At 34.1% G+C, this 72,089-nt stretch overlaps 3 protein-coding genes and 1 pseudogene across 4 annotated transcripts; 2 read left to right on the top strand and 2 right to left on the bottom strand.

The window, feature by feature from the left end:
- Positions 1-7,236: 7,236 nt before the first annotated feature.
- LOC120158166 lies at positions 7,237-7,787 on the bottom strand. The gene is made up of 2 exons (XM_039169076.1): positions 7,472-7,787; positions 7,237-7,394 (listed from the first exon to the last, which is right to left on the bottom strand). Exons 1-2 carry the CDS (start codon positions 7,785-7,787, stop codon positions 7,237-7,239), a joined length of 474 nt encoding a protein of 157 aa, XP_039025007.1.
- Positions 7,788-49,253: 41,466 nt separating this feature from the next.
- Positions 49,254-50,922, top strand: LOC120158221 (RPM1-interacting protein 4-like). Its single transcript, XM_039169116.1, has 4 exons — positions 49,254-49,312; positions 49,716-50,300; positions 50,507-50,704; positions 50,784-50,922. The coding sequence occupies exons 1-4, from the start codon at positions 49,307-49,309 to the stop codon at positions 50,811-50,813; spliced, it is 819 nt and encodes a 272-aa protein (XP_039025047.1). The 5' UTR covers positions 49,254-49,306; the 3' UTR covers positions 50,814-50,922.
- Positions 50,923-52,383: 1,461 nt separating this feature from the next.
- On the top strand, positions 52,384-55,047 carry LOC120158234 (E3 ubiquitin-protein ligase RNF4-like). Of its 2 annotated transcripts, none has more exons than XM_039169127.1 (6): positions 52,384-52,461; positions 52,891-53,175; positions 53,277-53,331; positions 54,190-54,290; positions 54,491-54,739; positions 54,914-55,047. In XM_039169127.1, the coding sequence occupies exons 1-5, from the start codon at positions 52,429-52,431 to the stop codon at positions 54,710-54,712; spliced, it is 696 nt and encodes a 231-aa protein (XP_039025058.1). In that variant the 5' UTR covers positions 52,384-52,428; the 3' UTR covers positions 54,713-54,739; positions 54,914-55,047. The 2 variants fall into 2 exon arrangements, with proteins under 2 accessions (XP_039025058.1, XP_039025057.1); XM_039169126.1 differs by having other exon boundaries at positions 54,187-54,290.
- A 4,628-nt stretch (positions 55,048-59,675) lies between these two features.
- On the bottom strand, positions 59,676-62,248 carry LOC120158165 (annotated as a pseudogene).
- Between the last annotated feature and the right edge of the window lie 9,841 nt (positions 62,249-72,089).

Here is a 72,089-nt window from a genome sequence, read left to right as displayed (position 1 = left end):
GGGAGTTGGTAGTCTTACCTTCTGATTGGATTCCAACTGGATGTAAATGAGTGTTCAAAATTAAACGAAACCTTAATGGCAGTGTTGCTCATTATAAAGCAAGGCTAGTTGTAAAGGTTACTCATAACAAGCTGGTTTTGATTACAAAGAAACTTATAGTCAAGTGGTAAAACCTATTGTAGACTCCGTTTTTGTCCGGGTCTAAAAAATATTATTAATTATTATTATTATTAATTAACTAATTTACATTTTGTTGCATGCCTAAAATAAGGCCCAATACAATCAAATCTGAGCCCATAACTCGAAGCCCAATCAGACCCAATTACAAGTGACCAGATCCGACCCAACCCAGCTACAACCCGGTTCAAGCCTAGCATCCCAGATCAGACCCCCAACACTCAACCCGACCCGAAGGGACTCGAATCGACCCAATTTGACAACCTGATTCACTGCAGGGTTTTTGAAACCCTAGATAGCTTCTGTCGCCGCCTGAACGTTGTTACCGACTGTCTCAGAGCCGCCACCCTCATCAACAGTGACAGAAAGTCACACCAAAGTTAGAAAAGCTCAATAAAATATAAGAACAAATCTAAAAGCATCTTCCCGAGGAGATCTCCTCGGTAGCATTATCATATCCATCAACAGCAAGCCATCATCGAGGACAAAAGATAAAAAAAAAGAGGAGAGAAATTAGAGGGAGTAGAAACCATTCGAGATAAGAAACCGAAAGAAAAAACCATTTTCAGAGAGAGAAAAATACAAAGAACAACTAAAAGAAAACTAGAAAAAAAGAGAAATAAAAGGAAACACCTTCGAACCAAATTAAGAAAGCAAAGAAAAAAGTAGCAAAGGAAGGAGGTTCTTACCTCGGTTTGGAGATCTGGAAGCCCGAAGGTTGTCATTCTTCAAAGCACCCGAAAGGTATCACTTAGATCTAAAGCTTTAGGGGCGGTTTTAGGCTAGAAGATACTAGATTTTGGGTTGAGGGCGACGAGAGGGACGTTTCTAGGTTATTTTCCCTCTCCGGCCACCGTGGGCTCCGTCGTGAGCCGTTGTGGCTGCCGCCGATGAACGACGACTTCCTTTCCTCGACAAGGGAGGTTGAGAGAGTTCTGTGAACTCTCCATCTCTCTTATTTTTTGAAATGAGAATGAATGAGGGGATGAGAAAGAGAAGCCCGTTTTTGGGCTTATATACCCTGACCTAAACGTTGTCGTTTAGGGAGGGGTCTGTTGGTAATTTCAGCGTGGGTAAATTATGTTCGGGGGGCCTCCGTGTTTTGTAAATTTCGTGTATGGACACTGGTTGTATTTAATTTATTTTGCATTTCATGCCCCACATTTGTAAAGCTTATATATGGGTCACTTGGTTGTTTGCTGTTTATATTCTATAAGTTTAGACATTGAACTCTGTAATTATAAAATTTTTATTTTGATCATTGCTTATGTATTTTGGGTTAAATAATTATTATGGTCTATTTGTTTTACTTTCATTATATTTTAGTCCTTTATTTGCTATATGAAAATGGAAATTTACATATCTAGTCCATAAGATATTCCTGATGTAATTTTAGTCACTGTTTAGCTTTATTTTGTGTTATTTGCTTGTTTGGCCCCTGTTATTTTATTTAAGTTTTGTTTCGATCCTTTGTTAACTCTATATTTAGCATTTTAATCCTTGTATTGAGTTTTATTTTTATTTCATCTTTGTTTATATGAATTAATATTATTGTATATTTGCATATATATATATATATATATATATATATATATATATATATATATTAATACATATTATTATTTATAATAAATCTGAATTAGTTTATGATAATGTTGTTGAACTTAGTTATGTTTTAATTCGTTAAATGTTTAAAGTTTCCCAAATGTATGGTTTTCAAAAACATTATTCGTAGAACGTGCGTGGAAAGTACCATTTGATCGAGGTGGTGCAATCCAATACAACGTTCAAACAATAAGGGAACTCGAAATAAATCTCGTTTATTTTACTAATTAAATCTTGTTTATAATGCAATGTATTTTTCTTTAAATGGCAATTTACGTTATTTTACGCAACTGTAGATTTGCATTTTATATTCGATATGCATCTTTTACATATTCAAAGATAGAATATTCTTTTATGAATGAGAAATAGTTGAAATAGTTTTTCCGACGGAGAATTGCAAATTTCAAGATTTCTTATCGAGTAAAAGAATTTTCTTTTAAATAATTGATTCGAAGTAAGTTAATCAAATTTTAATAAATGAATCATAATTTAACTTTACATTCTATTTATAATTTCCACCATTTACGATGAAGTGTAAACGACACAATACTAATTTTGGGCGCTGTGGGGTGCTAATCCTTCCCCACACGTAATCGACTCCCAGACCCATTAAATTAGATTTTTGGTAAACGCATACCAATTTTTATCTTACAAAATGATTTTCTTAAAATTGTTTTAGAAGACGTTTTAAGTATTCGTCCTACCTATCTCAAAAGTCGATGGCGACTCCCATTCAATTTAATTCAAATTAATTTAAAATCATCAATATTCCAAATAATGTCAAAATTGTTTTTTTAAAATAATATTTTAATTGTTTTAAAAAAAATGGTTATGACAACTGTGACAGTAAGGATTTTACTTAGTACAACACCTAGCAAATGATGGGTACTTCGACAGGTTGATGTAAATAATGCATTCTTAAATAGTGATTTAGGTGAAGAAGTTTACATGGAACCGCTGTCGAAGTTTGAGCAAGTGAATGAAAATTGAAATCAGCTAGTTTGTCGACTAAAAAAATCGTTATATGGACTTAAACAAGCTCCTCGTGTCTGGTTTAAAAATCTAAATCGTTTCATTCCGATTGTCTTCAATTTACTACTTCGTTGGCCGATGCTTCTCTTTATTTTCGAGAATCTAATGGACACAAAGTCTATATCATGGTGTACGTTGATGATATTGTGATCGAGAAAATCAATTCTAAATCAATTTGCGGTTAATAGGGTAAGCCAATTTATGTAGCCACCCCTTGACAAGCATTGGAAGGTGGTAAGAGGATTATCAAGTATCTTAAAGGAAAAATGGAGCATGATTTATTTTTTAGTGTAGCTCTAGTCCTTACATCGGATATTCTGATTCGGGTTGGGGAACTAATTCAGACAATTGAAGGTCAACTGCTGGCCATTGCATGTTTCTTGGAGGGAATCTTGTAGCATGGAGTTCAAAGAACCAAGCAGTGGTTTCTCGATCTTCAACTGAAGCGGAATTTCTAAGCTTGGCTAAAGCTATGTGCGAGGCTATGTGGATTAAATCTTTGTTGACAGAATTAGATATACATATCTCTTCAACACCTATTATTTGGTACAATAATACAAGTGCAGTCGCACGTTCGACTAACCCAATTCATCATGCAAAACTCAATCATGTAGAGCTTGACCTTTGTTTTCTAAGGGAGAAAGTTATGGACGGGTCTTTCCAAGTCAATTATGTTCTTGTTGTGGATCAAATAGCGGATTTTCTAACTAAGTCTTTGTCAGCAGCATTTTTTATGTCTTAGGGAACAACTCAAAGTTTATTCAGCCGATGAATTGAGATTGCAGCATGCTAATAACATTTTTCTACATCAACAAACAGAAGAAGAATAACGAGATAAAAACCAAACTCAGAGGAAGAAAAGGGTAGGAAGTATGTTAGAGTATTGGTTCATTAGTCAAGATTAGTTATTCAGTTATTTTGTCGTACATGTATATAAACTCTCGTGGTTGCTGATAACGAAATCACGCTGGTTTTGAGGTTAACTTTCAAGATTCATTCATAATCTTTCGGTTGCTATCAGTCTAGGGCATCCTCTGCTTTTAGATAATATCTATTTCAGTGCAATCAATAATTTTGAACGGAAACAATATGAGGTTCATGATGAGCCAAACTTTACTAAGATTTGTGCTTCTTAGTTTGTTTTTCGTTGATCCTCGTTTGATATGTCTGAATAGGGCTTTTTACGCATTGATGAATACCCCTTCTGATGCTAATCAAGGATTTAACGTACCAATACCATCAGCTATTGTTAGCTTTCCCCACTTCCATGCAAGCATGCTATAAGGTGACTCTTTGAACATGTCACCGTTGTTGTCAAAGTTTCAGGTGCTAACCTTCTGATATTTCTTCTCCTAAACATGAACTTTTTTTTTTTTTTTTGGAAAGAACTAAATATAACCATTGTTGTCAGTTTGTCATGTGTAAACTTTTGCAACATCTAGTAAGGTAGTGTTTGTTTTCACTGTGCAAGCTCTTCAAACCACTTATGTCTGCGTCGCGCAGACCAAGCGCAAACATTAGGCTTCGCAGACTGTTTGTTTTTTAGAAGACAGAAGCTCTTCAAAAGTCTGCGCGAGCTCTTCTTGGTACAGACTTGGTTTTATGTCTTCAAAGGTCTTCAAACATCTTCAAGAACAATTATAAAATATAATTATTTATTAAAATAATTTTAAATAATTTAATAAGGCTATTTATTTTAAAATAATTTATTTTAAAATAATTTATTATAAAATAATTTATTTTAAAATAATTTATTATAAAATAATTTATTATAAAATAATTTATTTTAAAATAAATTATTATAAAATATGGATTGATTTATTTTTAAATAATTTATTTTAAATAATTTATTAGTATGGATTGATTTATTTTAAAATATGGATTGATTTATTTTAAATAATTTATTAGTATGGATTGATTTATTTTAAAATATGGATTGATTTATTTTAAATAATTTATTAGTATGGATTGATTTATTTTAAAATATGGATTGATTTATTTTAAATAATTTATTTGTATGGATTGATTTATTTTAAAATATGGATTGATTTATTTTAAATAATTTATTAGTATGGATTGATTTATTTTAAATAATTTATTTGTATGGATTGATTTATTTTAAAATATAGATTGATTTATTATTGTAGTTTTATGGATTGATTTATTTTAAATAATTTATTTGTATGGATTGATTTATTTTAAAATATGGATTGATTTATTATTGTAGTTGTATGGATTGATTTATTTTAAATAATTTATTAGTATGGATTGATTTATTTTAAAATATGGATTGATTTATTATTGTAGTTGTATGGATTGATTTATTTTAAATAATTTATTAGTATAAATTGATTTATTTTAAAATATGGATTGATTTATTTTAAATAATTTATTAGTATGGATTGATTTATTTTAAAATATGGATTGATTTATTATTGTAGATGTATGAATTGATTTATTTTAAATAATTTATTAGTATGAATTGATTTATTTTAAAATATGGATTGATTTATTTTAAATAATTTATTAGTATGGATTGATTTATTTTAAAATATGGATTGATTTATTTTAAATAATTTATTAGTATGGATTGATTTATTTTAAATAATTTATTTGTATAGATTGATTTATTTTAAAATATGGATTGATTTATTATTGTAGTTGTATGGATTGATTTATTTTAAAATATGGATTGATTTATTATTGTAGTTGTATGAATTGATTTATTTTAAATAATTTATTAGTATGGATTGATTTATTTTAAAATATAGATTGATTTATTTTAAATAATTTATTATTGTAGTTGTATGAATTATTTAAATTTCAGTATTGTAAAATAAAATTATTTAAATCTCAGTATTGCAAAACTTTTTTAAGTTTAAAAAATCAGTTTATTTATATTTCAGTTCATTTTAGCAGTTTACAGACGTTAAAAAACAAACAGTCTTCTTCTTGTAGACTGCAGACTTTTGGTCCACCTCTTTTGCTGCAGATGCCTGCTGATGTGGTCCGCAGACTGCAGACTTTTTACCTCTGCAAAAACAAACACCACCTAAGTGGTGGTGTCTATCAGTGTACGTCCAAGTACTTAGCCCCACATGGTTGGTGGAGCAGCTGTGTAGGTGAACCTGAACGCAAAAATTTATGTTAGAGGACGTAAACTTAAGAAATTAAATTAAAAAAATTAGGGGAGTGAAATTATAAAATATCATATTGTACGAAATTAGATAATTAATAAAAATTACAAAAAATGTAAAATATAAGAAAATTTAAAAATTTTAAGGTACGAGTGCAACCCTTCGCTCCATCTCTGTTTTAGACTTCAATCATAGTTAATCAATCTTAAATATCGTTTCCCTTTTCAAGTTAATTGACAATTATATTAGCTCCCTGTTTCTGGTTTTCTGATCATTCTGTTCTGGTTGGTAGTTGTTATTCTCTTTCTTCTTATTTTTCTTCATTTTTACCATTCTTTAACATGATTCGACAAGTATGGATAATTCATGTTTATTATATAATTTCAAGCCCCTCGGATCATCGATGGACGGTATGCACGGTTGTGTTGGAAGAACTTAATTACAAATCTGAAGAAATGGCGAAAACCACAATTTTCTTTATAAATTTACTTTTCTTCGATCACAAGCAGCAACCAAAAACCCTTTGTTATGTGGTTTGGTTACATTATATAGTGTTCTTGTGGTTGCAACTTGTGATGGTTTAAATATCATGAGCTTCGATCCGATTGCTTTATCGTTTTTCTGCTTGCAGCTGCCAAGAAAACTGGTCGGCTATGTCTGCTACAATCGAAGTTATCTGCAAAGCTGAGAGGCAGAAATTACCCCTTCAATGGATTTTCATTGCAGAAAGTACGTTTCTGGTTTAGGAAATTCATGTTTATTGCTTAAAACTTTTGAGCACTTTCCCATTTACACCAAATTACAAGAATCAAATCCCCAAGTTACATAAAAGAATCAACCAGAGCTGATCCTCTTGCAAGGTACACCTACAATCACTTCATCTTCCCTCCCCCTCTTCATGTTGCCACTCAAATAACTGCATTTGAAAGGTGTGCTCGAAACAGGGCTAACTTCATTTTTTTTCCTCTTCCTTTTAAATCTACAGTATGAAGCACCAAAAGCATCAGTTGAAATGGAAAATGAACCAAGGAATCAACAGATCATCTCAATGATTGTTCAATGGTAAAGGGTTTGAACAAACATGAGTTTGTCTCATTAATCTTTAATTTCTTGAGCAAGCTGAGATTCTCTATGGAACTCTTTCTCTTGGAACCAATCCCATTACTGCATTCACCTCCATCATGGGATCCTGTATGCCAAGGGCTCAATCTCAGTTAAAGATTAACAAGCTGCTTTCATATAACCATGGAAAAAGGTGATTAAAACCAAGTCCCATTATTGTCATCTATATTTTACCTGTTGAGCTGCTTTCCCTTGACCTTTTGTTTTCAACCGAGCAAATATATTTCAGGTGTCGCTTTGCAGTAATTCCAACATTGTTTATTCCAGTATTTCCAGCTGAATCTCCACTCAAATTAACATCATCTTGAGGATCATGTGCTCCTAAAAAAACACTCTTCAAAAAAGGATCCAAAGAAGAAACAAGAAAAAATGGGTAAACATAATAGTAACAAACTTACTCTTAGTCCCAACTTTGCAAAGCTTGCCATCAACAATGAGAGCGCCCTTATGATCACCATCAATCCCAGTTGACAAGCCCTTGAAAGAGAAGAAAGAGAGCAGTGACCTCCAAGTAACAGAAGAAGAAACAAGATCAACCCCTCGGCTTATAAAGTGGCCATTGAGTTTTACCGTTGATGGGTCTAGGCCGAATAATCGAGATATGGAGCCAAGGTCCAGTTTCTGGCTATCGCAAGCCACGAACCGAACAAGCTTCGATACTGAAGGACAGAAAAGCCTGATTGTTCTTGGTTTCTCCTTATTATAACCGGACATGGATTCTGAATCACTTGTTACCAGTTTGTTCCTTCAGGCTATGAGAGGGAAGCTTTGGGGAGAATGCTGGAGGTTCTTACTATATTACTTGCTACTTGGCTGTTGCTTTCAACTTCCAATGTCTTCCTTATGGAAGTGTTTCATTTTTTTAAACCTATGGTCACTCTATCTAGAACATTTTTTTAAACCTATAATCACTCGATTTAGAAATGTTAATACATGGTCACTTTTGTTTTATTTTAATTAAGATATGGTCACTGAGACGTTAGTTGTCACGAGTTGGATGATGTCACACATTAATAAAAATGTTTAATTTTTATTTGAATCCTTAAACTTGAGATAAATTACTAATTATGGATCTTTTTGTAAATCCAAAATAATTTAGTGATAAAAATCAATTAATCCCCTTTTCCCCGTATGTTTTATTCTCAAATCAGAAATGGAAAATGCCTAAAACCAAACCCCCAAATTTTATTTTAATCATATCACCATTCCATCGATCAGTTGTCGATGACCGTCACCATCGATGTCTTCGTGAGTGCCTGATCACAGTGATCAAAGCCTCGTTGAGAGTTTCCCGTGAGCCACTGCCGTTCGGTGTGGAAAGCTCGTCGAAGTTCTGTCGGAGATCTCAAAACCACCGCACTATTATCAACAAATTTCAGCCGATCCAGTCACCGTTAGGCCTTACCACCACCATCCATGTGCTCCCCAACGTCTTGCGATCCAAATTCAAACGGTGTGAACATCCCCGTCGCCGTCGTGGAAGGGGGTGAAGCGTGGAGGTTTCGAATTTGTTGATAAACATATGGGAAGAATGGGTAAATTTTTATTCTATCCCTAAACTATTTTGGGTTTACAAAAAGACCATAATTAGTAATTTATCTCAAGTTTAAGGGTTAAATTAAAAATTAAACATTAAACATTTTTACTAACGTGCCACATCATCTAACTCACGACAACTAACGTCTCAATGACGACGTCTTAATTAAATTGAAACAAAAGTGACCACGTATTGACGTTTCTGAATCAAGTCCATAGGTTAAAAAATTAAATAAAAGTCATCAACTCTATAGTTTATTTTTTTTTTGGAAAAGCATGGGCTCATGGGCATTCAACTCATTGATTTTGGAAGACGATGGGCTTTTAAAGGGATTGGTCTTGCCCAATATGAGCTTTTGGATTTGGTTTTAGTCGGTGCTTTATTACAATTGTCTGGGAACTTAAGCTTCTGAAAAGTTTTCTTGTCGGTCGAGAACAAGAATTGCTTAGGACGATCAGATGCCGTCTTAGCTCAATTGGTAGAGCGATGGTTGTAGGTTTGATTCCCACAGACTGTGATGAATTATTCTTTTTAGCTTTCCGACCAAAACCAGATTAACTAGAAAAAGATGTAGAATCTTTCTGTCCTCAATCGTAGCCTTCATCACTCATGGTTTGAACTAAGCATGATGCAACTTTTGGGTCACTTCTCCACCGGAGGCAGGTTTAAATTGTTATAATCTCATGGTTAATGAAATATAGAAGCTTATGAACCAGCTAGTTTTAAGTTTCTTTGCCAAATTATTTCTTAAAGAATAAAATGTATCATGCGTTACACAAATTCATTTATATTAAATATGAATGTGTAAACTTCATATACTTCATCTGAATGACTTGTTTATTAATAACTATCTAACAAACTAAGAACTAACTAACTGCACTATCTTACTCTCCAACACTTTCACTCAAGTCGGGGTATAAATACATCTTTGAACTCTAACTTGGACTACAAAATATTATGTTGCTGCACTCCTAAACTTTTTTGTTAAAATATCTGTAAGTTGCTCCGAGATAGTCACATATTCAGTTGAAATTATTCTTTCTTGCAGTTTGTCCCTCACAAAATGGCAGTAGATTTCAATGTGTTTCGCTCTAGTGTGAAACACAAGGTTTGTTTTTATCTGAAGAGATACATGCACCATGAGGCTCACATCAAAGGAGGAGGGGCTAATTCGTCCGATTGATTCACATATCCAAGCCTTGGAAAGGAAGACTAGAACAATAGGAGACTTGCAACGACTTTTTGAATGTGATCCAAGTGTTATTTTGTCAACATGTCTTCTAGAGTTACGACTGGTTGTCTCTTAAATTTTCAATGGTACTTGAAATTCGTCAATCTCATGTCGGGAACTCAAGATACACTCATTTTAGTGAAGACAACACATGGACAAATTCTTATACGAGATTTTGTAAATATTACAAATTTTCAATATTTTATTGATTATTTGTAATATAATTTAATATAGGAAGCTTCGTTATAGTTTAAAATTAGGTTTATTATTTTATTAGCAATTAGAATAAAATATTATCTATAGTTATTATTTTATTCATTAGTTACTTAGGATTTTGGAACTCCTCCGCTATATAAAGGAGGCGCTCCGCTCCATTCACCATTGTAAATGAGATTTCTTTAGGTTATTTATATTCCGTGAAAATGAGAATATTTTTGCAAGTGTTGATTACCTTGTGTCTTCAGAGCATTATTCATCATAAAGTTCTTCAAGTTGCTCGTGAGGGGGATCTTCACACTCTGATTTGCCTTCTCATTGCGATTAGGAGAGCTGATAAGAGCTAATTATCGAGTTTGTCTAGTTAATTTCAGTTAGGAAGGTTTTTATGATAGTTATCTATCAATCACCATCATCATCATCATCATTGTCAAATCACCATTATCGCCCTTCGCAATAAAACCCTAATTTTGACTAAGTATTATTATCTCTATTCATTCATCGTCTTTGTTTATTTTCATTATATTAATCTTCATTGTCTTAATCTTAGTCTTGTGTTCTTATTTTAATTTCCCATCAATTTTCTTCCTATTCAAAGCCCTAGATTGTGACAGCAATCTAATCCATCTTCCATTTCATTCCTTGATTGAGTCTAGACACTTAGGTTTGATTCTTCGTTTACGAGCAACATTCATCTATATGCTGCCATCTCCTATCACTTTGGTATCAAATTTGGATCGATTCTTGTAGGAAATCAAGCAATCTTGCTTGTTCTTGCTCACATAAACTTTAAGGAACCCCTACGGAACCAGTTCCCAACGATTGATTATATTCATGTTCTTTTTTGCATTATTTTAATTTTGTTTCAATTCCATCTTGTTAGTTTGTTGTTTTTCATAAAAAAGAAAAGAAATATATATATATATATATAAGACAAAGGAAAAAACGAGAGAAAAAACAAAAACAAAAAATCCTAGAAAATGCAAACGAAGGAATTTGGAGCTGATTTTTTATACTTACATTCTTCATCATAAGAGTGATCTCTAGTAAAAAAATTCATGTCAATCAAACATAAACAGGCCCCTCAAAAGCATCGTTCAAGTTTGTTTAAAAAAATTAGGGTTCTTCGTTAAAAAATTATATTAAAGGAGCTTTGATCTGAAATTTTATGAGAATATTCTCCATCATAAGATTGATTTACAAGAAAACAATCAAATCAATTAGACATCAACAACCCCTTCAAACATGGTGTTCAAGAAAAAATGACAAAAAATGATCAAATCAATATACTAATGAAGGTATTTTGGGCTGAAATTTTACAGGCACTTCTACACTAAAAGACTTAACTCTACATAAAATTTTAGGTTGTTTGAAAATCGAAAACCCCTTCAAGCACGTTACTCAAGTTGATCTTGCGTTTTCTAGTTTTTTTGGGTTTGGGGGTTTGGTTTTTATATTTTTTTATTCTTATTGCTTTAGGTTCTTTTGTTTTTCTCTTCTTATTTCTTTACATAATCTAGCACATTCTTATTCTTTTGTTAGTAATACCAAAAGAGTTTGTATACTTCTTTTTCCTTGTATTCTCCTTCAATTAGAGTCTTACCCTTTGTTTGTCTTCTCAGAGCTACTAAGTGTTTCTTTTTCGTTTTTGTTAGAGATTGAACTTAGAAACGAACATTGAAAGGCTTCTTGGTAAGAGAATTTAAATAGTACAAGATCGGCTAACTTGCCTCTCGGTGTATTACTTTCTTGGATGATTTGTGAGGTTTCTTGTTTTCTTTGATTTTATTTTTCCACTTTACATGTTTCTTGAATGTTGTGTTTCTCAAGATATTTTGTACTACACAAAGAGTGGAACAAAAATTCACAATTCCACCCATATAAGGAAACTATGATCTAGACACATTGATCGGAAAAACAAAGTTGACTTTTAATGAGTGTTCAGAATCGTTAATCTTTGCTCGTTATTTCTTCGGTTTTGAGGAATTATTATTGCTAAATTGGTCGTGTTATGTTTGTTTTCGTGCAGGTCCTTACTTTCCAGAATTAGTAACAAAACGGGCGCATTTTGCATTTTTTTTATTTGGTCACGGCTGGAGACATGGGCACGACTCTGGGCATGACGCGGTCTGACATGGCAGTTTCTAGAAGGTCCAGTCAGCGACGATTTCTAGAAGACTTCCTCCGCACACCTTCTGAAAGATTGACAAGCAAAGTTGCATTAGGAGACTAGTTTGAGTTTGAATTTAAATTTAAAAAACAACTATCTTAGGATTATTTTATTTATTTTATTTGTTTATCCCTTAGGCTTTGAGGGGCTATAAAGACCCACTTGGGGTAAGCCTAAACTCATCATTCGAATTACAATATTCTTTTCTCTATAGTTTTTATAAAAGCTTTATTTTTTTACTTTTCAAGTTCTTTTCATTTTTCTTTTATTTTTCAAGCTTTGTTTTCAAATGTTAAGTATGACTTTTGTCATGCTTAGCTAAACTTTTCATAAGCCGAGAGATGTCGCGATGACTCAATTTCAACGGGAGAATTGAAACAGGCCCTTAATATCTTCGGAATATCTCTCTCAATCTCTGCGCTTATTTTTCAAAATCAAAACAGTTTTCGAAATCAAAGATTGACTTTGGTCAAGAGGTTGTTGCGATTAAACATGTGGGAGGAAGATTCGGTTTATAGAAAGCAATTCGACTTCCTAGGAACACACTTGGTGAGATAGCTTCGTCAATAAGGATTTAAGATCGAAATTGACAGTTATTGAAGCAACAATCCGAGTCGGATGCCATGAACTTAAATTGTAATTGATCTACGACAATTGATGTTGTTAGAATCAATTACCAAAGCCGGAATCAAAGATTGCCTTGGGTATTCGGTATAAAAGATAGAGTCACGGGGATAGCCCTTATAGACAAAGTAACCGACGTGAATCCCGAAGAGAAATCTTATTTGATGATCAGAAGGAAATTGAGTCAAAGCGAAGCTCGAGGCTGTTTTTTTTTGTATTTATTCACAAACTTTATTCTCTTATTTTTTATAGCTTTTATTTATTTAATATTTTTTTCTTTACTACTTAAATATATTTTTACCAAAACCCCCCCTTTTATTACTTTCACGCCTGGCATAAACTAATCAGACATAAATTAAGAATTTTCCATGTCCCTGTGGATTCGACCCTACTTCTCTATGCTATGAATTTTTCTTTTTATTATCCGAGAAGAAGGAAATTTATTTTGACATCCAAAACGACAGTTGTCAAATTGGCGCTGTTGTGAGGGACTTCACCAAAGTTACTAATTTTTATTTGTTTTTGATTTATGACCAGGTCTAATCCGGTAGCATTAGTGGAGTACGACCCGGAGATTGAAGCTAAAGCTAGGAGACTCCACGCACAGATGCTTCGGGAAAGAAGAAGACAACAAACAAATCCAGAAGAAGAATCGAATTCAGATAATATAAATCCAATGGTCGATCTTACTATCCGAGAGTTAGCCGCGACTTCTACTGAGCAAGGGCCTATGTGCATTGATTTTCCCCAAGGCGAAACTCTGTACCAGTTGAAAACCGGCCTTATTCATCTCCTCATTACATTCAGCGGATTGCCAAACGAGGATCCACACAAACATCTTAAGGAATTTCATATGGTCTGCTCCAGCATGAGACCACAGGGAGTAACCGATGACCAAATAAAACTTAGAGATTTTCCTTTTTCCTTAGCCGATTCGGCTAAGGAGTGGTTATTGTATATTCCTCCTAATTTTGTTACTACATGGGCTCAAATGACTCACCTTTTTCTTGACAGGTTTTTCCCTGTGGCAAAAGTAAGTGAACTATGAAGGAGAATACTTGGAATCAAGCAGCTTGATGGAGAGTCACTTTACGACTACTGAGAGAGATTTAAGAAGTTATGTTCTAGTTGCCCATAACATGGGTTAACCGAACAAACATTCATTCAATACTTTTATGAAGGATCATCTCCCCTGGAAATGAAGATGATCGATGCTGTCAGCGGTGGAACCTTGGTGAATATGACTCCTACTAAGGCTAGAGACTTAATATCGACAATGGACGCAAATTCCAAACAATTTTGCACAAACAATGAACCTTCTCGAAGGGTTCATGAGATAAGTTCATCTTCCTTAGAAAATAAAATAGACAAATTAACTGAAGTCGTAAACTCTCTTGTTGCAGGAAAGACAGGACAAAACTGATTATGTGGAATATGTACATTACTTTATCATCCAATAAACGGTTGTCCACTAATTCAAGACGACGCAACAACTCAAGTCAACTCAGTCGAAAACTTTTCGGGACCTCCCCAAAGAGCTTATAACCCTTACGGTAATACATACAACCCAAGATGGAGGGATCATTTAAACTTCAGTTACGCTCAGAACCCGAGACAAAACCAAGGCTATCAACCGAGACCTCCACCACCACAACAACCACAGAAGTCATCATTAGAATTGATTGTTGAGAGGTTAACACTTTCTCAGGAAAAATTCCAGACTCGAACTGAAGCACACTTCCAAGAGATGGACAAACAGATAAGTCAACTAGCTCAAACCATAAGCCATTTGGAATTACAAGGTAAACTTCTGTCTCAAACTGAAGTAAACCCGAGGGAGAATGTCAGCGCCATAACTCTTCGGAGCGGTACAGTAGTGGAACCACCTGTTCCATCGAACGAAGTGACCCAGAAAGAGAAAAAGACTGATGATTCAGGGTCTCAGAAAGAGAATAACGAAGAACAAATAGACGACCCAATGCCATATCCCTATGACGTGCCATTGCCCTTTCCATCGAGGTTAGTCAAAAGGGATAAAAAAATCGAGGAAAAAGAAATATTAGACGTACTTTGGAAGGTAGAAGTTAACATACCTCTCCTCGAGGTTATCCGGAAGGTTCCAAGGTATACCCAGTTTTTGAAAGATCTCTGTACGACCAAAAGAAAGCTTACAGGGGTCGAAAAAGTGAACTTAGGAGCAAACGTCTCAGCAGTGTTCCAATGAAAGTTACCACCCAAACTAAAAGACTAAGGTATGTTCGCAATCCCTTGTAAAATTGGAAAAGTTGAGATAAAACAAGCAATGTGTGATCTTGGTGCATCAATTAATGTAATGCCTCTATCTATTTATAAAATGGTTACTAACGATCCTTTAAAGGATACAAAGATTTCAATACAGCTTGCTGACAGGTCGGTGATCTATCCAGAAGGACTTTTAGAGAATATATTGGTGGAGGTAAACGACTTGATATTTCCCACCGATTTTTATATAATCGACATGGAGAATGGTCGCACGAGTACATCATCTGATATCCTTTTGGGGCGCCCTTTCCTAAGCACTGTAAATACAAAAATTGATGTGAGGAGTGGAATTTTAACTATGGAATTCGACGGTGAGGTCATTAAATTTTACGTATATAAGGTAATGCGATATCCTGATAAAGTGAAAAGTTTAAATTCTGTTGATTTAGTTGATCCTTTGGCTGATGAATTTTTAAGGACTAATTTTTCCTTTGATATATGCAAGGAGCTAGAGGATCATGATGAAAACATGAGTTCCGACCATATCGAGTTGAATTTGATTTCTTCTAAGCCTAAAGTCTTACCTTCTATTTTGCAGGTACCTGAAGTTGAACTGAAATCGTTGCCTGATCATTTGAAATACGCCTTCCTCGGAGCAAATAACACTCTGCCAGTAATCATATCAAGAAAGTTATCTGAGGAGGAGGAAGGAGATTTAATCACTGTTTTGCGCCAATACAAAGAGGCTATAGGATGAACCATCGTTGATATAAAAGGTTTGAGTCCATCTACTTGTATGCATAGAATTAAAATCTAAGAAGACGCAAAATCAATACGTGAAGGTCAATGCCGGCTAAATCTACCAATGATGGAAGTGGTAAAAAAAGAGATACAAAAACTCCTAGATGTAGATATTATATATCCAATTTCAGATAGCAAATGGGTAAGTCCGATACATGTAGTTCCTAAAAAAACAGGAGTTACTGTGATAGAAAATTCTGAAGGAGAACTTGTACTAACACGAGTTCAGAATGGATGAAGAGTCTGCATTGATTACAGGAAGTTAAATTCTTTAACTCGAAAAGACTATTTTCCTCTTCCGTTAATAGATTAAATGATAGAACGATTAGCCGGTAAATCTCACTATTTTTGTCTTGATGGATTTTCAGGTTTCTTCCAGATTCTAGTAGCACCTGAAGATCAAGAAAAGATGACGTTTACATGTCCCTTCGGCACCTTCGCTTACCGACGTATGCCTTTCGGACTTTGCAATGCACCTTCCACATTCCAAAGGTGTATGATTAGTATTTTTTCTAATTTTATTGAGACATATATTGAAGTCTTCATGGACGACTTCATTGTTTACGGTAATTCATTCGATGAGTGTCTATTAAACTTGAAAAATATGTTGCGTCGGTGCCTAGAATTTAATCTTGTTCTGAATTATGAAAAGTGTCACTTTATGGTTGATAAAGGTTTAATTCTAGGACATATTGTTTCATCTAAAGGAATTGCGGTAGATAAGGCGAAAATTGATATAATACGTTCACTTTCTTACCCCATTACGGTGAGGGAAATTCGCTCTTTCCTTGGTCATGCAAGTTTTTACCGTAGATTCATTAAGGATTTCTCTAAGGTGGCGTAACCATTATGTGAGCTATTACAGAAGGATAAAGCCTTCAATTTTGACCAACAATGCCAAGAATCATTCGATGTGCTAAAAGAGAAGTTGGTCTCGGCACCCATAGTCCAACCACCAAATTAGGATTTTCCCTTCGAAGTAATGTGTGATGCTTTGGATGGAAGTGTTGGGGCTGTGCTTAGATAAAAGATTGGGAAAGAACCTCACGTTATCGCTTATGCATCCCGTACCTTGAATTCTGCACAACGAAATTATTCAACAACCGAAAAAGAATTATTTGCTATTATTTTTTCATTAGATAAATTTAGATCATATCTTCTTGGCACTAAAGTTGTCGTTTTCTCTGATCATGAGCCTTGAAGTACTTGCTCAGCAAAAAAGAGGCGAAACCACGACTAATCCGTTAGATCTTACTCCTCCAAGAGTTTGATTTGGAAATCAAGGACAAGAAAGGATGTGAGAACTTAGTGATCGATCACTTAAGCCGACTTCCAATCACTACAGTAGATCCTCCCATTCGTGAAGAATTCTCGGAGGAAAGCTTGATGATGGCGCAAACATGAATACCTTGGTTTGCAGATATAGTCAATTACTTAGTGTTGAACTATGTTTTGATATAACAATTTAAGGCAAAATGGTTTTTGGATTTGAATTGAATTTACAAAATGTTTTTAGATTTAATTGAATTTATTCAAAGTTTTAAAAGGTTTCAAAAATAATTCAAAGTCCATTAAATTCGGATTTGAGCCAAAATGCTAAAGGGTGTCAAAGTGCATCCATGCACCCCTACAGTGCATCCATGCATCCCTGCAGTGCATGGATGCACCTGCACTAGTGCATCGATGCACCATGCAGTGCATCCATGTACTCAAACACCGAATCCACTTAGTGTATCGATGCATCCTTCCGTGCATCGATGCATCAAGGCTGTGCATCGATGCATCCTGATGTGCATCCATGCACGAAGGCTGCAACGGCTAGTAACGGCTAGTTTATTTGAATTTAATGAAGGGGTATCGATGCACTATGATAGTACACTGATGCACCATGTTATGGGAAGCTTTTTTGAGTAGAAAAATCATCCCCAAACGGCTCCAAAATATCCCCAACGGCTATATACAACATCAAACACATTCTAAGCTATAAATACAAGCTAAGGACACTTGAAGAAGTATGAGAACAACTATCCAAGCAATCAAACATAAGAGAAGAGTTTTTCATTCTTATTTCATCTTTCTCTTGTAAATATTTTGTTCTTGTGAGCTCAATCTTGTAAACACATACCTTAGAGAGGTTTTCTTGTTTACATTTCTTATCATTTTGTAAAGGGGAAAGGTTCTAGCTAATCCCGTGTAAAAGCTAGGGAAAGGTTCTAGTTTAGCCCAGAAAAACTAGGGAGTTTGTAAGGTTACTCTTTATCCTCAAAAGAAAGAACAAATTAGTGAATTTGTTGGAAAATCCTTGGTGAGGAGCTAAGGTAGTGGACGTATACTTTGGTTGAGAAAGTCGAACCACTATAAATCACTGTGCAATTCTCTATCTTTCAATCTCCTTACTCCCTAAATACAAAACCATTCTGACCCCTTTTTGCAAACCATTCCGGTTGTCGAATCGAGCTTCCGAAAATCCTAACAATTGGCATCAGAGCCTAACTCATTAAGAAGGTTTAACCACCTTGAGACGATCCTCGAAGAAGCTCTACTAATTTGCGACGCAACCGATAAAGAAATGACTTTTTCCTCCGGTGCTTATTATCTTGAAGAATATCCTGTTAAGGATTCACAACCGGTCAACAAACCACCCTTCTTCAATGGAGCAAATTATGCACATTGGAAGAATAAGATGATGTACTTTATTCAATCCTACAATCTAGGAGCTTGGAACTCAATCATGGACGGTTACTCTTCTCCACCCGACAAGTACAATGATTGGAGTAGAGAAGAGCAGAAAAATTTCCAACTTAACTCTAAGGCTATACATATTCTATTATGTGCTTTAGGCCCAAATGAATATGGAAGAATCTCATCTTGTTCCAGTTCTAAAGAGATTTGGGATAAGCTCCAAGTCACTCATGAAGGAATCGACGAAGTGAAGGCATCAAAGAAAAGTCTTCTCAACCATAGCTACGAGAACTTTAAGATAAAACCCGATGAAGACATCAAAGCTATGACGGATAGATTTTCTGTGATTGTCAACAGTCTCAAGGGATATGGAGAAGTAATCCCTAATGATAAGCTTGCGAGGAAGATGATATACTCTCTTCCAAAGGAGTGACAATCGAAGAAGACGATTATTATCGAAGCAAGAAACTTAAAGTCTCTCACTCTCGACGAGCTAATTGGTTCTCTTCTCACTCATGAGATGATGGTGAAGGAAGATGAAGAAAGGGAAGAGAATAAAAACAAGAAGAAGGAGGAGGTAGGCATTGCCTTCAAATCCACCAATGAAAGCTATCAAGATTCAAATAATGAGGTGGACGAAGACGATGATGAACAAGAAGAATAGATGGTCAAGCTCTTGAAGGAACTCAAGAGATTCATGATTTCCAAGGAAGTGAAACATGAATCAACCAAGAATAAAAGTCCCCCGATATGTTTCAATTGTCAAAGAAATGGGAATTTCAAGTATGAATGTCATCTTCTAAAGAAAAAGGGGAAGAAGGCATTTGTTGCATCTTGGAGTGATGAAGATGATTCCAATGATGAAGATGAAGTAGTCAACCTATGCCTCATGACCACTCAAGAAGAATTCGAGGTATCTTTTAACTCAAATGAATTTAATTCATTTACTTTTGATGAGTTACAAGATGCTTATAATAGGTTGTATTTGGGATTTGAGACCATGAATTCCAAATATACGAAATTAATTTTAAAACTCAAAATTAAAGATAATTTGATTTTGAAAGCAAAAGTTGATTTTGAAAATCAAAATGAAATTTTGAAAAATAATTTAGAGCTTTCAAAAATCAAAATAAATGATTTAGAAAAAGAAAATTTTGAGTTAGGAGTTAAGCTTGAAGGCTTAACAAAAGAAAAAGAATTAATTTCTAAAAATAACCTATTATGTTTAAAAATGGCAAAATGCTCACAATGTCATTTTTATGGTCATTTGGAACATACTTGTCTTTTAAAGAAAGGAAAACAATTTAAAATTAGACAAGTATGAGTTCCTAAGGGAACAAGAGGCATTGAAACTAATGTTCATGGATCCAAAGCAATTTGGATACCAAAAGCTACTTAAATGTATCTTGTAGGTGCGTGGGAGCAATGGTGATGAAATTGATGATATTCAAGATGCTCTAGCCACACGTGAAAAAGGAATGGGTAACCTCTAAGCTTAATACTTTTAATTTTGGTTATTTGGTTGCTCATTTATTTTTAAGCATGCATGAGTTTTGGATTTAAATGATTATGTTTTGTTTTAATCTCATGTATGCTAAAAACAATTGGTATGATGAACATTTTAATGATTTAATGATTTTACATAATTCTTAGTTCATTATAATGAAATTTTGTTCAAAATGGGTTTTAATGCAAATGATATCTCTCTAACAATTGATATCAAATTTTCAAAAATTTTAATTTTACAAATTTTAAAATTTTGACCTAAATTTAAATGTTTATGCATGTTGTTTAAATGAAAATGATATCTCTCTAATAATTGATATCAAAATTTTCAAAATGCATAACATTTTTGGAAAACTTTATGCATATGCACTTAATTTTAACAAATGGTATTGATATCAAATTTCAACAATTGGTATTGTGTTGAAACATTTTAATATTTCGATATAACAAATTAAGTTAAATGGATTTTAAGATTTTCCAAATGATTTTCTAAGTATATTCGATATAACTATTCGAATATCAAAACATTACTCCAAATATTTCAAAAATCATTTTTGATCCTTACTTAAGTGTAAAATTAAGTTTTAATCATAAAACAATTTCAAAATAATTTTACAAAGTATTTCGAACCAATTCAAAGCCAAAAATTCCAGATTGCTCAGAGGGAACCGATTCCCCCCCATAAGAGGAACCGATTCCCCCCTGAATGGTTTGGCTCCGAGATTTCCAGAATGCTCGGAGGGAACCGATTCCCCCCAAGGGGGTACCGATTCCCCCCTGTTCAACGGTCGAAATATTTGAATTTTACACTTAGGGAACCGATTCCCTATGAGAGGGAACCGATTCCCCCCACGCTCCAAGTTGTTTTATTAAATGTTTTCACACTAAAACGGCTATAATATCTTCTCTAATTATCCCCAACGTTCAGAAGTGATCCAAGGTGTATTTAAGCAAGCTTAGAAGCCATTGATCAACAACAAGAAATATCAAGCAACTAGAATCAAGAGAGAATCAAAGAGAAAGCATCAAACCTCAAGTTTGAGCATTTCAAGCCCATTTTCATTCAATATTCATTTTGCTTTCGAGAACACTTTTTGTGCTCAATTGTATTCATCTTTGAGTGTTCTTTTCTTTGTTCTAGAATTGTGCAAACATCTTACCTTGTGAGGTTTTCTTATAAGTTTGCAAATTTGTAATCTTCTCTTTGAGAAAAGAGTGTTCTCAAGAGTTGGGGTATACTCTTGAAGGAATTGTAAGGTTATCTCTTTGGCCTCAAAAGAAAGAACAAATTAGTGAATTTGTTGGAAAATCCTTAGTGTGGATAGCTAAGGTAGTGGACGTAGACTTTGTTGAGAAAGTCGAACCACTGTAAATCGCTGTGCAATTATTTTCAATTTTCTGCAAAAGCTTCCACAAAATTTTTTATTGCCAATTCACCCCCCTCTTGGCCAATTTCGTCATTCGATTAACTCAACAATTGGTATCAGAGCCTAACTCATTTGAAGGTTTAATCGCCTCTTGAGTCGATCCGGGAAGAGTTACATCGATTACAAAGTCATCAATGGCCTCCACTTCAAACTTCGACTCCGGTCTCGATTCGATGCCCGTCAACAAGCCTCCTTTCTTCAATGGAGCTAACTATGCCTATTGGAAGAATAGAATGATGTACTTCATTCAAGCAAGTGACATGGGAGCATGGAATGCTGTAGAAGAAGGATACATCAAACCTCTCACTCATCCAAGGTTGTGGAGTGAAGGAGAGACAAGAATGTTCCAGCTCAACTCCAAAGCCATCCATTATTTTTGTGCTCTTGGACCAGATGAATACGGAAGAGTTTCATCGTGTACAACCTCCAAAGAAATATGGGACAAACTTCAAGTCACACATGAAGGTACATATGAGGTAAAGAAATCAAAAATTAGTATTCTAACGCATAGCTATGAAAATTTCAGGATGAAACCAAATGAAGACATCAAAGCTATGACGGATAGATTTTCAACGATTGTCAATGGTCTCAAATCATATGGAGAGATCATCTCAAATGAAAAGCTTGTGCGGAAGTTAGTCTACTCCCTCCCAAAATCATGGCAATCAAAGAAGACGGCAATCATCGAGTCTAAGGACCTATCGTCCTTAACTCTTGAAGAACTTATCGGTTCACTCCTCACTCATGAGATGATGCTTGAAGATGAGGTGGACCTTGATAAAGTTGAAGAGACACCAAAGGAGAAGGAGAAGAAGAAAAACATTGGAGTTGCTCTCAAATCCACAAAACATGAGAGTGATTCTAATGATGATGATGACGAGGAAATGGCATTGTTTGCCAAACGGTTCAGAAAAATGATGAGACCTTACCAAGGAAGAAAATTCAAACGAAACGAAGGCCTCAAAAATGAACCAAAAGAGAAGGACCCAATCATTTGCTATGAATGCAAAAAGCCGGGGCATGTCAAATATGATTGCCCACAATTGAAGAAAAAGGGTCAATCAAAGAATAAGCACAAGGCTCATGTGGCTACATGGAGCGATGAAGAAGGTTCCGATGAAGAGGAACAAGAAGTAGCAAACTTGTGCTTGATGGCATTCGGGGAAGATTCTAAGGTAACCTCTAACTCATCCGATTTTGATGATTTATCTTATGATGAGTTATTTGAGGAGTACAATGGTTGGCTTCGGATTATGAGAAATTGTTTTTAAAATATAAAAATGATGTTTCAAAATTGAAAAATGAAAACAAACTCATATCCAAAACCAACAACGATCTTGAAAGTAAAATCAAAAATTTGCAAATCAAACTAGAAGAGTTTGAAAAGAAAAATTTAGATTTGCAAAATTTACTTTCAAAGATCAATGATGATCATCAAAAGAAAATTGATGATCTTAAAACTTCTTTTGATAATGTTGGAACAAAACATTTTGAAAAAGGTGAAAATTCAAAATCCAACTTTGTTAGAAAAAGTTTTAGAAACTACAATCATAGAGGTCCCCAAAGAACCTCTAATGGAAAAATCATTAGAAGTGTGTGGGTTCCTAAAGAACTCATTACTACTAAAGATAAAAATATCCTACACAAATGGATACCTAAAGGGACTAGGATTTTGGAAACTAATGAATATGGACCCAAAAGAATTTGGGTACCAAAAATCAAAAATTAATCTATGTTTGTAGGGAAAGGAGCATTGCTACAAGGCACGGGAAACAAATTCAAACTCATGGTACCTTGATAGTGGATGCTCAAGACATATGACCGGAGACAAAAGCCGGTTCATTGAGCTTAACGCCAAAAATGGAGGAGAAGTGACTTTTGGAGACAATTCAAAAGGTCACATTGAAGGTATTGGTATAATAGGTAATACCTCTTCCATACAAATTAAGAATGTTTTATATGTGAATGGATTAAAGCATAATCTATTGAGTATTAGTCAATTATGCGATAAAGGATTCAATGTCTTATTTGAAATTAATGGTTGTAAAGTCATTGACATTGCATCTAATCGGATTATGCTTGTTGGTCATAGAATAGGAAACATTTACATGGTGCATTTAGATTCTATTGATATGACTAATTTATGCCTAGTTGCTAAGGATGAGCATGATAGTTGGTTATGGCATAGGAGACTAGGTCATGCTAGTATGAGTGTTTTGCAACGGCTAATTCAAGGTGATTTAGTTCGAGGGTTGCCTAAGCTTAAATTTGATAATGATAAAATCTGTGATGCTTGTGCTAAAGGAAAACAAAAACGAGTTTCTTTTAAATCTATTAATGATGTATCAACCAGTAGAGTATTACAATTGATCCATTTAGATCTTTTTGGGCCAACTAGAACTACTAGCTTGGGAGGAAAACAATATGCATTTGTCTTGGTAGATGACTATTCTAGATACACTTGGGTTCTATTCTTAAGTACTAAAGATGAAGCATTAGAAAATTTCATCACATTTTCAAAAATAATCCAAAATGAAAAAGGATACTCTATCACTAGTGTTAGAAGTGATCATGGAACTGAATTTGAAAATCTTGGATTTATTGAGTTTTGTAATTCTAATGGTATTAGCCACAATTTTTCAGCACCTAGAACCCCTCAACAAAATGGAGTTGTTGAGAGGAAAAATCGAACTTTAGAAGAAATGGCTAGAACCATGCTTTGTGAAAATAATTTGCCAAAATATTTTTGGGCGGAAGCCACAAATACCGCTTGTTATGTTATAAATCGAGTAATGATTAGGCCAATTTTAAAGAAAACTCCATATGAAATTCTCAAAAATAAAAAGCCTAACATTAGTTATTTTCATCCTTTTGGATGTAAATGTTTTGTTTTAAACAACGGTAAAGAAAATCTTGGTAAATTTGATGCTAAAAGTGATGAAGGAATTTTTCTGGGTTATTCCTTAAACTCTAAAGCTTATCGTGTATTTAATAAAAGAACTCTAGTTGTAGAAGAGTCTATACATGTTGTTTTCGATGATAATCCCCTTCCGAGGAAGGATTCTTCTGTTAATGATGATGTAGGTATTGTACAAGCAAATGACGTTAGATATGACGTTGGAGAATCATCATCAAAGGAAGAAACAAAAGATGAGGAAACTCATGATCCCCTCGAGAATCCAACCATTGAAGAAAGGGAAGTATCTTTTCCAAGAGAGTACAACTATGTCAAAGATGGTGAAATTATAGGTGATCCATCAAAAGGGGTAACTACTCGATCTTCTCTTAGAAATATCTGTAATTATGTTGCATTTATTTCATGCATAGAGCCTAAGAACATCAAAGAAGCATTAAAAGATGAACATTGGATTATGGCTATGCAAGAAAAATTAAATCAATTTGAGAGAAGTAAAGTATGGACATTAGTTGAAAGGCCTAGTAATAAATCTACTGTAGGTACTAGATGGGTTTTTAGAAATAAACTTGATGAAAGTGGTAATATAGTGAGGAACAAGGCTAGACTTGTTGCTCAAGGCTATACTCAAGAAGAAGACATAGACTATGATGAAACATACGCTCCCGTAGCTAGGATGGAAGCAATTAGAATGTTATTAGCATTTGCATGTTTCAATGAATTTAAATTATATCAAATGGATGTTAAAAGTGCATTTTTAAATGGTTTTATAAAGAAGAAGTGTACGTGGAACAACCTCCAGGTTTTGAAGATTCAAATTTTCCGGATCATGTTTTAAAATTGACAAAAGCTCTTTATGGTTTAAAACAAGCTCCTAGAGCTTGGTATGAAAGATTGTCAAATTTTTTAATTGAAAAAGATTTTTTAAAAGGAAAGGTTGACACTACATTGTTTTTAAAGAGAAAAGGTAAAGATTTATTAGTAGTTCAAATTTATGTTGATGATATAATATTTGGTTCTACTAATGATGTTCTTTGCCAAGAATTTTCTAAGCTAATGCAAAGTGAGTTTGAGATGAGCATGATGGGGGAGCTCTCATTTTTCTTGGGACTCCAAATCAAGCAAAGAAAAGATGGCATCTTCATTAATAAAGCTAAGTACGTCAAAGATATGCTCAAGAAGTTTGGACTGGAAAATGGGAAACCTCATAACACTCCAATGAGCTCTTCAACAAAGCTTGACTTAGATGAAGGAGGTAAATGTGTAGATGTTAAATTATATAGGTCAATGATTGGCTCTTTGCTTTATCTAACTGCAAGTAGACCGGAAATTATGTTTAGTGTTTGCTTATGTGCTAGATTTCAATCATGTCCTAAGGAATCACATTTACTAGCTGTTAAGAGAATCTTTAGATACCTTAAGGACACTCCTAGTTTAGGACTTTGGTATCCTAGAGACTCTAGTTTTAGCTTGCATGCTTTTTCTGATGCGGATTATGGAGGATGCAAATTAGATAGGAAAAGCACCTCCGGTACTTGCCAATTCCTTGGAAATATGCTGATTTCTTGGTTTTCAAAGAAACAAAATTGTGTTGCATTATCTACCACTGAAGCCGAATACATTTCAGCTGGTAGTTATTGTGCACAAGTTTTATGGATGAAACAACAACTTTTTGATTATGGAATTGAAGTAGGTACTATTCCTATCAAGTGTGACAATACTAGTGCTATTTGTCTCACTAAAAATCCCATCCAACACTCTAGAACTAAGCACATTGAAATAAGACATCACTTCATTAGAGACCATGTCACTAAGGAAGATGTAGTTCTAGAATTTGTTGATACTTTGCACCAATTAGCGGATATCTTTACAAAACCCTTAGACAAGGAAATATTTTGGACACTTAGGAGAGAATTAGGTTTGACCAACCTATCTTCACTTAGTGTTTAAAATAATTTTAGCACTTTTAATAAATCTTGAAAAATGCTTATAATAATAATTTTTGATTGCATTCTTGCTATTAGTTAGGGGGAGTTTGTGATTCTTAATGAAAATTAATGTTCAAAAATCAATTAAAGATTAATTTAATTATTTGAACATAATTAATGTTTGATATATGAGTTGCCAATACCACTAGAAAAGATTAATTTAGCATTTTATGCTTAAAAAATTGGATTTTAGCATTTTGGTGCAGAGGGAATCGATCCCCCCTGAGGGAACCGATTCCCCCTTTGAAGGGGAACCGATTCCCCCCACAGGGGAATCGATACCCCCCTGGGGTTCTGCTAAAATCGGGCAGAACAACCCCAAATCTCAAAAACCCTATTCTTCTCTCTTCGCCGTTTCTTCCCTCTAAATCCCTCAAATCTCCATTTTTGTCTCAAATCGACGATATTAATCGGAATTTACTTCATATATCATCTTCTAAACCTGTTGGAATCATTAAAATCGTGCAAACAACATCTAAATCCCCTCAATCTTCATCTTTCAAGGTAAATTTTTCTAAACTCTTTATTTCATTATTTTTGAACATAGGATTAGTTTCAATTAGTTCTAGGTTGAAATAGTGATCGGGCATTGATTATTTAGTGATTAGAAACTAGATGTTACAACTAATTTCATCAAAAACACAAGAATTTTTCAATTTTTTTTAATTTTTCGAAATAATAAAAAAAATGTTATTTTTCAAATTATTGTGTTTTGATTAAATTATGTTGTTATGAAAAACTATACATATATTGTTTCTCAAAACCATATTTTTTTTCAAAGTTTTTCAAAAACTTAGCCCATTAGGATTGATTTAGAGAATCTTGAAATATTGAGGACTCATTTGAGTTTTGGGATTAATTGAATTGCATACATTTGTTTTAAAATTGCAGGTTATTCTATCTATTCCGATTTCCTTCACCATGTCAAATCCTAAACGACCTAGGTCTTCATCTAGTCGTTCTAGTCGTCAACCAAATCCACCTCCAAATCCTCATTCTATTCCAATTTCTAATCCCAATCCCACTGATCCTAACTTGACTATCCAAAATTCGTGTTTCAATCATCCTGGGTCTAGAAATCACCGATATTGGTATTATCAGTATTTCGATTCTTACAAAATCCGGGAAGAACGTATTCCTTCTCGTCAAGCTATGTTAGCTATCGATTTTAAATATCTTCCCATTTTACAAGAATGGAAATTTGATAAACTATTTGATCTTGAACCCATCGTTTACCATCAACTTGTTCGTATATTCTACTCTAATGCCGTATGTGTTAAAAACCAAGCTGAAACCGAAACCATAGGAATTCGTTCCTACCTTCTAGGACAATTCTTATATATTGATCCGGCATATATAGCCAATACATTTGGATTAGATAATGATGGTATTTCGAATGAAAAACAAATTTTAGGTTCTCGTTATAAAAGAAGAGATAGTGCGAGTGTCTTAGACCAACATGAGCGTTTTCTTCATCTAATGATTTCTTGGTGGTTTCGACCATCCGGAGGTCGTTATTCTACTCTTAGAGCTTTGGATCTTTGGTGGTTACATTGTTTCGAAAACCGTATTAAAATTAACCTACCTCAGATTATTTTTGCTGAAATTGTTGAAACCGTAAATCTTGTTCCTAACAAGAAACACTGTTCATCTCTAGTTTACGGTTGCTTTTTGAGTAATCTATTTTCCAAAGCTGGGCTTAGAGTCGGTCTAGATGCCGTTTTTCCTCTTAAGAAACAAATAAATCTTCTTTCCTTAACGAGAGCGGGATGGGTAAAGGACAAAGAAACCGGTGAATGGGTTCGATCTTCTACTCCGGGAGCTAGTTCTTCACAAGTTCCACCCGAAGCTGACGAAGATCCCGAGCTCGAGCAATTAATGCAAGATATCGATGAAGCCGAAGATGAGCCTGATCAGCCCGAGGAGCAAGCACAACAAACGCATCAAATGCCTCCATATTTTCAATCCTTTATGGAGACATTCGATTTCCGATACGCTACCATGGACTCGCGCTTTTCCTCTATAGAGTCCCATTTATCCACAATGGGAGCTCAACAATTAGAGATTCTTCGGGAGATGCGTGCAAACAATGAATCAACCAACACTCGTATCAATGAACTAACTCATGAAATGGCTGCTATGCGAGCCCGTTTTCCTCCTACCGATCCGGATGCTTGATTTTATGTTTAGCTTTAAAACTTTGAACAAAATGAATATTGTTTCAACATTTTGAATTGTTTGATTTTGTGGATTGTTGGATTTTGGATTTATGAATGGTATGAACTTATATGTTTGGTGTGTTTCATTCATTTTTGCATCATTTACATTATCATTAGCAATATGACCAATTTTGCCATATCACATTAATTATGAATATTGATTTATGAAACTAATGGCTAACCTCTCTTTTGATTGTGATCTTAGCAGCTTAAGCTTATAATTAATAAATCAATTGGCTAACTGATTTTCAAAACCTTGTTTTACAATGTCTTTTTGATTTAACAAAAAGGGGGAGAAGAATAAGTGTTAAATGTTTTACATGATAAATTGAAGAAGTGTTAAAGTAAGGGGGAGTAATTTCAAAACTTGATTTCAAAAATCTTAAAATTACTAAAATGTTTTGTTATATCAAAAAGGGGAGATTGTTGAAACATTTTAATATTTCGATATAACAAATTAAGTTAAATGGATTTTAAGATTTCCAAATGATTTTCTAAGTATATTCGATATAACTATTCGAATATCAAAACATTACTCCAAATATTTCAAAAAACATTTTTGATCCTTACTTAAGTGTAAAATTAAGTTTTAATCATAAAACAATTTCAAAATAATTTTACAAAGTATTTCGAACCAATTCAAAGCCAAAAATTCCAGATTGCTCAGAGGGAACCGATTCCCCCCATAGGAGGAACCGATTCCCCCCTGAATGGTTTGGCTCCGAGATTTCCAGAATGCTCGGAGGGAACCGATTCCCCCCAAGGGGGTACCGATTCCCCCCTGTTCAACGGTCGAAATATTTGAATTTTACACTTAGGGAACCGATTCCCTATGAGAGGGAACCGATTCCCCCCACGCTCCAAGCTGTTTTATTAAATGTTTTCACACTAAAACGGCTATAATATCTTCTCTAATTATCCCCAACGTTAAGAAGTGATCCAAGGTGTATTTAAGCAAGCTTAGAAGCCATTGATCAACAACAAGAAATATCAAGCAACTAGAATCAAGAGAGAATCAAAGAGAAAGCATCAAACCTCAAGTTTGAGCATTTCAAGCCCATTTTCATTCAATATTCATTTTGCTTTCGAGAACACTTTTTGTGCTCAATTGTATTCATCTTTGAGTGTTCTTTTCTTTGTTCTAGAATTGTGCAAACATCTTACCTTGTGAGGTTTTCTTATAAGTTTGCAAATTTGTAATCTTCTCTTTGAGAAAAGAGTGTTCTCAAGAGTTGGGGTATACTCTTGAAGGAATTGTAAGGTTATCTCTTTGGCCTCAAAAGAAAGAACAAATTAGTGAATTTGTTGGAAAATCCTTAGTGTGGATAGCTAAGGTAGTGGACGTAGACTTTGTTTGAGAAAGTCGAACCACTGTAAATCGCTGTGCAATTATTTTCAATTTTCTGCAAAAGCTTCCACAAAATTTTTTATTTCCAATTCACCCCCCTCTTGGCCAATTTCGTCATTCGATTAACTCAACATATTGCATAAAGTATTTTAGTCTTGGATATATTGAATTTCATGTGCTACTAACATATTTGTTATTCTTTGTAGAAATTCAATTTCTTTTTAAGTGTCAAGTTCTTAAAGCTAAATTTTGATTGGAATGCATTTATTGAGGGGGAGCTTTGATTTTTCAAATGATTTTTAAATGTCAAATTTACCACTTACTCTCCAAAGTTATTTTGAACTTCAAATATCGAATTATTTTTTATATAACAAAAAGGGGAAGAAGTTTGGTTTGAAAAATTCAATTTCTAAATGAAAAAGGGGGAGCTTAACATTTTCATATATTTTCCAACAATTGTTAACATTTGATATCTTTTTCTTTAAACAATTTATTAAGGGGGAGTTTTGCCAAAAATAATTTTTCAAATGTTTTGTTATATCAAAAAGGGGAGATTGTTGAACTATGTTTTGATATAACAATTTAAGGCAAAATGATTTTTGGACTTGAATTGAATTTACAAAATTTTTTTGGACTTAATTGAATTTATTCAAAGTTTTAAAAGGTTTCAAAAATAATTCAAAGTCCATTAAATTTGGATTTGAGCCAAAATGCTAAAGGGTGTCAAAGTGCATTCATGCACCCCTGCAGTGCATCCACGCACCCCTGCAGTGCATCCATGCATCCCTGCAATGCATCCTTGCATATGCACTAGTGCATCGATGTACCATGCAGTGCATCCATGCACTCAAACACCGAATGCACTTAGTGCATCGATGCATCCTTCTGTGCATCGATGCATCAAGGTTGTGCATCGATGCATCCTGTTGTGCATCCATGCACAAAGGCTACAATGGCTAGTTTATTTGAATTTAATGAAGGGGTATCGATGCAACATGATAGTGCACTGATGCACCATGTTATGGGCAGTCTTTTTGAGTAGAAAAATCATCCCCAAACGGCTCCAAAACATCTCCAACGACTATATACAACATCAAACACATTCCAAGCTATAAATACAAGCTAAGGACACTTGAAGAAGTATGAGAACAACTATCCAAGCAATCAAACACAAGAGAAGAGTTTTTCATTCTTATTTCATCTTTCTCTTGTAAATATTTTGTTCTTGTGAGCTCAATCTTGTAAACACCTACCTTAGAGAGGTTTTCTTGTTTATATTTCTTATACTTTTGTAAAGGGGAAATGTTCTAGCTAATCCCGTGTAAAAGCTAGGGAAAGGTTCTAGTTTAGCCCGGAAAAACTAGGGAGTTTGTAAGGTTACTCTTTATCCTCAAAAGAAATAAAAAATTAGTGAATTTGTTGGAAAATCCTTGGTGAGGAGCTAAGGTAGTGGACGTAGACTTTGGTTGAGAAAGTCGAACCACTATAAATCGCTGTTCAATTCTCTATCTTTCAATATCCTTACTCCCTAAACTCAAAACCATTTCGACCCCTCTTTTCAAACCGTTCCGGTTTTCGAATCGAGCTTCCGAAAATCCTAACATTTAGCTACAGGTAAATTGCCATCTGATTTAACGAGAGCTGAAGTAAACCGTATTAAAAGAGAATCTTGTTTTTCATTTGGGATGATCTGTATCTTTGGAAGCATTGTTTAGACCAGGTAATTAGACTATGTGTTCCTGAAAGTGAGGTAATCTCAATTTTAAAATTTTTTCATTCTTATTCGTGTGGACACTTTGGATCGAAGCAGACCGCTCATAAAATTTTGGAATGTGGATTCTTTTGGCCTCATATTTTCCGTGATGCTTATTTGTTTTGTAAATCTTGTGATAATTGTCAATGTGCAGGTAATTTGAGTCGAAGAAACGAAATGCCCCTTAATCCTATACACATATGCGAAATATTTGATGTTTGGGGACTTGATTATATGGGTCCATTTGTTTCTTCTTTTGGCAATTGTTATATAATCCTTATGGTTGATTATGTTTCAAAGTGGGTATAAGCTAAAGCCACTCGAAATAACGATGCAAAAACTACTGTTCAGTTTCTAAAGAATTGTATTTTTTCCAGGTTTGGTACACTAAGAGCGATAATAAGCGATCGCGGCACACACTTCATCAAGCGAGTAATTGATGTACTTATGAAAAATCATGGAGTGAATCACAGGATTGCCACAGCTTATCATCCGCAAACGAACGGACAAGCAGAAGTTTTAAACCGTGAAGTAAAAACAATTCTTGAGAAAATAGTTAAGCCGAATCGCAAAGATTGGAGCTTGAAATTAATTGACGCTTTGTGGGCTTATCGGACCGCATATAAAGGACATATCAGCATGTCGCCATACTGCCTTGTGTTTGGTAAGCCGTGACATTTACCTGTCGAGCTAGAACACAAGGCATATTGGGCCGTAAAATAGTGCAATATGGAGTTAGAAGCGGTCGGTGAAACACGAAAATTACATATACAAGAGCTTGAGGAAATCCGGAAAGATGCTTACGACAACGCCAAAATATATAAGGACAAAACAAAAGAATTCCATGATCGAAAAATTATTTCTAAATATTTTTCTATCGGGCAAAAAGTTCTTTTTTTAATTCAAAATTAAAACTTTTTGCAGGAAAACTTCGATCAAAATGAAGCGGGCCTTATACGATAACTGAAATATTCTCTCATGGCCGTATTATGCGAATAGCGAAGTTAGCTTAATTGAATATCTTGACTTGGAAGAACCCGGAATATGAATCAAGTCGTCGAGCTAACGACGTTAAACAAAAGCGCTTCATGGGAGGCAACCCATTGCTTTCGATTCCGTTATATTTTTATTTTTGTTTTTGTTTTGTCAAGCATGTTTAATTTAATTTCTATTTTTATTTTGCAGGAATCGAAATTTTTTTATTCAAACTTGAACGACGAAGATTTACGAAATTATGATTTGAACAGTGCTAATTTTGGAGACTACTGAGCAGTGAAAAATCGAACAAAGCAGAAAAAAATAATGCCCCAACCGTGCACACCGTTTCATTAAACGATGCATGTTAGCAAAACCGACATGAAATCCAGGAAGTACTCTATTCCTTTTCTTGCACTTTAATTTTTCGTTTTGAGGCAAAATGCTTTAAGTGAGGGGGAGTAGAATGTATGATTGAATTTTGCTTTACTTGTCTTTATGTTTCGATGTTAGTATGTGTTGGTTGGATTTGTCAAAAATTTCATTGATTGTCTTTGTCTTGTGGAAACTTTTTGGAATGCTATGCTTGTTTGGGAACACATAATTGTTTAGGTTAGGATATTCTTGATAGCGAATAGCATGAATTGTGATCAAGTTGGTGCTTTTGTGATATTCCATGCCTTTGTTGGTTGAAATGTGATTAGCTCAATGCATTAAACAATCTGGTGAGATTTGAGCCTTTACGAGCATATCATTTTCGCTCGCATTTTGTTTGATTGAGCGTGTCAAATTTGGCATTGATATTCTAGAACCTGCATGTTGAATACTGTCAAGATTACACATGAACATGATGCTTAAAAATGATTTGGGCACCTTAGGATTAACCATCCCGTTTCCCCACTAAATAGCCTACCCATGCATTTTCCCCCTTAGTTAAACACTTTTGAGCCTATTTTCGCTTCTTTGTTTTCATCACATTTATAAACCCGAGCCTTTTTGTTTTATCCCTCTTTTCTACCTTTTTCAGGGCAAGTGAATAATTTTACCATTGTATGCTCCATTGAAAAAAATGTTGAATGTGAAAAAAAACAGCAGTTCGAAAAAAGAAAAAAATGATGTTCGAAAAAAAAGACATGAAAAAATGGAAAACAAAACAACAAAAGTGTGAAAAAGAAAGAAAAAAATCAAATGCATTTTGTTGTTTGACAATTAGTCTTTTATTCTTGGTGTACTTAATGTTTTAATGGAGTTGAGATTATCATTTGTTAGTTCCTTGCCTTGAATATTTAGCCATATATTTAGCCTTTTCCCCATCTTTACCTAAGCCCCATTACAACCAATAAAAGACCCTTTGATTTATGCATCGTGTTCTTATTAGTAGTGGAGATTTGATTTACTTGTAGGCTTATGGTAATATCGTGTCGATTCTGACATTGAGCGTTTCTTTACCCCAAACACATTGAGTGATTTGAGTGAGTCTTGGTAAGGTGTTGAGTTATGAGCATTGAGATTAATGAATGAATGGATATTACAATTGCACTTGACTTATTCCAATTGATGATGTTCAATTGATTGATTTCTTGACTTGAATAGTTATTGTGGCCTTTACCTTGCTTCCTTGAATGTGAAACTTGACAAAGAACTGTAAATGAAATTTTTTCCTAGTTTGATTAATCATACTTGAGGACAAGCATGAGATAAGTGAGGGAGAAATTGATGAGTGTTCAGAATCGTTAATCTTTGCTCGTTATTTCTTCGATTTTGAGGAATTATTACTGCTAAATTGGTCGTGTTATGTTTGTTTTCGTGCAGGTCCTTGCTTTCCAGAATTAGTGACAAAACAAGCGCATTCTGCATTTTTTTATTATTTGGTCACGGCTGGAGACATGGGCACGACTCTGTGCATGACGTGGTGTTGAGTTAATCGATCGACGGAATCGGCCAAGAGGGGGGTGAATAGGCAATTAAAAATTTCGTGGAAGCTTTTGCAGAAAAATTGAAAGTAATTGCACAGCGATTTACAGTGGTTCGACTTTCTCAAACAAAGTCTACGTCCACTACCTTAGCTATCCACACTAAGGATTTTCCAACAAATTCACTAATTTGTTCTTTCTTTTGAGGCCAAAGAGATAACCTTACAAAATCCCTCAAGAGTATACCCCAACTCTTGAGAACACTCTTTTTCCCAAAGAGAAGATTACAAATTTGCAAACTTACAAGAAAACCTCACAAGGTAAGATGTTTGCACAATTCTAGAACAAGAAAAGAACACTCAAAGATAATTACAAATGAGCACAAATGGTGTTCTCGAAAGCAAAATGAATATTGAAAGGAAAATTGGCTTGATTTGCACAAACTTGGTGTTTGATGCTTTCTCTCTTGTTTCTCTATATTTCTTGTTGATCAAGGGCTTCAGAACTTGTTTAAATACACCTTGAATCTCTTCTGAACGTTGGGGATGATTAGTGAAGATCATATAGCCGTTTTAGTGTGAAAACAATTAATAAAACAGTTTGGAGCGTGGGGGGAATCGGTACCCCCTATGGGGAATCGGTTCCCTAAGTGTAAAATTCAAATATTTCGACCGTTGAACAGGGGGAATCGGTACCCCCTATGGGGGAATCGGTTCCCTCCGAGCATTCTGGAAATCTCGGAGCCAAACCCTTCAGGGGGAATCGGTTCCCTCTGAGCAATCTGGAATTTTTGGCTTTGAAATGGTTCGAAATACTTTGAAAGATTATTTTGAAATTGTTTTACTATTAAAACTTATTTTTACACTTAAGTAAGGATTAAAAATGATTTTTGAAATATTTTGAGTAATGTTTTGATATTCGAATAATTAAATCGAATATACTTAGAAAATCATTTTGGAAAATCTTAAAATTCATTTAACTTAATTTGTTATATCGAAATATCAAAATGTTTTCAACAATCTCCCCCTTTTTGATATAACAAAACATTTTAGTAATTTTTAAGATTTTGAAATCAAGTTTTGAAATTACTCCCCCTTACTTTAACACTTCTCCCATTTATCATTTTTAAAAACACACACTTAAAACACTTAAAACACACTTCTCCCCCTTTTTGTTAAATCAAAAAGATTCAAATGAACGTGAAAAATATTAAGCCAATTGATTAGGTATATGTATGCATAAGCTGCTAAGATCACAATTAAGAGAAACGTTAGCCATTAGTTCCGTAATCAATATTCATAAATAATGTGATATGGCAAAATTGGTCATATTGCTAATAATGATGTAAATGATGCAATAACGAATAAAACACACCAAACATATAAGTTCACACCATCCATAAATCCAAAATCCAACAATCTACAAAATCAAACATTCCAAAATATTCAAAATGTTAAAACAATAAGTTTGGAGTTCAAAGTAAAACATTTAATCACATATCCGGATCAGGAGGAGGAAATCGAGCTCGCATAGCGGCCATTTCGTTAGTGAGGTCATTAATACGTGCATTGGTTGCTTCATTATTTGCACGCATTTCCCGAAGAATTTCTAATTGTTGAGCTCCCATTGTGGATAGATGGGACTCTATAGAAGTAAAGCGCGAATCCATGGTCGCATATCGGTAATCAAATGTCTCCATAAAAGATTGAAAATATGGAGGCATTTGAGTCGATTGTTGTGCGTGCTCCTCGGGTTGCTCAGGCTCATCTTCAGCTTCATCGATATCCCTCATTAATTGGTCAAACTCTGGATCTTCGTCAGCTTAGGGTGGAGCTTGTGAAGAACTAGCTCCCGGAGTAGTTGCAGAAGATCGAACCCATTCACCGGTTTCTTTATTTTTGACCCATCCCGCTCTTGTTAAAGAAAGAAGATTGATTTGTTTCTTAAGAGGAAAAGCGGCATCTAGACCAACTCAAAGCTCGGCTTTAGAAAAGAGATTACTAAGGATACAACCGTAAACTAGTGAAGAACAGAGTTTCTCATTTGGCACTAGGTTAACAGTTTCAACGATCTCAGCAAAGATAATCTCGGAAAGGTTTATTTTTATGTTGTGTTCAAAACAATGCAACCACCAAAGGTCTAAAGCTCTAAGAGTAGAATAACGACCCTCGGATGGTCGAAACCACCAAGTGATCATGAGATGAAGAAAACGCTCATGAAGATCTAGAACACTTGCACTATCATTCCGTTTATATCGTGAGCCTAAAACTTGTTTTTCGTTTGATAAACCTTCATTATCCAAGCCTAAGGCATTGGATATGTAATCCAGATCAAGATGGAAATATTGACCTAGGAGGTAGGAACGTACTCCTATGGTTTTGGTTTTGTCACGATTTTTGATACAAACGGCATTACAGTAGAAGATACGAACAAGTTGATGATAGACAACGGGTTCAAGTTCGAAAAGTTTATCAAATTTCCATTCGTGCAAGATAGGGAGATATTTAAAGTTAATATCAACCATAGTTTGAAGAGATGGGATACGTTCTTCCCTAATCTTATACGAGTCAAAATATTGGTAAAACCAATAACAATAATCTTTAGGACCCGGTTGATTGAAACAAGAATTTTGGATAGTCAAGTTAGGATCAAGATTTGGAATAGGATTTTGAGGAATAGGAGGAGGATTTGGTTGACGACTAGAACGACTAGATGAAGACCTAGCACGTTTAGGATTGGACATGGTTTAGGAAATCGGAATAGAATTGATAACCTGCAATTTTAAAAACAAATGTATGCAATTCAATTAATCCCAAAACTCAATTGAGTCCTCAATATTTCAAGGTTCTCTAAATCAATCCTAATGGGCAAAGTTTTTGAAAAACTTTTGAAAAACATGGTTTTGAGAAACAATATATGTATAGTTTTTATAACAACAACATAATTTAATCAAAACACAATAATTTGAAAATTAACATTTTTTTTATTTCGAAAATTTAAAAAAAAATTTTGGAAAATTCTTGTGTTTTTTTATGAAATTAATTATAACATCTAGTTTTTAATCACTAAACAATCAATGCTCGATCACTATTTTAACCTAGAACTAATTAAAACTAATCCTATGTTCAAAATCAATGTAATAGAGAGTTTAGAAAAATATACCTTGAAAGATGAAGATTGAGGGGATTTTGATGTTTGCACGATTTTAATGATTCCAACAGGTTTAGAAGATGATATTTGAAGTAAATTCCGATTAATATCGTTGATTTGAGGCAAAAATGGAGATTTGAGAGATTTAGAGGTGAAGAACGGCAGAAGAAGAAGAAAAAGAGGGTTTTGGGGTTTTTGGGGGTGTTCTGCCCGATTTAATAGAACCCCAGGGGGGTATCGATTCCCCTGTGGGGGGAATCGGTTCCCCTTCAAAGGGGGAATCGGTTCCCTCATGGGGGGATCGATTCCCTCTGCACCAAAATGCTAAAATCCGACTTTTAAGCACATAAAATGCTAAATTAATCTTTTCTAGTGGTATAGGCAACTCATATATTGAAAAATAATTATGTTCAAACAATTAAATTAATCTTTAAACATTATTTGAACATAAAATTAATTTTCACTAAGAATCATAAACTCCCCCTAACTAATAGCAAGAATGCAATCAAAAATTATTATTATAAGCATTTTTCAGTATTTATTAAAAGTGCTAAATTATTTTAAACACTAAGTGAAGATAGGTTAGTTAAACCTAATTCTCTTCTAAGTGTCCAAAACCTTTCCTTGTCTAAGGGTTTTGTAAAGATATCCGCTAATTGATGCAAAGTATCAACATATTCTAGAACTACATCTTCCTTAGTGACATGGTCTCTAATGAAGTGATGTCTTATTTCAATGTTCTTAGTTCTAGAGTGTTAGATAGGATTTTTAGTGAGACAAATAGCACTAGTATTGTCACACTTGATAGGAATGGTACCTACTTCAATTCCATAATCAAAAAGTTGTTGTTTCATCCATAAAACTTGTGCACAACAACTACCGGCTGAAATGTATTCCGCTTCAGTGGTAGATAATGCCACACAATTTTGTTTCTTTAAAAACCAAGAAATCAGCATATTTCCAAGGAATTGGCAAGTACCGGAGGTACTTTTCCTATCTAATTTGCATCCTCCATAATCCGCATCAGAAAAGGCATGCAAGCTAAAGCTAGAGTCTCTAGGATACCAAAGTCCTAAACTAGGAGTGTCCTTAAGGTATCTAAAGATTCTCTTAACAGCTAGTAAATGTGATTCTTTAGGACATGATTGAAACCTAGCACACAAGCAAACACTAAACATAATATCCGGTCTACTTGCGGTTAGATAAAGCAAAGAGCCAATCATTGACCTATATAATTTAACATCTACACATTTACCTCCTTCATCTAAGTCAAGCTTTATTGAAGAGCTCATTGGAGTGTTAGGAGGTTTCCCATTTTCTCTAGTCCAAACTTCTTGAGCATATCTTTGACGTACTTACCTTGATTAATGAAGATGCCATCTTTTCTTTGCTTGATTTGGAGTCCCAAGAAAAATGAGAGCTCCCCCATCATGCTCATCTCAAACTCACTTTGCATTAGCTTAGAAAATTCTTGGCAAAGAACATCATTAGTAGAACCAAATATTATATCATCAACGTAAATTTGAACTACTAATAAATCTTTACCTTTTCTCTTTAAAAACAATGTAGTGTCAACCTTTCCTTTTAAAAAACCTTTTTCAATTAAAAAATTTGACAATCTTTCATACCAAGCTCTAGGAGCTTGTTTTAAACCATAAAGAGCTTTTGTCAATTTTAAAACATGATCCGGGGAAAATTTGAATCTTCAAAACCTGGAGGTTGTTCCACGTACACTTCTTATTTTATAAAACCATTTAAAAATGCACTTTTAACATCCATTTGATATAATTTATATTCATTGAAACATGCAAATGCTAATAACATTCTAATTGCTTCCATCCTAGCTACGGGAGCGTATGTTTCATCATAGTCTATGCCCTCTTCTTGAGTATAGCCTTGAGCAACAAGTCTAGCCTTGTTCCTCACTATATTACCACTTTCATCAAGTTTATTTCTAAAAACCCATCTAGTACCTACAGTAGATTTATTACTAGGCCTTTCAACTAATGTCCATACTTTACTTCTCTCAAATTGATTTAATTCTTCTTGCATAGCCATAATCCAATGTTCATCTTTTAATGCTTCTTTGATGTTCTTAGGCTCTATGCATAAAATAAATGCAACATAATTACAGACATTTCTAAGAGAAGATCGAGTAGTTACCCCTTTTGATGGATCACCTATAATTTCACCATCCTTGACATAGTTGTACTCTCTTGGAAAAGATACTTCCCTTTCTTCACTGGTTGGATTCTCGAGGGGATCATGAGTTTCCTCATCTTTTGTTTCTTCCTTTGATGATGATTCTCCAACGTCATGTCTAACGTCATTTGCTTGTACAATACCTACATCATCATTAACAGAAGAATCCTTCCTCGGAAGGGGATTATCATCGAAAAACAACATGTATAGACTCTTCTACAACTAAAGTTCTTTTATTAAATACAAGATAAGCTTTATAATTTAAGGAATAACCCAGCAAAATTCCTTCATCACTTTTAGCATCAAATTTGCCAAGGTTTTCTTTACCGTTGTTTAAAACAAAACATTTACATCCAAAAGGATGAAAATAGCTAATGTTAGGCTTTTTATTTTTGAGAATTTCATATGGTGTTTTCTTTAAAATTGGCCTAATCATTACTCAATTTACAACATAACAAGCGGTATTTGTGGCTTCCACCCAAAAATATTTTGGCAAATTATTTTCACAAAGCATGGTTCTAGCCATTTCTTCTAAAGTTCGATTTTTCCTCTCAACAACTCCATTTTGTTGAGGGGTTCTAGGTGCTGAAAAATTATGGCTAATACCATTAGAATTACAAAACTCAATAAATCCAAGATTTTCAAATTCAGTTCTATGATCACTTCTAACACTAGTGATAGAGTAACCTTTTTCATTTTGGATTATTTTCGAAAATGTGATGAAATTTTCTAATGCTTCATCTTTAGTACTTAAGAATAGAACCCAAGTGTATCTAGAATAGTCATCTACCAAGACAAATGCATATTGTTTTCCTCCCAAGCTAGTAGTTCTAGTTGGCCCAAAAAGATCTAAATGGATCAATTGTAATACTCTACTAGTTGATACATCATTAATAGATTTAAAAGAAACTCGCTTTTGTTTTCCTTTAGCACATGCATCACAGATTTTATCATTATCAAATTTAAGCTTAGGCAACCCTCTTACTAAGTCTCCTTGAATTAACCGTTGCAAAACACTCATACTAGCATGACCTAGTCTCCTATGCCATAACCAACTATCATGCTCATCCTTAGCAACTAGGCATAAATTAGTCATATCAATAGAATCTAAATGCACCATGTAAATGTTTCCTATTCTATGACCAACAAGCATAATCCGATTAGATGCAATGTCAATGACTTTACAACCATTAATTTCAAATAAGACATTGAATCCTTTATCGCATAATTGACTAATACTCAATAGATTATGCTTTAATCCATTCACATATAAAACATTCTTAATTTGTATGGAAGAGGTATTACCTATTGTACCAATACCTTCAATGTGACCTTTTGAATTGTCTCCAAAAGTCACTTCTCCTCCATTTTTGGCGTTAAGCTCAATGAACCGGCTTTTGTCTCCGGTCATATGTCTTGAGCATCCACTATCAAGGTACCATGAATTTGAATTTGTTTCCCGTGCCTTGTAGCAATGCTCCTTTCCCTACAAACATAGATTAATTTTTGATTTTTGGTACCCAAATTCTTTTGGGTCCATATTCATTAGTTTCCAAAATCCTAGTCCCCTTAGGTATCCATTTGTGTAGGATATTTTTATCTTTAGTAGTAATGAGTTCTTTAGGAACCCACATACTTCTAATGATTTTTCCATTAGAGGTTCTTTGGGGACCTCTATGATTGTAGTTTCTAAAACTTTTTCTAACAAAGTTGGATTTTGAATTTCCACTTTTTTCAAGATGTTTTGTTCCAACTTTATCAAAAGAAGTTTTAAGATCATCAATTTTCTTTTGATGATCATCATTGATCTTTGAAAGTAAATTTTGCAAATCTAAATTTTTCTTTTCAAACTCTTCTAGTTTGATTTGCAAATCTTTGATTTTACTTTCAAGATCGTTGTTGGTTTTGGATATGAGTTTGTTTTCATTTTTCAATTTTGAAACATCATTTTTATATTTTAAAAACAATTTCTCATAATCCGAAGCCAACCCATTGTACTCCTCAAATAACTCATCATAAGATAAATCATCAAAATTGGATGAGTTAGAGGTTACCTTAGAATCTTCCCCGAATGCCATCAAGCACAAGTTTGCTACTTCTTGTTCCTCTTCATCGGAACTTTCTTCATCGCTCCATGTAGCCACATGAGCCTTGTGCTTATTCTTTGATTGACCATTTTTCTTCAATTGTGGGTAATCATATTTGACATGCCCCGGCTTTTTGCATTCATAGCAAATGATTGGGTCCTTCTCTTTTGGTTCATTTTTGAGGCCTTCGTTTCGTTTGAATTTTCTTCCTTGGTAATGTCTCATCATTTTTCTGAACCGTTTGGCAAACAATGCCATTTCCTCGTCATCATCATCATTATTAGAATCACTCTCATCTTTTGTGGATTTGAGAGCAACTCCAATATTTTTCTTCTTCTCCTTTTCCTTTGGTGTCTCTTCAACTTTATCAAGGTCCACCTCATCTTCAAGCATCATCTCATGAGTGAGGAGTGAACCGATAAGTTCTTCAAGAGTTAAGGACGATAGGTCCTTAGACTCGATGATTGCCGTCTTCTTTGATTGCCATGATTTTGGGAGGGAGTATACTAACTTCCTCACAAGCTTTTCATTTGAGATGATCTCTCCATATGATTTGAGACCAATGACAATCGTTGAAAATCTATCTGTCATAGTTTTGATGTCTTCATTTGGTTTCATCCTGAAATTTCATAACTATGCGTTAGAATACTAATTTTTGATTTCTTTACCTCATCTGTACCTTCATGTGTGACTTGAAGTTTGTCCCATATTTCTTTGGCGGTTATACACGATGAAACTCTTCCGTATTCATCTGGTCCAAGAGCACAAAAAATAATATGGATGGCTTTGGAGTTGAGCTGGAACATTCTTGTCTCTCCTTCATTCCACAACCTTGGATGAGTGAGAGGTTTGATGTATCCTTCTTCTACAGCATTCCATGTTCCCATGTCACTTGCTTGAATGAAGTACATCATTCTATTCTTCCAATAGGCATAGTTAGCTCCATTGAAGAAAGGAGGCTTGTTGACGGGCATCGAATCGAGACCGGAGTCGAAGTTTGAAGCGGAGGCCATTGATGACTTTAATAATCGATATAACTCTTCCCGAATCGAATCAAGAGGCGATTAAACCTTCAAATGAGTTAGGCTCTGATGCCAATTGTTGAGTTAATCGATCGACGGAATCGGCCAAGAGGGGGGTGAATTGGCAATTAAAAATTTCGTGGAAGCTTTTGCAGAAAAATTGAAAGTAATTGCACAGCGATTTACAGTGGTTCGACTTTCTCAAACAAAGTCTACGTCCACTACCTTAGCTATCCACACTAAGGATTTTCCAACAAATTCACTAATTTGTTCTTTCTTTTGAGGCCAAAGAGATAACCTTACAAAATCCCTCAAGAGTATACCCCAACTCTTGAGAACACTCTTTTTCCCAAAGAGAAGATTACAAATTTGCAAACTTACAAGAAAACCTCACAAGGTAAGATGTTTGCACAATTCTAGAACAAGAAAAGAACACTCAAAGATAATTACAAATGAGCACAAATGGTGTTCTTGAAAGCAAAATGAATATTGAAAGGAAAATTGGCTTGATTTACACAAACTTGGTGTTTGATGCTTTCTCTCTTGTTTCTCTATATTTCTTGTTAATCAAGGGCTTCAGAACTTGTTTAAATATACCTTGAATCTCTTCTAAACGTTGGGGATGATTAGTGAAGATCATATAGCCGTTTTAGTGTGAAAACAATTAATAAAACAGTTTGGAGCATGGGGGGAATCGGTACCCCCTATGGGGAATCGGTTCCCTAAGTGTAAAATTCAAATATTTCGACCGTTGAACAGGGGGGAATCGGTACCCCCTATGGGGGAATCGGTTCCCTCCGAGCATTCTGGAAATCTCAAAGCCAAACCCTTCAGGGGGAATCGGTACCCCCTTAGGGGGGAATCTGTTCCCTCTGAGCAATCTGGAATTTTTGGCTTTGAAATGGTTCGAAATACTTTGAAAGATTATTTTGAAATTGTTTTAAGATTAAAACTTATTTTTACACTTAAGTAAGGATTAAAAATGATTTTTGAAATATTTTGAGTAATGTTTTGATATTCGAATAATTAAATCGAATATACTTAGAAAATCATTTTGGAAAATCTTAAAATTCATTTAACTTAATTTGTTATATCGAAATATCAAAATGTTTTCAACACGTGGTCTGACGTGGCAGTTTCTAGAAGGTCCAATCAGCGACGGTTTCTAGAAGACTTCCTCTGCACGCCTTCTGGAAGATTGATGAGCAGAGTTGCATTAGGAGACTAGTTTAAGTTTGAATTCAAATTTAAATTTGTAAAACAATTATCTTAGGATTATTTTATTTATTTTATTTTTTTATCCCTTAGGCTTTGAGAGGCTATAAATACCCACTTGGGGTAAGCCTAAACTCATATTCGAATTACAATCTTCTTTTCTCTCTAGTTTTTATAAAAGCTTTCTCTTTTTTTCTTTTCAAGTTCTTTTCATTTTTCTTTTATTTTTCAAGCTTTGTTTTCAAATGTTAAGTATGACTTTTTTCATGCTTAGCTAAACTTTTCATAAGCCGAGAGTTGTCGCGATGACTCAATTTCAACGGGAGAATTGAAACAGACCCTTAATATCTTCGGAACATCTCTCTCAATATTTGCGCTTATTTTTCAAAATCAAAACATTTTTCGAAATCAAAGATTGACTTTGGTCAAGAGGTTGTTGAGATTAAACGTGTCGGAGGAAGATTCGGCTTATAGAAAGCAATTCGACTTCCTGGGAACACACTTGGCGAGATAGCTTCGCCAAGAGGGATTTGAGATCAGAATTGACGGTTATTGAAGCAACAATCCGAGTCGGACGCCACAAACTTAAACGCTAATTGATCTACGACAATTGATGTTGTTAGAATCAATTACTGAAGCTGAAATTAAAGATTGCCTTGGGTATTCGGTATACAAGATAGAGTCACGGTGATAGCCCTTGTAGATAAAGTAACCGACGTGAATCCCGAAGAGAAAATCTTATTCGATGATCAGAAGGAAATTGAGTCAAAATGAAGCTTGAGGCTATTTTTACTGTATTTATTCACAAACTTTATTCTCTTATTTTTTATAGTTTTTATTTATTTAATCATTTTTTCTTTACTACTTAAATATATTTTTACCAAAACCCCCCATTTTATTACTTTCACGCCTGGCATAGACCAATCAGACATAAATTAAGAATTTTCCAAGTCCCTGTGGATTCGACCCTACTTCTCTCGCTACGAATTTTCCTTTATTTATTATTCGGGAAGGAGGAAATTTATTTTGACATCTAAAACGATAGTTGTCAACCCTTTTTTTCCTACTAAAATTACCCTTCAGAAGAACATGTACCTTTAATAGCATTGAAATTCAAATACTATGCACTAACATGGTGGATACAAGCCCAACGAAACCAATGTCAATATACAGAACATCGAATCAATTCCAGGGATAATATTAAATTTGAGATAGAAAATGGTTTGTTCCAAGTTTCTACACTCAGAAAAATAAACAAAGACTTTGAAAACTATAACAAGGTAATAAATATGTGGAGGAATATTTCAAAGAGAAGAAGTCTTTAATACAACGAGCAAATATCTGTGTGAGCGAAGATGACATTGAAATCAAGTTCGTGCCAACAACTTACCAATACTATGTGAAATCGGGTTCCCTTAGTAACTAGTATCTGATGGATATGTGAGACAAGATACTAGCAGTGTGTCGCATTTAGATAATCTAAAGTAGTGTGTCGCATTCAGATAATGCACAACAATTCAGATAATATAAAGTAGTTATAGTTAGTGTGGGTAGATACACAATAGAGTTGTACTCATGGTGAGACCTGCAGAAAATGTGCAGTAGTTTTAATGTTACAGTTAGTGTTACATTTAGATAATATAAAGTAGTTACAATTAGTGTGGGTAGATACACAATAGAGTTGTACTCATGGTGAGACCCTTAGGGTGTGTTTGGTTGGGGGAATGTGAGATTCCCATGGGAATGGAATCCACATTCCCCCGTTTGGTTGGCCGGGAATGTCATTCTCGGTAATCTTACATTACCAATAGTGAATTTTTTTGGGGTATATTACCGAGAATGTCATTACCTCCCTTTACTTAGGTATTGTTGGATTACCGGCGTTTTGGACTAAAATGCCCTTAATTTTTTTTAAATATCATTATTCTGTCATTGAATAATAAAAATTCTACGAAGGTTAAATTACAAATTTATCCTTAAACTATTTTAGATTTAAAAAAAAGTCTATTAATTTAAATTTTATATGAAGTTCAGGGGTTAAAATAAAATTTTACCCTTTCATTAAACCTTTTGATATTTTCAATTTTGTAAACCAAATTATATATATTTTATGAATTTAAATTTTTTTAAAAATATATATATATAAATATTTTCCAACTTGTTAAAAAAACAAATATATAATAAGGATAATTTGGTCAAATATACATTCCAATAATCTTTTATTCCTTTAACCAAACACGGTAATCTTACATTCATGCTAAGCCAACCAAACACAAAATACAACATTCTCAATAATCCTATTCCCTGATAATCTTTTATTCCCACTGGTAATCTTACATTCCGTGAACCAAACGCATTAGTAAAAAGGGAAGCATGAGACTCCTACTTCAGCGATAGAACAGTTAAATATTAAGTAGGTAGCACTCGATTAAGATCATGCATGTACATATTGTTTAGTATCGTGTCTTTAGCATGCTTATGTTTATGAGACTCATAATGTTACTCTATATTAGAGATTATATTGTTGGGCTTTGTAAGCTCAGCATTATATGTTTCCGTTCACATGTTATTAGCTTGAGTCGTTCATGGAGCACCGTCGTAGCATGACTTCCAACATCTCTTCCATAGTACTGTAAGCTGTAATGGGCATGTGTATTCATAGGACCTTTATTATTGTATTCAAATTTTATAACCTTGAGTTGTAATACCCCAAATTTTGGGTAGTGACTAAAATGTAAATTTTGAAAGTTTTGTAGATAAAATATAAACTTTGTAAAAGTTCAAGGACCAAAAATGTAATTTTGAAATTTTATCTATTTTATCCGTAAATGAAAAGTTTGGCCTAAAACAAGAATTTTTTGTGGAATTTGATTTTTAGTACGAGATTTGTGTTAAAATCTACAAAGCGATAAAGTTCGATGTAGAATTTAGATAGTCGGATCGAACCAGAATTTTCGAAAATTTGAAGGCTGATAGATAAGGGTTTAAAATATTATTTTCATATTTTAGATCAAATAAATTTAGCATAGATCAATGTAATTTTTCAGAATTGGCCGAACAGTGAAAATTTAGTGACTAACATGCTTACATTTTGTACTTTATATACCAAGCTTTCAAAACTTACATTTAGTCACTAGCCAAAATTTGGGGTATTATACAGAGTTCCAATTTATAAAAATATTTTTATAACTGTCTTGTATGTCTAATTTGATACTATTCAGTATGTTTTAAAACGACAATGAACAGTTTTTGAAATCAGGCATTGCCTTGGTAGCTCAATATCACACTTTAAGGGTTTAGGATGTTACAATACTCTTGACGAAATAAAATGATTTTTAGCAGGACTTTGTAGCAGGTGAAAGCATATTACAACAAAGTTTACGCCTCAAACATGAGGTGGCTATTGCCTTAGGCAGAAGGAATTCTTGGAGGGCTGCTCGTAGGATTAAAGTCAACGGGGATGCTCGATGGACAGTTCCTCTGGATGGATGGGTAAAGCTAAACACCGATGATGCTCGACAAAGAGTAGCAGGTTTGGCTACCTGTGGGGTAATATTCGGGATCACTAAGGTGATTTGATTTTGGATTTTTCGAAAGCAAATTGGGTACTGCTCGATGCTTGATGTAGAATTATGAGGAATTTATACATATCTGTGTTTATGTTCTTACGGTTCATATATGTCCCACATGAATGCAATTTGATGACCGATGGTTTAGCTCGCATGGCTTAGGGTATTTTTCTCGGTTTACATTTGTTTCTGGAATCACCAATAAAGGTTTGAGATAGATATTTTTGTCACGCTCTCAAAACCTTCAAATATTAATGTATTGGACTCAAGGATCACGACCCGTGACACTATGAAGATACTCATGTTGTTATGAATGTTTAAAGATCACTTTTTTTCTTATGCATTAAAAAAACTAACAATTAAATTCTTACTAACTTTACAATTAAAAGCTTGTAGTTATAATAGCAAGAAAATTAGTAGATTAGGTTTCAAGCATAAGCATTAGTTGTTAATCCACTTGTAGGTTTAATATTTTTGTCTTAACTATTGCATAGTTGCAATTTTATTTAAAATTGATTATTAGTGAACCATCAAAGCAACAAAGACGACTTATTTTAATAATAGAATCTCTCCGAGAGCCAACACGTTCGTAATATACAAATATACTCTTACAAATCAAACCTTTTTCTAAAAAATGTTAACAAAAAGAATACTTAGAAGTTGACAACATGTATTTTATTTTTTCTTTTTAAATTACTTAAACAGATTTGATTATATCATTTAAACTATTTATAAAGAAACTAAAGTATTATATTTAGCATCGTATTTTCAAAAATTAATTTAATTTTTCGGAAGTGCATATAATAATTAATAAATTGCTTAAATAAATATTTAATTTTTAAAAAATGGTTTGTGAAAGGAAGGATATTTGAAATGTCCGAACAGAAGCCGACAAAGAAAAATAAAATAAAAAGAAAACCAAGAGTTAACCGCGGAGGAAGACAAAGTCTCAGCTTTGATAAAAGGTCAGCCGCCATTAACAGTAACGGCGTTAAATTTAAGACTCTCAAGCCTTAACAGTTTATCCAGCACATCCTTCTAAGGCTGCGATTGTCACCGCCAAATTAATTCATTCCAGTCACCAAAAACACAGCTTTGAATGATGGAGTGGATAATTAACTGCTACGAAATTTGATTAGAAGGAAAAAAAAACCCAAGCTTGGGTTTTGAGAGGGACGTCTGAAAATGTGAAGAAACAGAGGTTTTTACAGAGTGAGAAAGGAGAGAATGGTCAAACGTTACCGGTGGTGCCGGTCAAAGGTTGATAATCCTCTCCCTCGTTCTCTCCTCCTTCCTTTATTTTCCTTTAAATACTCTTTCTCTGTCTAAAATTCTTCTCATTTCGGTTGAAGAGTTCTTCTAAAAATTTTCTGGTTATAAGAAAGCTGATTTTTTTTCTTTTGAGGATCTGGGTGTTCTTTCTCAACTTTTCTGAAGAAAGAAATGGCAGTAAGTTCTTTTTATCTTCAGTATTTTCTTTTTGGGTGGGTTTGGTGTAGTTTTCATTGTTCTTCTGTTTGTTTCCTGAGAATTTTTGACATAAGTAATGAAATATGAGAATTGTGGGATTTGAGTTTTGTATACTTGTTGAACTTTAGTCAGAATGTGTATTAGCTGGATATAATTCTGGGTGAACTTAAAACATGTATGTTCCAAAATCGATAAAACATGTATGTGTTTAATCTTCACAAATTCATTGCGTGTGTGATTCCCTTGTGGAAAATCTACTGGTTTTCCTGTTTTGAGCCATTTTTCGGTTAGCTCCATGTATGTAAGATCTGCTAATCTTTGTCTCTGTTATTGATGGAGGAGAGTTTTTGTTTGTGTATCATCTAATTTGTTGTCATTGTAGCAACGGCAACAGCAACAGCGCTCCCATGTGCCCAAGTTTGGCAATTGGGAGGGTGAAGAGAATGTTCCCTACACAATTTATTTCGACAAGGCCCGTCAAGGTCGCAGCGGAGGAAAGATTGTAAACCCGAATGATCCTCAAGAGAACCTGGATTTGCATCAAGATTTTGTAGCTCCTGCTAGGTCTAATCCTGCTTCAAGAACGAATCCGGAAGTGGATGAATCGGTAGGACAAGGACCTGCTCGAAGGGGACATGAACGTCAAAGAAGCGGGGAAGAAGGTTACCCCAAGCAATATGCTGATTCTCCAACACGACACGACAATGTCAACCGCAGAGCTTCAGGGGACACTACACCTTCACGTTATGGTCGTGGAGTAAGTTCCGGTGAAGTAACAAAACGCCCTGCGAGATCAAGCATTGGATCCGAAAACAGCCTTGAGAAATCACCTCTGCATCACCAGGCACGAGTGACGGGGAGAGGTAGCATGCCATCGCCTGCCTGGGAAGGAAAAACTTCGTACGATAGTAGCCACGGTACTCCTGGGAGATCCAGACTGAGGCCAAGTGCTAGAGGCGATGAAAGTGTAAGCCATTCTTCTTCTTTTCATTTTATCACCATACATGACATGAACCTCGAAAAAGAATGCATCGCTGACCTTCCGGTGAGCTTGAATGTGTTTGCAACACTTGATAACGATATTGCATTATTCGGTTGTGTGAAACTTTTACACACACATCGGCTCCTCTTGAGACAAACTTGTTGCTAATAATCTGGTTTCCGGTGTCACAGCCCGATAAAAGTGCTGCTGTTCCGAAATTCGGTGACTGGGATGAGAGTAACCCGGCATCAGCGGATGGTTATACTCACATTTTTAACAAGGTGCGGGAAGAAAGGAACAACGGGGGTAGGGTAGGAGGCATGGGGGGTGATCAATCCCCATACAACAACGCTCGGAATCGGAGGCCATCCAACAGCGGTGGCGCTAAGGTATGTATGTTGCTTTGCTATGCTATGGATGGTTATTTTTACATAATCCGTAATCGCGAACGTGTGTTGTTTTCTCCAGAGTTGCTGCCTTCCATGGTGCAGAAAATGAGGGATGTGAAAAGCTTGTGGATTTGTAACGAGTTTGTGTGGGATATTATTACCGTAAATACATTGAAGGCTCCTTCCAATGGAGCAGAGTGAATTAACTGCTCTATTTGTGTGCTTCCAAACATGTTTCAGATATATTCTTAGTTTGTTTCTCTTTTTCGATTGTTCTTCTGTATTTTTGTTATAGCACTAATTTGTTATCTTGTTTTTTCACCCTCTTATATGTGGAACCATCTCAATTTTGCCAATTAAACTTAGTATGGATCAAATTCAATCTACTGAAATTATGGGATAATGAAGAAAACAGTATTTTCTTTCTGAGCATTCTCTTAGAATCCCCAGTTTTTTTTTTTTTTTAAACATGGAGTGTAATGGTATGAAAAAAGCTTAAGCTTCTTCTTGCACGGATGGGGGATTGCCAACAGAAGATGAAACATCAGTTCCAACAAATTTTGTCTAAATATGGAGTTGATGTTTTTTCACTACGAAAGTTCCATGCGTCTTCAGGTTTACACTTCAGCTGCCGACATGCTATATGGACTTACTGCACTGCTCCAATCATTTGTACACTCAGATAGGTTTTGTGCTTCCAATCAATTCCGAATGGCCTACTGCTAGTTTGAGCAAAACTCGATTTACAAAAAAATAAAATAAAAAAGTCAAAATTTTCAACTTGATTTGATGTTGAAAAACTCAATTCAATATTCGACTCAAAATTTTATAAATTTATATTAAAAAAAAATTCAAATTGAGTTATGAAATAGAATTCAGATAACTCAGAATTTTTAACAATTAGGAATATGTTTTTACATTTGAGTCAAGTTCACCAACTCTCTATATGATATATATATGTATATATATATATATATATATATATATATATATATATATGGCTATAGAGAATTGTTTAAGTTATAATCAAATAATATCATAATATTATAAATATTTATAATTAAATTTAAATAAAAACTCGAACAACTCTAATTGACTCGAATTGAATTTCATAAACCCGACTCAAAATTTTTTAAAATAAAGTTTGAGTTATAAAATAAGTCTCGTCACTCGAATAACTCAAAATACTTTGACTCAACTCGACTTGATCGAATGTTAACCTCTATCTTTTACTATAAATTATTGATTAATTATTAATTATTATAAATTCAAATGTATTAAAATAAGTATACGCTGAAATATTTATAGCACAAAAAATAATATATTTAAATCAAAATAAATAATGAATAGCTGTATCCATTATAAAATAGTAAATAAAATACAATGTTGTATATTTTGTTAATAAATTAATTAATATTTTATACTATTTTTAATCTAACACTTAATCTTCCTACCATGGTAATTAATCTACCTATTATGGTAATTAATCTCAATATGGTAATCATTTAATATCACCCATTAATGCAACCGGGGCGCTAAAAAGTTGACTAATTAAAGACTTGTGGGCGCTGGATGCATTTGTAAGCGAATACGTAAGAAATACAAAGTGGGGTCACGCCACGTGGACACTCTTCAAGCGCACCCCGACCGCGCGACCTTCATAATACTGTTGAAAAATCCCTCCCCCCGGTTTTAAAAACCCTAGACGTGATAATTTCACCAGAATGCTCTCGATTCGATTCTCCCACTGTATCAAGGTATGACATTCGGTCTCCCATTCTCATCTGACTTACCAATCTTCCCTTTTTGTTCTTTTTCAAAAAAAAAATGATTTGATGTTTTGGTGTCTAATCGATTTTCCGTTGTTAAAATTTGGGTTTCTTTTGCTTGTCGATTTTTTTTTTCTTTTTTAATCTTTCTAGTAATATGGTGATGACATCCTTGTTGCTACTTGGACTTTCTAGGAAGCGAAGGTTGTGAAAAAAAAATCTTATTTTTGTGTCTCTGGATGTTCTTTCCTGTTTTAAGCTCTAAATCACTAGGTTTGTTTGATTTCAGATTGAACTCTTTTTTTGTAAACTTCATTAACACTGACATCAAGTAAAGGAATTGTTGCTTTTAGAGAGAACATGATACAGTATCTATTGTGAATGTACCTGAGGGAGTTGTATTTTAACATCTTTAAGGTTTTATTGAGGCTGCAATCTTCGGATATCGCTTTGAAAAATCATAATTTGAACATGAGCACTCTTGAAGTGAGGGGGTCTTCTCTTAGAGGGTATCGAAGGAGAAAGGCAGTGCTTGATCTGAATGTTCCACCCAGTGAAATCAGAGAACTGGAGGGTACTTCGCAACAGGCTGGGTATGAGGAACAAACTATCCAATCCATGCAGCTTGGACCGCCTGCAACTATTGATGTTGATGCTATTGATGATGATGCAATTGAATCTTCGGCTACATCTTTTGCAGAGGTATTTTTCTCTTGTTCCATTTTGCTTTGTTTTTCACTTAAAATTTCCATGATCATTCGTATCATGCTGATTATTATAAACTTATTGGTATATTATATCAGACTCGGAACAATTCAAGGAGGAACCGTGGAAGGACTGTTGTTGATGTAGATTCAGGTTGGTGAATTTAGGGAAAATACTGTTTATAATATTTTTGTTTGGCCTCACGTGATACCTGTATTATCATATGCACATTGCATAGAAGAAGCTTATTTGAATCACTGCCTTGTAAATTCATTCTATTTATCTTCATGAGTCAAAAGATTCCTTCTTAATAACAGTTTCGAAGCCCCATTAATGAATGAATTTTAAGGTAGATGTCCTGTGGGTTTCAAACCCGGTCTTGATTTAGGTGCTTAGTTAGTTTGAGGTTTAGAGTCCCTGGAACAAATAGCCTACTCCTTAAATTGTTGAATATAAGGAATGTCATTTTACTTTTTCATATTTGAAATAAGACAAAGTCAATGCACGTCGATCACAATCCACTTAACCAAACATGATATAATCCAAGTGAAAATCTAGGTGATATTATGTGCCTTGAAGTGATTAAATTATGTTGATGAATCAAATGCTTCTATATGTAACACAAGAGGATCACACTAAAATGGAAATAAAACAGGAAGTACTATGTCTTTATTTTCTAAGAACGTCTATTCACTTCTTTTGCCGTATGCTGAGCATTGCCGACCATGCTCTTGTAGGGTCTGTGCTTAATAACACCAAGAGATTTTTGTTAATAAAATACAATTCTTTGGTTTTTAACATAGCTGTTTACCTTTATTTTTGGGGTTTGTGGCATGTGAGGGTGATTTACTAAGGTTGATATTATCTCTTTTCAACTTTGTAGTAGCCCGATAAAATCTAATGTTTTACTTGTGTGAATGCATCGGCCAATCGATTTATGGAGTGGTGGTTCTTTATCTACTCAATTTATTCTTCGTAGTTAAACCCCTATGTTGCTCTTTGTTTTAGTAGGTGTAGCTCACATGTGTCCTACTCATAATAATCCGAATAGGCTCCGAAGACTTCCTACGAGTCCAAACGTTATCGATTGGGAAAGCTCTACACAATCAGTTGTAAGAACTCTTCCTCTTAGTGTTTTGTTCAAAATGTGTAATGTCGTATACTTTCAAGGAAACATATACAGGTTGGTTATCAGGTCTATAGATATCGTGACTAGACATCCCTCCTTGTTTTCGTCCACGCACGCCTGTTGCATTTCTGTTTTTTATTAGATTTACGAACGCTTTAGACTTGTTGAATGTTATATTGGCAGGTGGAGGAAATTATAGTGTCACAGCCACCACCAAAGGCACCAACCTTCAACTGTCCAATTTGCATGGGGCCGTTAACGGAGGAGACGTCAACAAGATGTGGGCATATATTCTGCAAAGCATGCATTAAAGCTGCACTAGCTGTTCAGGCGAAATGCCCGACTTGCAGGAAAAGAGTCACCGTGAGAGGACTAATTAGGGTCTTCCTTCCATCGGTCGCTTGAACGAGAACTCCATGCCTAACTAGTAATGTAAGTTTTTTAGTCTATTATCTTTTTGTCTCCCTTTGTTTTAGGAGGTTAACTATCCATAAGGCCTGGAACTGAATTATATTTCTACTGTGAACAATCAGTGGAAGATTTGCATATATGCCCCTAGAAAATATAAGAGAGTGTGCTCTGATTGATTATAACATTTTATTTCAGGGATAATACAAACTGCCCTTAGAAAAAAGATAAAAGAGTCTATTCATCCGGTGGTTGTTTCAGTGGAGCTAATTTTGGAATTTCTGACTTGGTAGTTTCAAAACTATGTTTTAGTGGACAGTCGTCTTTATTCAATAGCTCAAACTTCATTATAGATTAGTTTAATGACTATATATAATGATTTACACACACTGAAAAGAGTGAAACAAGTCATTGTATGCTATTTCGGATCAATGTCGAATTTTTTATATTTGAGTTTTTATTATATAATTTTATGCATCAATGGGAAGTATTTCAAATTTAATAAGATTGGAAATAGTATCCAATTTTGTAAATTTTGTTTCTCTACATTTTAGTTTTTGCAGCGATTCTTTTAGTTAAGCTCTTTGATGTATTGCTGAATATATTTTAACATTTTGAAATAGAGAAATGTGATAACAATTGCTCGTGTAATAAAGAACATTAAGTTCTTGTCTCTAAAAGGATGAGGGTGCCCTTTCGGACATTAAGTCGTGGTCATTGAAATTAAGGCATTATGATTCTTTTTATTGTTTCATATAATTAGGTTTGTTTGGACAAGATGATGATGTGCACTGAAAATCTTGCCTATTTTTTGGGTAACGCTCCTTGTTTGGTTCTAGAGTTCGGTAAAGCATTTCGGTAATGAAATTAAAATCAACTTTTGAGAGTATAATTTTACAATATACTAGGGATCAGCTTGAGTGTAAAATAAATATTAAAGGACTTGAACATTATTTTTACAACTTAAAAACAAGTTTTAAGGTATTTTATAGAGGATAGAGAAGAGGTTTCCAAAACTCTCTTATAAGTTTTAAAAGGTCGGTATCGAAACCTTCTTAGAATTTCAAAATTGGGTAAACTAAAGAATTGGTCACGAGTTTTATAAAATTTTTCTCATTAAATTCAAACAAAATGATATTTAGTTACTTCATTTCATTTTGATTAAGATAGGGTTATTGAAGGTTAATGATCGTTGAATCTTTAACGGTTTATTGATGTGACTCGGTAAATATATAAAATTAAAATTATATCATTTCTATGTAGGTAATATGCGGATTAAATTTTGATCATTTTCTTTCAGATTTGTATTTTTGCTCACCAAATTCAAAAAAAATATAAGATTTGGTAACTTACAATATTGTTTTATTAAGTTTTGGTCACTTGCGTTATTGTTATAATTATTTGAAGTTAAATTAGAAAAAAAGTCTGAAAAGAAGTAATGAAGATCGTGAAAAATACAAAGAATTTGTCATTAAAACTCTAAAAAGATCCATCACCACGAAGACGACATTGATTCGAGTCAAGAAAATTAGAGCTTCTTAAATGGTGGTGTTATTGACGACACAATATCATGTTTTCATCTTCGACGCGTTAACTAACAAAATTCCCGTGATGTGAAAGATAGTCGAGAATATTTCGTCGCATCCGAACATGATCGACCTTTATGATGTTTATGAAGATCAAATTGACGTTCACTTAGTATTGGAGCTCTGCTCCGACGATGAGTTGTTCAATATAGTCGTCACGAAATAAGGTACTCCGAGGCCAACAAGGTGGCGGTGGTGCGACAGATTTAGTAGGGCTCAGGGGTTAACAATGATTCATAAGGCGAACATTGTTAATAGGGAACTAGAATCGGAAAATTGCTTGTTCTTGAGCAAAAACAAAAAAATCGACGTTAAAATCATGGATTTTAGATTGAGTTCAGTGGATGAATTCATATATCCATTTATCGGGTTGTTTGGATCCATTGATTATGTTTTATCGGAGGCGTTTTCTCAAAGAAAAATCACCACGGAGGGTGATATTCGGTTATCGAGTTATTTGGATCTATTGATTTGTCTTCTTGTTTCTTGTTGGATTTGACATTCTACAATCTCAATCTTTGAAAATTGAATTTATTTTATATAACTGAAATTACTCAACGTCATTTTATCTTTAGATGCATACCCTCTCATTTTTCTCTAAAGTTTTGATATTATTTGTTATCGGAAGTTGGAAATCTTGAATTATTCTTAAAATGCAACATGAGTCCTTGAAAGAAGGCAAATGGAGCAATGGAGCAGAGATGTATGAACAACAATGGGTTTGGGAAGAAAACCTATTAAAAATGGATAAATTCAAATGTTGTCCCTAAACTGATTTGAACATACAAAAGACTCATAATCAGTATTTTGTCTAAAATGTAGCGGTTAAAATGAAAATTAAATCATTTTACTAACAGGACACATCATTAAACTAATGACATTCAATATCCAAGTGAAGTGACTAAAGCTTAATAAAACGATAACGTAAGTGACTAAAACTTAATAAAACAATAATGTAAGCGATCAAAATTTAATAAAAACAATAATGTGAGTGACCAAAACTTATGTTTTTTAAATTTAGTAAGCAAAAATGTGTATAAATATTAAATGAAAGTGATCAAAACTTAATACATGTATTATCTGCATAGAAGTAATGTAATTTTAATTTTATAAATTTATTGTGTCACGTCAGCAAACCATTAAAGGTTAACGACTGTTAACCTTCAGTGGCCACATCTTAATTAAAACGAAACAAAAGTAACCAAATGTTATATTTTTTTGAATTCAGTGAGAAATTTTATAAAACTCAAACGAAAAGGTAGTTTGCCCTTCAAAGTTTTATGGGTATGTATCAAGACCACCTCTAATATCGATATCCAAAATAGATACTAGAATTAGGTTTCGATACTTTCTTCTTCGATTTGAAACCCTTGCCTGTGAAATAATAAAATGACACTTGAAAACTTTCCAAACTATTTCAATATTTTGAAACCATTAATTCCCATCCAATTGGCACCATTCTCCAGCATGTAATATTATTTAAGATTGAAAATTGGGTTAACTATATGATTGATCACTTTGTTCATTTTTACTTATTGATTTTTAAAAAACATAATATTGTCACTTTCATTTTTATTTAATTAAGGTGGTATTTTGGTATAATCACACATTTATTTCCTTTTATTTATTTTCTCTCAATTTAATTCTACTTTTAATAAATCAAAGTAGATTTCTAATCGAATGATGCCACCATGTCACTATTCGATTGGAGAGTAACTTTATTTTAATTTATTTTCCACCGATTAGAGGGTGTCACCTTTTGTTTTGTTGAAAGAAAACAATTCAAAGGAAATTGTGGCTAAATGAAGTCAAACTTGGGTCTCTTGGATAACCAAGCATGTACCAAACCATTGGGCCAATACCAATGATTAATCTAAAATACTTGGATAATGTACCAAACCATTGAGCCTAGACCGATGCATGATGTATATATTTTATATCTTAGTGTATAAATATTTAACTTAAATTCATAATATTTTATACATATTAACTTTAAAAATATTTTTATATTAAATTATTAAATATATTTTATTACTAATTTAATTTAAAAATATTTTATTATTGTCTAAACTTTTAAAAATATATCTTATTATTGTCTTAATTTACTAAAATGTTACGTTATTACTTTAAATTATTAAATTAAAATAAAGTTAGTCCTCCAACACGTGGCATGACATGTGGCATCATTCCATAGGAGGATTAAATTTATTTTAATTTATTAAAAGTATGACTAAATTGAGAGGCTATATAAATAAAAAGGATCAAATGTGTAATTATACCAAAATATTCAATAACAGTGAACTAGTGGTGACATTTTAATTAAATAAAAAATAAAGTGATCATATATTATGTTTTTAAAATCAATAAGGAAAAATGGACAAAACACAAACATAAATAATCAATCATGGAAATAACCTTATAGCGCTTACTTAAAAAATCATTTACTTGACACATTCATAATAAAAAAGACATTGACAAAATATTTAATACACATGCTATTAGTATCGAGAGAGAAAATTCATAATATGTCTACCCCACTTTTCGAGGCCTAATGTAGTTTCAGAATAAATTTACTTTCAATAATAAATTGTGCAAACAGAAATATTACAAGTCTTAAATTTAATGGTACCAATAGCAACACATAATCATAATATATATATAAAAATATTTTGAAGTAAACAAACATACATTTTTATATATTTTCATCATAATTCATCGTATAATTTTATTAAATGTATGATCATTGTAATAGTATGGACTCTTTAATAGGTATGTTAGTATAATCTCGAAGTGTGAACAATACAGTTCTAAAAGACGAAAAATATGGTGCATGTTTTCTACTGTAACAATCTGAAAATCGGACTAGAATGATTTAAGGACTAAAATATTATAAATAGATAATATGATGACTTTAGTTAAAAAGAGAAAATTTATATGCTCAAATGAAAACAAGGGAAACGATTAATGGTTAAAGGATTTTTTAGATCATACAATGATTATTGTAAGGAAGGAAAAAAAAATGGAGGATCTGTTTCATATTTCACCAATTTAATTACTAGTAGACGTCGACCCAATCCTCGGATATTTGGTTCACAAAATTTTTGGTGGGTTTTTGTTTATATTCATATTGTCCATGCACTGTTTCAAAACAAATTAGTTGCAGTTTAGGCAGATAATGAAGACAGCAAGTGTAAGCATCTATGTTTGTTGTCGGCTTTTGGCCTCACTTTGGTGTCAAGCTCATCAGTAATCGGTCCATGCCTCCCCCATTAATGGCAGATTAAACCATAGACGTGCAAAATAAGGATTAATGCTAAAATCAATCGTTCTGCAATCCTGCAGTGCATTGACCTCCAAACAAATTCGGGATCAGCTTCGGGCTAAAACCAAAATAAGGCTTTTTATATAGCTTTGCATTTGCAATGCCTTTCGTCTGTCTAACAACAATGGCGAATCACGATTCAACTAATATTTAACACTTATTATTTGTGTTAAAACTTGTAGATATCTAATTACCACTTTACCAGTATCAAAATAATATTACTTGGCTCTAATAGAAGGGAATTTTACACCTAAAAATGTAGACCCTGCAACTAGAATTTAATTGCTCGAACCAGATTATTCGGCTGAAGAGTCCGGTCCCATCTCTTCTGAAGCCGAGAAGCTATTGTTGATTCCTCGTTTGGTGTCCCACTCACCATTCTCTATTGCAGACTTGGACCACTTCTGTGCTTCGACCTCGAGCCTCCGTTTGTGTTCTGTAATCGTTGTTGAAAATAAAACTATTTAGTATTTAAAAGCTAACAGTTCGGTTAATAAGGTTAGAATCCATAGAGGAAAGGGTTACTTTTGTTGGTGATCGAACGGCGAGTGTATGCCAAAAACTCGTCCCACTGAACTTCCTAAGCTCTTGCTTTTCGTCCTCGGGAAGCTCAAAGTTCGGCTCCCTTCCACACATGAATGCAGCTCTACACAGATAAAAATACCTACCAATGAGTTTCGAAATCCATTGGCCCATCCATCAAGTAACAACCAAGTTACATTACCAAAAAAATGGCCCTTTAGCAGATACAAAAAGGATAGGATCCAGCTTTGTGTACTTATTGTAGAACATGACTTGAACTTGGATCAAGTCCATGTTTGTATCAGATTAGGGCTGATGGTTTTCGGCAGTTATATTGGACTATTCAAACTTCATCCGAAACCGAAACAGTAACATTTGTATTACATATAGTGGCAACCATCGAGAGTTCCTGAAAATTGTAGTAGTAATTACTACAAGGAGGATAAAAGGCAGCTTATTACCTGTCATATAAACGAGCGGCTTCTTCTTGTGAACCAACTGTTCCCAAGTGAATCTGTTTCTTGTCAACTTTAATCGCGGCCTGCCATTTCATATTTTTGAAGTATACACCCCTCATTAGACATGGTTCTTGGTTTTGAAGATGCTTCCTCCTGTGTCGCTTCCTCCGTTTAATTGGTTGACCTACAGATAATAACATTGTACAAGGGCATCACTCAAGATGTAGAAAAACTAAAATGGCTCCCAGCATCCGATTACAGTGCTAAAACATAATGATATGTTTTATCTGGAAGCACCATCTCATTAACTTTCTCAAATTGCTATGGTTCCATGCTTATGTCAAACATGGCATTTATAGCACGCAGCATGCTACGGTAGCAGCAGGAGGGGATAAAACAAAAACAAGATTCTCAAGATAGAACAGTCCCAAAATATCTGCAGATCAAATCATCTTTAGAACTTACAATGTTGATTCTCTAGACAGCAGTGACAAGCTTGAACAAATGATGTCAAAACTACGAAACATTGATGAACCGATTGAGCAATAACTTTTATTTTTCTTTGCACAACAATAAACATATGTGGCCTCAAATCTTGGATGCATGAAACAATTCATGGGAGGCATGTACTCTTTCAGATCCGAAGAAAAAGGAATTCGATAAGCCAGGAACGTATTGATATCATCTTTAAGACAAGTAAAACTTCAAACAAAGAAAGAAATATCAATGCAAAACCATAAGCAAGTAAAAATTTTCCAGCTTTATCATCGTTAACAAACATATGGAACGCAAGTTTCCAAAGATGCAAACCTGGAAAAGGTTGATTCTGATGCTCTTTGGATGAAACGAAAACAGAAACATTTGGTGATGCATAGTCAACCTTAGCAATGCTTTTCTGAGGAACAGCAGCAAAAGTTACATGTAATTGTTAATCATTAAAAAATTAAATGCCAATTATTATTCAACATACATATAAATAACTTCCAATTGATGATGTGAGTAAAAATAAACTATAACCAGCCCAAGGATCTGAACTAAAATCCAGAACTGAAAAGGGCACTACAAATTCTGAAATGCAGACAGCTTTTTTACCTTACAAGTGAAACCAACTCTTAATCAAGAGTATAGTTGGCTATACGAATGGTACATTTATATCCACAGTTTATATCAACATCTACCATGCAAATACAGTTAGCAAAACAATGATGAAGAAATATGCAATCGGCAATTATCAATTAAAAGGCATGTTACAAGTCCTTCCTAAAATATGGAAGTAAAGATGATCCACTAAATGGAGGAGTTCCGAAATAACAAATGGTCTTTTTCTCGCCTTTCTGGGGACAAAGGTGGATGAACTGATTCACACACCAGTAAATATATTTTGTGGACAAAACTAAATTACAAGACCGATTTAAGATTAGCAGAGATTTAGAAGGAGGGAAATAAACCATTTAATAATATCTCAGGTAAATTGATTTGTCAAGCATTCTTACCTCATTCACTTGGTTGATGAAATCTAAGGGCAAGGGATGCACACTAACTGATTTTGCATTCTGACTCGAACTTTCAGGTGTACGTTATCAAAAACTCTAGGAAGTGGAGTCAAAAAGGAACTCCTCCCTGCAAAAAGGCCATCAAATACCATGAACGGAATTATTCGGCATAACTTATAACCTGTTCAGTTACATTCCATCTAAGAAACTCGTAATTTGATCAAACAAACCAACTTGGAAAGCAGAAAAGCAAAGAATTGGAGGGCACGTTTTAAATGTATAGATAATTTCCCTACTAACGGCTATCAATAGAAGCAATTTAGTTATGGAATTTAAAGTACATCTCAACCAAAATTTACCAGAGAGTCCCAGGAGCTTGCGTGCGTAAGCTCACCATGGGGAATGCTTAACCCTGCAAACAACGGTTTAATTGATCTTCCTTTGCATATACCCGTGTCTGCTTGTAGGATTACAAATGATGGACGTGTATATGTAGATTAAACAATTCGAAAATGAAAAACATTAAAGAAGAATATACCGCAAAATGAATGAATGCAGATGAATAGGCGTCTTACAGAGATAAGGAAATAATTTCATAAGCTAATCAAACAAGATATCACATATTAATGACCAAAAGGGTAAAAGATCATCAGTTGCAGTGAAAGCCATTAAAACTACGAGTTAACACAAGTATCATGATGCAAATAAGCAATTCGGGCAAAGAAATTCAAGGAAAATGGAATTGCCTTATGAAATCCCCGGATGTTAATAAGCTTTTTGTTATCAAATATCAATGCCAGTAGATGCAAAAACACAAGTACTTCTTGCAGAAATCTTTTTTTTTGTTTTGGATAAGTTTCTTGCAGAAATTCGGTTGGCTGAAAACCAACCACTCTCTCATTATTAAAGACGTCTCAGTTCAATAATGCTGCACGTACACTAAAACCTAATCCTTTGTACGGATTGGATCTTCTAAAAGAATACAGCAAAGCTGGTACTGGTGAAATAGAAACCATTCATAAATGAAATTAGAGAATAGTATGAACAGACCAATGCAAAACCCATGAAACGTTTTTAGTACCCACAATTGAGGGGGGGGGGGGAGTATTCACTTCTAACAGTTCACCAGGCTCCGGATAAGGGGACAAGGTAACATAAAGGCTTTTATGTAAAAAAAAAAAATCATCAGAATTTGCATAAAGTAAAATAAAGCCAAAACTTTAATAATTTGAAACTCACAAAGCTGAACAATGAGTTTGCCTAATAAAGATACCAATAATTTCCCCCATAAAAGTCAACCCACCAACCTACCACCAATCATGGAAGCAGATGCAGTGAACAAAACAATGACACAAAAACCCAAACCCCAAAATACACAAAAATCGTCAACGAGAAAAGAAGAAACCCACAAACTCATCGAAGCGAAAAAAATGGGCATAACCCCGTGATTAAGAACCGCAAAAACCGCCCATTACAAAGAAGATAAACAACGACAACATCAACAACAAAAAGAAAAAGACAAGTCATATGTTGTTTGATACCTGAGAAAAAGGAGATGAAACAAATAAGGTGGTGGAGTAGTCAGCGTAGAAACGGATAGAGAAAAAGCTAGGTTTTTCAGGTTGACGATATAAAATCTGGTGAAAAAAGTATATATAAAGTTTGTAGCTTTAAGGGACGGAAGGAAGATGGTGATTGAAGGAGCGAAGATAGAAAGAAAAAGGGGGGGGGGGAAAGTGTGATCATGAGAAGTTGGTGGCTCTCATGAGTCATGCATCTACCACCTACATCAACTTATGTTTGTGTGCGTTTTGTGTTAGTTCTGAGTGAAAAAGCTCCCATTTTTTAGGGTGGTGGAGTTGGCTGCTTCAGATGGCGTAAACAGGGGAAAGAAAAATAATCAACGCGAAGCAAAAGACCAAATCCAAAGGCAAAGTCTTTGTAATATGTAGAGATGATGAGAAGAGGAACGTAAACTACATTATTCCTCGATTGCCCCCTTCTTATTACTTGGAAAACCAAATCTCTTGGGTTTCTTTTGTTGTTTTCATACCTTAATACCCTTATCTTCATTATGGAGTATTTTAGAGTTACAATAAGTAGTATACTACCATTAGACTCTAATCTTCGTGATCCTTTGAAAAAATAGATTGAATTTTTAAATATAGTAATTAATTGATATTTTATGAAAAAAAACATTTAATTTATATTTAAGATAAAATTAGTATAATAAACTATACAAAACATAAACAACATGAATAGTATGACATGAAAATAATATGAATGTGATAGAAATTTAAATAAAATAAATTATAAACATATCAAAGTTTTGTTATGAATACTTAGTTATGTGTATATCTATTTTGATTAAAATATTATATATTAAATAAGACTTTGATGTGTTTTACTATTAAGATTTTAATACTTATTAGGATTAAGTTTTATATGATATATTTTTATATTTATAAATATAAAGTTTAGACAAAATATTATATACAATTCCTTGAGATAAATAAAACAAGATTCATTTTCTTATTTTTTCTCTTCTCGTTGTTGTTCTTATTATTTTACTTTTTTTTATTTTATAAAATATGATATTTTTGTATGATTAACAAAAGTTTTCGTTTATCCGGTTAACTATCAAGGCATAAATAATTTCTTCGAATATAATAGAATCACAAGAACAACAAACTTTCTCGCGAGTATTTAAAATTTTAAATACACATAAACATTACAACATAATTGTTCTATAGCGCATTTTAAGTCCTATAACGACGTTTTTAAGCGTTGCAAAAAAGCTTACCTGCAAACAAAAGCGTCGCAAGAAATGCCGCTAAAATGGGATCCGCAAACGTTAGCAGCATTTGTAAATAAAAAAACCCCAACAAATTAGGACATTTAGCGGCGTTTATTTCCCAAATGCCGCAATAGGTTAGTCATTTAGTGACGTTTGTAAATAAAACGCCGCTATATACCATGATATGTAGCGAACCAATTAGGACATTTAGCAGCGTTTATTTTCCAAATGCCGCATAGGTTGGTCATTTAGCGACGTTTGTAAATAAAACGCCGCTATATACCATGATATGTAGCGGCACTTTTCGTATAAATGCCGTAAAAGTCAGGTCATTTAGCGGCCTTTTGAAACAAACGCCGCAAAAGGTTATGTCATTTAGCGGCGTTGTTTGAACAAACGTCACAAAAGATCAGTTCATTTAGTGGCGTTCTGGAAACAAACGCTACAAATGTAGGTAATGTAGTGGCGTTTTTAACTGAAAACGTCACAATTGTATAGTCCATTAGTGGCTTTTTTTTTAAATGTGGCAAATGAAACCTGATTTGCAAATGTTATTTTCTATTATTTATTGCCCAAATTTAATATGTACCAAAATCCAATAACAACAATCTTAAAATTTAAATACAACTCGAATTAATTAAAAATAGTTGACATAAATAAATCAAAGTTTACAAATATTCAAGTGAAATGTAATGTACTTCAACATCATTAACTAGAATAAACAATGGCTTGGGAATTGAATCAAATAGATAAAGACCTTCCAAGAAGACTCCTTGCGCGCTTTAATACTTCACCAAATAAATTCTCTTCATCCATTTCACCAAATAAATCCCCTAGCTTCGGGTCACCAAGAAGACTCCTTGCACGCTTCAATAATCCACTTGAAACAGATAACGACCTTCCACCTGCAGTATGAAACTTGATTGGAGGTGACTTGGGAATTGAATCAAACATTTTGAGATATAAAATAAAAAAATTAAACAGTAACTAATGCAACAAACCAATCATGTTATCAATTGAGTCCTCCTTAATGTTCTTCAGCAGATGATAATTCATAAGATTTGATGATTAAATGATATGAAACTACGAAGGAGAAGAGATAGTTTACATTGATAGTACAATAGTATATCCTATGTACTGAACATATTCTTGGTAATACATCATAGCAGCAACATGATTCAAGACCCTAATTCCTACATTCAATAACAAAACTAGTATAGAGAGCAAAACAACCTACCAGGTTTTGCAATAACCTTTTCTTGTGGCTTCAACATTATCTGGCAAATCAAAGAACCAAAAGTTGCAACAAAAAAAAAAGAGTTTACAATCGTAGGCATAGCCATGGCCATTACAAGAGTAAGCACTAAAAATATCCAGATAAAAAGCTAGGAAGTACCTGAACAATTTGAGCCTCACCATCCAGTATTTGAAATGGGATCACAACATCTTGCTGTCTCTACACAATTTTACCAACGTGAGATTGTTATTCAAGCCGACACATTCTTATTACACAATATTAACATTCTAAGTTCCACTAATTTCCTCCACAAGATGTTGATAAAGAGTAAACAACACAGTGGAGAAGAAAATGAACTCTTTTTATTATATATTGTGAATGGTGAAAATACATCTTTTTATAGGAAAAGTTAGGAGTAAGTTTTCTATTAGAAGTAAACTAGTTAGTAGTTATCCTTATCTATCTAACTTTCTAAGAGTTAGTGTTATATTAAAATACTAACTTATCTATTGCATAACCTACACTCCCCTCAATTTGGGGAGTAAATGTTGAAAAGACCCAACTTGGATATAATCTCATCAAAGGTAATTCTTGGAAGTGCTTTGGTGAGAATATCTACTAATTGATTCTTCGTTGAAACATAATTGAGCTTCACCGTTCCACCATTCACCTTTTCAGAGATGAAATGTCTGTCAATCTCCACATGCTTCGTTCGGTCATGATGAAACTGGATTCTTTGCAATACTTATTGCAGATTTACTGTCACTTTGAAGTTCAAACCATTTGTTGGCACATAACCCAGCTCAATTAACATTCTTTGAAGCCAAATTCCTTCGCAAATTCCAAGTGTCATTGCTCTAAATTGCTTCTGCACTACTTCGAGACACCACCGCCTTTTTTACTTCTCCAAGTAACCAGATTTCCCCAAACAAATAAACAATACCAGTTGTAGATCTTCTATCCGTTAATTCACCTGCCCAACTTGAATCCGAAAAATTCTTACTATTCTATCATCACTCTTTCTAAAAATTAATCCATGTCCTGGTGTCTTTTTCAAGTATCTTAGAATTCTATTCACAGCCTCTAAATGTTCTTCTCTTGGATTATTCATATATTGACTCACTGTACTAACAGGGAACGCAATATCAGGTCTAGTAAGTGATAAATAAAAGTTTACCTACTAGCCTCTGATACTGTTCTTTGTTCACAAGACTTCCCAATTCTTCTCTCGTTAGCTTCAGATTTGCTTCCATGGGTGTTTCAACCGGCTTACATCCCTTCATTCCAGTTCTGATAGTAGATTAAGGATATATTTCCTTTGATTGATCATTATTCCTTCTTTTGACCTTGCAACCTCCATGCCTAAAAAATACCGTAAAGTTCCCAAGTCTTTGGTTTCGAACTCCTTTGCCCAGTAGCTTTTTCAATCTTTTATCTCCATACAATCATCACCTGTTAGAATGATATCATCCACATAGATAATCAAAATTGCCTTTTTATTGTTTGAAGATGTTTTGACAAATAAAGTGCGATCTGATTGACATTGCTTGTAACCATCCTGAATAATCACCTTTGTAAATCTGTCAAACCAGGCTCTTGGAGATTGCTTAAGTCCATACAAGGACTTTAGTAATCTACATGCTTTTCCTGTATTACTCTTCACACCCGGTGGAATTCACATATATACTTCTCCTCCAAGTTTCCGTTTAGAAAACGTTTTGATGTCTAACTGATGAAGCACCCAATTCTCATTAACTTCTAATACAGTAACACTCTCACAGTGTTTAGTTTTGCTACCGGAGCAAACATTTCATGATAATCAACTCCAAAAGATTGAGTGAATCATTTCGCCACTAATCTCGTCTTATATCTTTCAATGCTACCATCAGCTTTGTATTTTACCGTGAATACCCATTTGCAGCCGACTGGTTTTTTATCTTTCGGAAGATCAACTATAATCCAAGTATTGTTGTTTTCCATTGCTTTTAATTCCTCTTCTACTGTATTTTTCCACTTGGGATCTTTCAATGCTTCTTCCACCGTTTCTGGAACATTAGTGCTATCTACACTTGCTGTAAAGTTCTTAAAACAAGGCGTTAGCTTTCCATATGCAACAAATCTCTAAATTGGATAATTTATGCATTTTCTTACTCCTTTCCTTTGAGCAATCGACAAGTCATTATCATCAATTAAAGCATTTAATTTAGTGGAAGAACTCTGATTACCTTCTTCGTTCTCCAAAGGATTCTCGTTCGGTTTCGGTTCATGACAGTGTCCATGCTGTGTGTGAGACTCGGGATTAGGTTCAAGGATTGATTTAGAAATTGGTTTTTTTCGTCTCTTGTAAATCTGCAACTTGGATTGAGGTATTTGAGGCGAAGTGATATGTTGATCATGCCGAGGTAAATGTGTTTTGGTGGATTGGTTTGGCAAGGATACGTTTCTGGGTTCGGTAGTGTTGTTTGGTCTGACTGTAGCGATTTTGTAGGCTTATTCGACTGGTTGGTTTGACGGTGCTGGTTTATAAAAAGAACTGGCTGCAAATCAAGTGACAATTGTTGTGAGTCAATAAACTGATATTCATTATATGACTCCCCTGAATAGCAGTTTTAAGGAAAAAATGTGTTTTTTTCAAAGAAAGTAACGTCCATAGTAATAAAGAATTTCTTTGTACGAGGAATAATAATACCGAAAGCCCTTTTGAGTCGATGAATAACCCAGAAACATACACCGAAATGCTCGAGGATCTAATTGGACCTGAATGGAATATTGTATGAACGAACACAGTACAACCAAAAACTCTAAGGGGTAACAATGAAGTCATCGGTTTGAAATTGGGACAAAACTAAAGAAAAACATCTCTCGGACACTTAAGTTGTAACGGTTTACTAGGGAGACGGTTAATCAAATAAGTGGCAGTTAAAAGGGCTTCCCCCAAAAATAGTTATGAACATTTGCGGAAAAAACTAGAGACCGAGTAACCTCAAGAAGATGCCTATTTTTTCGCTCAGCAATCCCATTTTGTTGAGGAGAATTGACACACTAAGTAAGTTGAATAATCCCGGTTTCCTGAAAAAAGAACCCAAAACATTGGCAAAATACTCACTACCATTGTCAGAATGAAACATTTGGATGAAAAAATTGGGTTTCAACCATCTTATGGAACCGTTTAAATATTTCACAAGCTTCAGATTTGGTTTTCATGAGAAAGGTCCAGGTAGTACGAGTGTGATCATCAATAAATGAAATAACCACCGAACCCATGTAAGATGTGACCGAGATGGTCCCCAATATCACTATAGATCATGGTAAATAGTTTGGACATTTTATATGGAAAAGGTAGATAAACACTCCTAGTTTGTTTAACAAGTGGATAAATATCAAGAAAAAGATTTTGGACTCTTATTGACAAACAAATGTGGAAACAATTTTACAAGATAAAAGAAACTGGGATGTCCTAACGAAAATGCAATAACATAACATCGGTTGAAGGTTCAAGTAAAGGAAATTGTTGAATAACTGGTAGGAAGTAGATGGGTGGGAAAATAAAGTTGCTGGAAGTAGGTAAAGACCCCCACAAAGCCTAGCACTGCCAATCACTTTCTCCAAGTAGAATCCTAAAACAAAAATCAGAGATACACAAAATGCCTGATTTATTCGAATAGACCCATGACTGGCAACACCGGATAGATAACCATCAGTTATTCGAATATGAGAGATAGATGAGTCGGCATGAAAAGTGTGAAAGAGCCGAAGATCACCTGCCATATGATCACTTGCACCAGAATCCACAACCCAAGTAGGAGTGATGGATGTATTAGCCAAAGTAGCAGAAGGAATTTACCTGCAGGTACTGATTGGGAATGAGTGTTTAACTGACTAAAAGCTACTGTAACTCTTCCATTTATTTTTTAGTAAACGAACTTCCTTGTAAATCAGTCACAACACAATTTCTGAGTATCACGTTGTTGATGCTGTTTTGAAGACTTCCCATCAGTAGGCTTGCCATGTATTTTCCAATAGGAATCCCGCAAATGGCCAACCTTCTTACAAGAGTCACACCAAGGTCTCCCCTTCTTTGGCCGAGTAGTAGTTTGAGAGTGAGGGATATAATTGTCACCTTTCAATCGGTGACAGTGATAGAGGCTGAAGAAACATCAAAATGGGGTGAATTAATGAGGAATTCCGAAGTGACCTCCGATGAAGAAGTGGTGGAATTCATGATCGGCAGCTAGATTTAGGGTAAAAAGAAGAAAAAATCGACTAGATTTAGGTGAAGGATCGGTCAACCTCTGATACCATGTTGATAAAGAGTAAACAACATAGTGGAGAAGAAAATGAACTCTTTTTATTATATTGTGAATTGTGAAAATACATCTTTTTATAGTAAAAGTTAGAAGTAAGTTTCTCTTAGAAGTAAACTACTTAGTAGTTATCCTTATCTATAGTGTTATATTAAATACTAACTTTATCTATTGCATAACCTACACAAGAAAAAACTGAACAAATATTTCAATTTCCCGACTTTGCCATTAATTCTATCTACCTTCACAATTTGATTATAAAGATGTTTACATACAACTTGATTATAAACAGATCAATTTCAGGGTCAAAGCCAACTCTACTTAAGGAAACCCCAATTTGTAAATATCTTCAACAAGGAGAGAAAAAAAAGCTCTTAACCGATCAAATGCCAAAGCAGAGCCTAAATACGATAATTTCATGCTCAGAAACAAAGCTCAATTTTCTTCTGATTCCACTTCAATTTTCCCATGGAACAAACAGAACACTAGCGAAGAGCGAAACCCAAAAAAGAACATAAGAAATCTATAAAAAAGAGGCAAAAAGTTACCTGATAAACGTCAGGCTGAAAATGAGTAGAATAAAAAGGGGCGGCCATAGAGAGATTTCACCTTTGCAATTAAATCCTTTGATTCCCAGAGTCTAATTTTTGTTTCAACACTTCTAATCACTAAATCCAAGAGCTACAATAAGCAAATTACATCAAACTGAGCATTTGACTAAGCAAACAAAACCAGCTTCAGGACAATAGGAAAGATTCGAAACACGTCAAGACTGAATTGGTGCACGATAGAAGGCATTAGAAAATTACAAAAAGGATTACAGAACCACATCAGTACAGGGCATCTATCATACATGCAGTGGGAAACGATGCTAGTCGATCATACAAATTACTTCTCAAAGTGAAAGATAACAAGGACAGCTTTCAAAAATAGATACGATACTGGTAGCTTTAAACAAATATCTCCTTTCAACGAAGCAAACAGAAAGATACAGGGTGAAAGGCTGTAGGATTGAAAACAAAAAATTGAAATAACAGAGTTATGCAGAGGCGGAACCCAGATAACTCAAAAATCTCGCGAACCAAGAAGGAAAATAAATCTTCACATTAAGATTAGGATTTCAAACATACCTTGTTTAATTTCTTGGTCAGTAAACAAGAGAGGGCTTGGGTGACGGACTGAAGGAGGAGGAGACGCCGCTTGGCGGCGATATATGTAGAGAGTAGGCAATTGCAATTTGCTGCAACTTCTTGGGTAAAGGGTAAACGGAGATGCCACTAAAGTAATAGTCAGAAGAGGTGTTTTTTTTATAAACCTTATTGTGGCGTTTGTGAAAAAAAGCCAATAAAGTATAGTTAGTAGTGGCGTTTTTTAAAAACGCCGTATATATAAACCTTGTTGCGGTGTTTGTGTAAAAAATGCCACTAAAGGCAATAGTTTGTGGTGGTCTTTTTAAAAACGCTACCGATGTTCTATTCGTTTTTATATAAGGTCGCTATATGTTTAAAAACTAGTGGCATTTACTCTCAAAACGTCGCAAAAAACCAAGAAAACAAATCAAGTAAAGATTTTTTTAAGTATTCATCAATTAATTTAAATCATATATTATAAAAAATCATTATAAAAATTATATTTACTTAATTTATTCATTATAA

The sequence above is a fragment of the Hibiscus syriacus genome, unplaced genomic scaffold (assembly GCF_006381635.1).
Source record: "Hibiscus syriacus cultivar Baekdansim isolate YM2019G1 unplaced genomic scaffold, ASM638163v2 tig00111309_pilon, whole genome shotgun sequence".
Taxonomy (NCBI): Eukaryota; Viridiplantae; Streptophyta; class Magnoliopsida; order Malvales; family Malvaceae; genus Hibiscus; species Hibiscus syriacus.
Note: the sequence above shows the minus strand (reverse complement) of the source record. Positions and strands in the feature narration are given on the sequence as shown.

What these genes read in the sequence shown, in the direction of transcription:
- LOC120158166 (XM_039169076.1), bottom strand. Translation starts at nt 7,787, where the DNA reads ATGTCCGGTTATAATAAGGAGAAACCAAGAACAATCAGGCTTTTCTGT. An exon ending in TTGCAAAGTTGGGACTAAGA is followed by an intron (nt 7,395 to 7,471) that starts GTAAGTTTGTTA and finishes GTGTTTTTTTAG; the next exon opens with GAGCACATGATCCTCAAGAT.
- LOC120158221 (XM_039169116.1), top strand. An exon ending in GTGCTAGAGGCGATGAAAGT is followed by an intron (nt 50,301 to 50,506) that starts GTAAGCCATTCT and finishes CCGGTGTCACAG; the next exon opens with CCCGATAAAAGTGCTGCTGT. An exon ending in CCAACAGCGGTGGCGCTAAG is followed by an intron (nt 50,705 to 50,783) that starts GTATGTATGTTG and finishes TGTTTTCTCCAG; the next exon opens with AGTTGCTGCCTTCCATGGTG.
- LOC120158234 (XM_039169126.1), top strand. Translation starts at nt 52,429, where the DNA reads ATGCTCTCGATTCGATTCTCCCACTGTATCAAG. An exon ending in CGGCTACATCTTTTGCAGAG is followed by an intron (nt 53,176 to 53,276) that starts GTATTTTTCTCT and finishes ATATTATATCAG; the next exon opens with ACTCGGAACAATTCAAGGAG. An exon ending in TGTTGTTGATGTAGATTCAG is followed by an intron (nt 53,332 to 54,186) that starts GTTGGTGAATTT and finishes TCTTTGTTTTAG; the next exon opens with TAGGTGTAGCTCACATGTGT.